At 36.1% G+C, this 72,089-nt stretch overlaps 1 long non-coding RNA gene across 2 annotated transcripts; it reads left to right on the top strand.

Annotated features, from left to right (window-relative positions):
- Window positions 1-30,214: 30,214 nt before the first annotated feature.
- On the top strand, window positions 30,215-42,279 carry LOC107979974. Of its 2 annotated transcripts, XR_004772121.1 has the most exons (5): window positions 30,215-30,271; window positions 30,837-30,941; window positions 35,722-35,903; window positions 39,445-39,609; window positions 42,220-42,279. It is a non-coding gene; the product is annotated as an uncharacterized LOC107979974 (long non-coding RNA). The 2 variants fall into 2 exon arrangements; XR_003480398.2 differs by having other exon boundaries at window positions 35,722-39,609.
- Window positions 42,280-72,089: the final 29,810 nt, after the last annotated feature.

Raw genomic sequence — 72,089 nt, 5'->3', positions numbered from 1 at the left:
AATAATAAAAGTAAGCAGCATGTTCTGAGTTTCTATGTTGCAGTGAATAATAGTTGTCTGCAAAGAATTTTATGAAACACAGAAACCATTGAGAAGAATGGAAAAGGCCTAAATACAGAACTCAGCAATATTAAGAATAATTCTCCACCAAAACACAAAAAAATGTGAAACCTCTTTCCTAAAATACCAACATTTGAATAATTTTATAATTTCTTTTCTTTCAGTATTTGAATTTAATACTTTATAATACTTAAAATTTTAGATGGAATTTTTGTTATGCTTAATGTTTCCTCTGAAGTTGGAATAAATATTAAGATCTGCTAGTAGATAAGATTTATTCATGGCACATATCCATGAATTCTTCTGGTTCTGCTCCTCAGGACATGCATTTTTAATGACAGGTACTTATTACTTCACAGTTTAAAACTCCTATTAAATTACTGTGTTTTTTTTTTCTGTTATATTGGTTAACTATTATCCAGAGTAGGACCTAGGTGCAGTAGTATTCATGCTCATAACCTCCATTTATTTTAATTAAGTTAATTCCATATGGGAAACATTTCTCAATTCACAAACTATTTATTTGCTTTTGTTTTTCTTGTTAACTTAATTGTTTATCATTTTCTTCAATCTACCCATTATTATTTTGTGCTCATCATAGTATTGTAATGGCTGACTAAGTTCATTGACTCTTTCAAAAAGTGTTTTGTTTGTATATCATTGTCAGTCTTTCTATAGGTTAGTAAAGGTTTGGATTCTCTCCTTGTCTCTCTGTCTCTGTCAGTGTGTGTGTGTGTGTGTGTGTGTGTGTGTGTGTGTGTGTGTGTGAGTGTGTGTGCTTGTGTGGTGTATAGGATGTATGTGTGTATCTTTTCTTAACCGTATATGTTTGGAAAGTATAAGAAAAAGTTCAAGTTTTGGTCCTTCCTTTTTTCTGGCAGTCTTTTTTCTTCCTTGCTGATAGGAATGAAAAGCTATCTGTCCCTTCATCTTCTGCTTCTCATGTTTCTGCCTCCCATATTCCCATGGGAGTCAGGACAATACAGATGTAAGTTACAATACCAAGATGTACATAACTTTTGGGAATTCATGCTAGCATTGCAAATGCTTTACCTACTGGGCCATCTCCCTTGTTCCAAGAGACTACTAATATTGCTATTTGATGACTTGGTATAACTACACAACATGGGCAAGTTTTCTCTTCTTACTACAATATAAGTTGTTCTATATCAAACCTTAGAATGTTTGGTTTGAAATTTACCATATTTTGAAGTAATATTGTTTCCTTCTTTATTTACATTTGCTCCTAACTCTTAGAAACAAAGTTAAATTAATGTTTAAACTGTGTTATCTGTATTTTCAAGGCTACTTTATACATTAAGTTAATATTTTATCCTATTATATGAAGAAATACCAAGACTTGTTATGTTTCCTAAAGTAAGAATTTTAAAAGGAAACAAAATTGTTTTCATCTCTCCTTGAAACTCACTAAGAAATTCTTTGCACAGTTAAATTTTTGCCTTCCAGAAATGATATGATTCTATAGTTCAAAGATCCTAAAGATTCCCCTAGAAAACTGTTAGATGGGATGAACACTTTCAGAAATTTAGTAATACACAAAATTAACATTCAAAAATCAGTATCTTTTCTATTTACCCAACGTGAATATGAGAGAGTACTGAGGAAAGTATTCCCAAACACAATGTCTTAGGGTTATTATTGCTATGATGAAACACCATGAACAAAAAGCAAGTTGGGGAGGAGAGTGTTTATTCAGCTTACATTTAGACATTGCTGTTTATCAACAATAGAAGTCCAGGAAAGGAACTGAAGCATGTCTGGAACCTGGTGGCAAGAGCTGATGTAGAGGCCATAAAGGAGTGTTACTTATTGGGTGGATATCCATGACTTCCTCACCCTACATTATTGTTTTGTCTTTTGCCTAAAATATATCTTTTATTTGATAAAGGAAAGTACAAGGCATCATCACCTTTTTAGTAAGTTAAAATGGTATGTGATTATACATAGGAGCCAACTTTTCTTTAAGAAGGTTAAGTCTAAAGTCCTCTTAGACCTCATAACATATAAGTGCAACCTGAGATTGAAACCTGGCAGGAAGTGAGGTGGGAGTAGTCTAAGAGGAGACCCTGTTGGTCCATCTCCTCTATTATTATGTATTTACAAGCTTTCCTGTAAACATGTTTTGATTTGTGACATGCACCTGAAAAGAAATGAACTTGTATATGCTAGTTACATAGCTGTTGAGCTCCTTTTCAATTTCTCTCCCCCAAAGGTGTCAAGCAGCCAACAAAACTTGTCCAGCAAATATATGTCTCAACCTACATTTATATAGAACCCAGAACCACAAGCCTAGGCTTGGCACCACTACCAATGATTTGGGCCTCACCCCAATCAATCATTAATTAAGGAAATGATGTTACACAGACTTGTCTGCAGCCCAATTTTATGGAGCCATTTTCTAAATCAATATTCCCTCCTCCCAGATGACTATAGCTTGTGTCAAGCTGATATACAACCAGCTATGACACATAGCTTACATATTTGAAGGTGTTGTTTATAGGCTGGCTGAGGGGTGGCAGCAGTAATTCTGCTGCATGGACAGGGGTGGTAGGGACAAATACACCTAGGAAAGCAAATGTGTGAGAGAATGAGACTTGGTGTAGAAATGATATGCAGAGAAAAGGTTAAGTACTCAAAGGTGCTGTCACAGATTATTATTTACCACATTATATGTAGTGGGCTTGTAAATGAAGGAAAGAAGTTTTAATACATTAATTCTTATTGAAATAATACTTAAAGTTTACCATGATGACAGACATTTATCAGATCTGATGAGCAAAATAACAAAACATGTGAAGAAGTCTTCTAAAAATGAAATGTGGCTAAGTAGTGACATCACTAAGATTCAAATTCCTTATCTTAATATTTTGGAAGGCATTGTATTAAATGGAGCTGATGCCTAGAAATATTGGTACATTTCTAAATGGACATTTGTGTTTATGAGTTATGCCATAACACACTCAAATTATGAATGAAAAAAATTTATTTTAATGTGTCATTTAACAAGAGAGACACAAATAGATAATACCAACCATCACTTTTTTCTACAATTTGAGATGGAAATGAAATTTTATTTCAATATTAATTATCTTTTAGAGGTGGATCTAAAATGACAAGTTTTAGTGCTCCCTTAGCCATGGCCATATAAAGAGTGTCATGTTGACTTCTGTAAAGAGCTTCACAAAGTAATGCAAAAGCACATATATACTCCTGGGATGACTGCTGTGTTTAACAGTTCAAGCATTGTCTTCCCTAATGATGATACTCAATAGAAAATTCTGGAATCCAGGCAAAGAGAGAGGGGAGAAAATGCATGAGCATGGGAAATGAAGATCATGATAGAGAAATATACAGAGACAGCAAAACCAAGCTTGTGGATACTCATGAATTATGAACCAACAGCTGTGGAGACTCCAGGGGACTGAGCTAGGCCATCTGCATGTGTGACAGTTGTGAAGCTTGCATTATCTGAGGAATCCCTCACAGTAGGACCACGGTTTATCCCTGGTGCATGAGCTAGCTTGTCTGAGCCCATTCCCTATAAGGAAATGCCATGCTTAGCCTTACCACAGTGTGGAGGGGCTTGGTCCTGCCCCAAATTAATGTGCCAGACTTTGTTGACTCCCCATGGGAAGAGTGGATGGGGGGTGAGCTGGGGGAGAGGTGATGGGGCAGTAGGAGGCATGGGACAGAGAACTTTAGTTTACATGTAAAATAAATTTTAAAAAATAAATTTAATGAAAAAGAAAATAGTTACTTCAGACATCTGTGTTTACATTAAATTATGTAATTAATGTTGCACCAATTCCTTTTCAATCCTCTCTGCATTCAGTATTTAATAGTTTTCAGGAGACTTGGCTTTTAATACAAATGAAAAAAAGGACAATTCTTATATGAGAAAAAGTAAAATTAATACTGACCCTTTTTTTTGAGATAGGGTTTCTCTGTGGTTTTGGACACTGTCTTGGAACTAGCTGTTGTAGACAAGGCTGGCCTTGAACTCACAGAGATCCGCATGCCTCTGCCTCCCGAGTGCTGGGATTAAAGGTGTTTACCACCACTGCCAGACCTGACTTTCTTTTCAAGATGAGAGTAGACATCAGTGTCTCTTTAAGAAAATGAATATTTCATGAATTTCAAGAACAGGAAACATGTGTCAAGTATAATTAGTTAAGTAGGTTTATAAAATGACAGAGATTGTGGGCTATCTATTAACAAGAATTAGCAATAGAAGATACCACCACTTATATAACAGTAGATGGAAGAAAGGGGAACAGAAAGCACAAAATTCTGCACTGAGATTGAATCAGATTATTGCTAGCTTTGTAGGAGCAAAGTCTTTACAGTGGCCCAAAGTGAATAAAAATAAAAGGCCACTGATTGATTTATCGATAGAGGTCTGTTACAGTTTATTTAATCACACTGTGAACCCCAGGATTGTGTTATGTACTGGAACAATCTGTTTCTGGTTGTGATGTGGCTCATCCCTAGTTCTCACCTATAATCCTAGAGCTTTCTGCTTATTGTAGAAAGGACAAAATAGAAACAACTTTCAATATGTCAAGAGGCTGAACAAACAACGAATTGACTGGTAGTAAACATAGAGTGTGAGAGAAGTCAGAATGTTGGAGAAAGAGAGACATAGTATGTAGAAAGAAGGGGCATCTGGTTGTAGTTTTCTTTTCAGACAGAGTAGGAGAGGGTCTTATTCTGAGACAAAGGCTGAAGAAGGTCAGTTGCTCTGTCTCTCTGAGCTAGCAAAATTTTACTCCATCCTCTGGCTCCTGAGTCATTTTTGGTAAAAATAAAATAAAGACATAGTTAAAACAACATTTGTCTCCCTCTGGTAAGGCAGCTAAAGCAGACAGCAGAACACAAAGGCTCACCCAGCCTGCTTTCTAAGTAGCAGCAGCAGCTGAGAGATGTAGTTACCAGCTGAAGCAGTGGTAGAATCAGGTGTAACCACTCTGCAGAAGATACAAAAACATTTGATGCAAAATGTAGGCCACCAAATGTATCAGGTCTTTCTTTGGACTTCTAGCTCTTGAATAATAACATTGAGACTCTTTATTAATTATGAAAGTTGGCCTTAGCTTTGGCTTATTGCCACCTAGCCCTTAAAACTTAAATTAACCCATTTATATTAATGTAAATTCTGCTATGTGATTTGTTACCTCTGTTCATTATGATATACCAGACATCCACTACATTAGATTAGAAAATCTTCCCCACAGTTTCTTTCCCAGAATTCCTATCTCTCTGCAGAAGTCCTGCCTATCCTCTCCTGCCTAGCTATTGACTATTCACCTCTTTATTATACCAATCCAAAGATCCCTTAGGCAGGTGAGGATAGACAAAGACACATTTTCACACAGTGTACAAAAAGATTGTGTTGAAAGAAGCCTGGAAAAGAAAGAAGAAACACCCAGTTTTTCTTCTTTCTTACTTCCACTTTCCTCTCCCCTTCTCTCAAATACTTCACAAGTTCTTCCTACGGACAAGGTGTACAAAGAACCTGTATCATAATGGAAACGGAAGCACAGCTTGGACATGTAGCATTTGCCTCTTATGTGCAGGGCCTGATCTCAACTGGTTATGAGAGAAGAAAGGTAACTGGTTTACCCAGGAAAAAGACAGATCCGATTCTGAAATACCTAAGTGATGAGATAACAACTGGCAATCTGTGAGAAGTGTTGAAAAAAATTTATGATTTTACCAATGTATTTTAGTATTTACTGAGGGTGAATAAGGATTCCAAGGCATATTTGTTAACAATTATTATAGATTCTATATTCTCTCTATGATCACTGAGCATACAAATAAAATTACAGATTTTTGTATGACTGAAGTATTTAAACAGATGTAAACTACTTTGAATAAACTAGGTAATGCACACAGTACTTGTTCTTCTATAAAACAGGGTATCAAGAATTTCAGAAGTCTCAATTACTAGAGCAGATTTGCCTATGACCACATCTCACTTTGTCCTAAAGCATTGGTTAAAAGTTTCCAGAAGGCATTCCATTCACTGAAATGAAAGGAAATGCCTTCATCATGAAACCTGCCATTGGGTGATGTCTTGTGCCAACAATGTCTGTGGAATATAATGGTATGAGGTTTGTTACCTGCTCCCAGACTTCCTGTAGTTCATCAGAGCAGATGCATTTCAGAATGTCATTGGCTGATTTGCATTATAAATTGCTAAAAATAACAAGAATGGGGTGGTCATTATAGATGGGAAAGTAATAGCAAACATCAAAATAGTTTGGCCTAAAAATAGCATTGCTTTTTTTGTAGTCACTTTAAGAATTGTTTTCTATATAGCAAGATGTTTATATACTTAAATTGTAGCTAATTTCAAACTTCCATTTACCATATAATTGGAACACAGGATAAATAAAGGAACATAATCTGAAATCAGTTAGGGAGAAATCTAAATACAATCATTCAAATGGATTTTTTTTCTGAGAAACTTTAATACCATTTGTCCACCATCAAGAACAAAAGCTTAAGGAAACCAGGAATGAATTGAAAACTTCCTTGGTTTTCTCTCACCATGCTAGTGTGTCATGAATGGTTGTCAATAATTCCATGGTATGGAGTAGACACAGGCTCTCTATCAAAGGCACATTTTTTCTGATTTATTCAATAGCTTTGCTGATAATAACAAGTCAAAGAAATAGGAATCATATAAGGAATTATGAAAAATGACATGAATGCCAGAGAGTAGGAAATCTTATGAACAATTAACCATGAGCTACTATGACACCATTTCTATCTGACATGCTAAAGATATGCTAGCATTGTCTGATGTGTATTACTGTGGTTATAAATTATATAAGAGTGAATAAAAAATTCTCTTCTAGTGAAACCATAAGGTTTTAAGTAAAATCTGATAAGTTTGTAGATCTAAATTGGTTGATGAGTGGTGATATATTGTGTAGCTAATAAGTGACTTTTCAAAAGCACAACATGTAATTTTAAGTGACTATTTTCCCTGGATAGACATATGGGTAGAGTTTTCAAGTTGGCATTGAATGTAAAGAATGTTTACAAACACAAACGTAATTCAGATAGATAAATCAGCAGAAGAGGATCTTAGTAATGTGAAGCATCAAATGCTGTGCTATGTGGACATAATTCAATATTTTCTTTGGCGTGACTGTCTTTTAAACTATCCATGCACAAAATAACTATGCTGTCATGAATTTAACCCATTTAAAAGTAGCAAGTGTATAATTAAGCATTCAGCTGATCCAGTGAGAATTTGATCTAGCTGCAATGGTTTGCCTATCCTGAGAACTTCCTCCTTAAAGAGAATTTTTACTTATCCTGCATACAGATTTACCTTCCCAATCAAATCCATCATTTACATGTCTCTAAATGATATTGTCTGTGAACAAATAACACATTTCATATAAACTGAATTTTAGTGATGAATATCTTTATAGAACTGACTGCTCATATCATATTTAGATACATTCTGAAGCAGCTGAGTAATGACCACATAGCTACCTAGTGTCTCCAATTGTACACAGGACTTACTCACCATATTACTGGAATTGGGTACCTTATGATGAACACCCCATCATTTTTACCACCACCTTCTCCTAATAACTGTATAGTATTCTGTTTCTGTAACTATGCCTTTTATATTCTATGAATAACTAACTTTATACACTACTTCTCAATTTCACTTATTTTACTTTACATAATACCTTTAAGGTCATCCACATTGTTGCAAATGTCAAAATTTCCTTGTTTATAATTTGAATATATTTAAGTTCTATAAAATATTCATTATGATACCCTAACATGAACCACTTTCCTTCTATCCATTCACCATGGCCTTTGTATCTCAGGAAACAACAATGCAATATCCTTTCCTCTTTTATTACACACCTCATTATGTCTGAATCAGTCTCACTACACTCAGTCATCTTACTTTCAATCTTGTCCATATTTAATTCATTGTTTAGAGAGAATGTGTTTTCATACTTCCACAAAAAGGACATATGATGCAAAAAGTCCATTTTCTCTCAGAGTTGTCTTATCATGGTGTGGAAGGAGAATCAAGTCACTGACAGGCTTTCCACATTATCTGAATAACTAACTAGAAGCCAATAGAAAGAAATGTGACACCCATAGCCATCTAGTATTTCTTTTTGTGGCTAATACCTAACCTTGAATAAACTCTGTGATTTACATTGGAGTTATGTCTCAATAATTCTGTTAAGTTAAAATAAAAAAGGTGAGATGAATTTACTTCACCCATTTCACTGAAGAGTAATGAAGTACACTGTGGAGTACAAGTTTATTTCTTTAGTTAGCTCTTGGCTAATGGAAGCTTTTTTTTGCCTTAACACACCAACCATCATGAGATACTATGTTACAATAAATCAAGAAAAATAACTAAAATAAAAAATGAAATACAACTTTTAGCTAATTCACTTTCTGTTATACAGTAGAAATTCTGTAACTTGAATCATCATGATTTGGGGAACTTTCCATGTTTATTTTACAAATATGTATATTGTATATTAAATATATGATATTATACAGCAAAATTATTCTTCACTATGCCATCCCCAAGTAGTATATTACATATATTATCTATTGTAAATAGTTCAGCAGTGAATGTTATCATAGTATCATTATGAGTCACAGATTCCATTCTTTAATAAACTTGTTAACATGAGAGAATGTAGAATTAGATAATTGGTTTATTTTATTTGGGGAGATGGTACAACATGTATTTTTCCATAATTGTTGCATCAATTTACATTCTTCCCGGTAATTTTCTCTATAACATCTCAAATACTTTTCCTCCCTTAGTTGTTTATAATTCATTTATTTCTTGAGGTAGAGTTGAGGTTTATTGGACAACATTTTAATAAAGATTTAAACTTGAATGGGAGAGGGACCAATAATGGTATTTAAAAAGATGAACTGTGCAGATACAAGTCATGGGTGCTGTTATGTGTTGGCTTGTTTTATTTTCATTTTATAACAACTTCCATAACTGATGTGAAATGATAGTTTGACTCTTAAAATCTTTCCTACCCCCCAAACCATTACAGAGTTCCCTGATCTCCTAGGGGAGAGACCCAGTGGAAACCTCCAATTTAGACTATCTCTCTCTGCATAATGTCTGGCTCTGAGTCTCTGTACCTGATCCCATCTGCTGTGAGTCTCTCTGATGACACTGGACAATGCATTGATCTATGATAATAGCAGAATATCACCAGGAATCATCGAATTGGTTTTGTTTTATTCTATTATTGGGAAGCTATTCTGTATTCTATTTGGTTCTACCCACATCTCTGGGCTATCCAGTCTTAGTTCTTGGCCATCTATTTTGTGTCAGGAATGGACTCCATCTCTTAGAGTGGAGCTCAAGTTAAAGCAGACATTCCTTGATCATCCCCACTAGTTCTGCAGGACCATTGTCTCAGCATATCTTTCAGGCAAGACAGATTATAAATTGAAGGTTCTGTGGCTAAGATGGTTCCAGGTTTTTCTTTTAGTGGCCTTCTGAGTACTTTTCTGCATCCAACAGACTAAAAGTAAGGGTTTAGACTGCAGTCAGGCACCAGCTTGACATCTCTACATTCAATGATCTGTATGAATATTGTCCTTGGAAATAGGAGTTTGGTGCTAGCTTTTGTAGAGTTACCCTCTGCTCTAGCATCAGCCTGGGTTGTTTGGGTATCTCTAAAGGAAGCCCCACAGCCCACAACTCAACCAAATGTAACCGTAGCCCAATCTTTGAAGCCATTTTTTGGCTACAAAAGATGGCCAGTTCAGGTCTGTATCCAGCATTACTAGGAATCCTCTCTAATGTCTCTCTCATAGATTTCAGGAATTTCCCATTAAACTAGATTTACATACTGCTGCCCAAATTCCCCTAGTATTCTCCCCTCACTTTTTCTGTCTCTCTCTCTGGAACACTCTCTCCCACCATCCTCCCCACCTAATCCCTCTCACTCACATCCTCACCCACTTCAGGTCCACAAGTGAAATCTGTTTTTTTTCTTTCTTTCTTTTATTTTTTACCCTTCCCAAGGAGTTCCTTACGTCCCCCTAAATACTGCCCTTTACCTAACTTATATAGGTCTACAGATTACACCTTGATTATCATTTAATTAAGAGCTAATATCCACAGTTGAGTGCATACCTGATTTGTCTTTCTGGGTCTAGATTACCCCACTCAGAATGATACTTTCTACTTAAATTCTTTTCCCTGAAAAAAATCGTTTATTTTTTTATTTAATTTTTACACTTTATTATTTCACATACCAACTGCAGTTTCCCTTCCCTCTTCACCACCTATTCCCTCCCCCACTCCTTCTCTGCCCACCTCCAGTCTCTCTTCCTCCATTTCTATTCAGACAAGGGCAGGTTTCTCATAGATATCAATAAAGAATGATATATCAAGTTACAGTAAGACTAAGCACATCACCATGTATTAAGGCTTGTCAAGATGACCCAGTGTGAGGAATAGGGTTCCAAAAGCCAAGAAAAGAGTCAAAGCCCTCCTCCCACTGTTAGGAGTCACAAAAGAGGGCCAATCTATACAAGCACCATATATAGGCAGGAGGCCTAGGTCAGTCCCATCAAGTCTCTCCCTCCTTGTCAGTCCATTCTCTGTGAGCTTCTATAAAGCCATGTTAACAGATACTTCGAGTTTTCTTGTGATGTCCTTGATCCTGTTTGCTCCTATCATAATTCCTCCTTCTCTTCAGCAGGATTCCTGTAGTTTGGCCTAATGTTTAGCTGTGGGTCTCTGAATTTGTTGCCATAGTTGCTGGATGAAGCCTCTCTGATAACAATTGGCCTACACACCAATCTATGAATATATCAGAATATCATTGGGCACCATTATGTTGACATCATTTTCCCTAGTCATGTTTGGTTCTATCCTAGGTCTCTGGGCCATCCAGCCTCTTATCCTTAGAACTCCAGGCAGTGTCAGGGATGGGTTCACTCTAGTGGCTTGGGTCTAAGATTAGAACAGTCATTGGTTGGCCACTCCCAGGAATCTACAAGGATGACCCCAGATAAGACTCCCAAGAAATAGTGGATATGCACCCTAAAATGTCCATCTCCTATGACCAGGCAAAAGTTTCAGTGAAAAGACTGGGACACCATCCCAGCTATATTACCTTTGACCTACAGTCTGTCTTGATTATGGAATGTACTGGCATAAAGTTGGCACAGAGATGTGGAAGTGGTCTTTTTTAACAGCTGTGTAATACTCCTTTATCTAAATTACCATATTTACTTTATGTTAATCACTCCAGTTGAGGAGCATCTTGGTTGTTTCCAGTTTCTGGCTATTATGAATAAAGGCATTGAAAGGTTCAGACATTAATGCTGACCTGCTTTACCTCTTTAAGAGACAGACCCCACCCCCTGACAAGGGTGGGGCATGTGCCTGTCTTTGCAACATCACTGGTTATGTATTATGGACCTGCATTAAAGACCTGTGTGAGGACTCTGCACATGTGTGAAGTCTCAGTGCACATGCTCGGCTTTCCCTTTAAAGCTCTGTACCTCTCTCTTCTCTCTCCTCTTTCTTCTCAGTTTCTCATGGTCAAGCACTGACTCTGCTCTGTTCTCCCATTTCTCTCTCTCCCCCTCTTGCTCTAGCACTGTAATAAACTCTATGATTAATATACTCTTTATGCTTTCTATAGTTCATGTTCTTTCATGCCAGTTTCCATCTCTAATTTCTTAATCTATTTTTCTAATTTTTAAACTTTTACAAAAGAATAACAGCCACAATGTACATAGTTGAGCAAGTGTCCTTGTGGTAGGATGGAGCATCTTTGGGGTATAAGCCCAAGAATGGTATAGCTAGATCTTGAGGTATATTGATTCCCAATATGCTGAGGTACCACTATAATGATATTTGAAGTGACTGTACAGGTTTGCGCTCCCACTAGCAAAGGAAGAATGCTCCCCTTGCTCTACATCCTCACAAGAATGAACTGTCCATTTTTATTATTGATCTTTGTCATTCTGACAGGTGTCAGGTAGAAGCTACAAAGTAGTTTTGATTTGCATTTCTCTCATGGCAAAGTATGTTGAACATTTCTTTAAATGTTTCTCAGTCATTTGAGATTACTTTATTGAGAGTTATCTATGTAGATCTCTACCCCATTTTAATTGGCTTATTTGATTTGTTGATATGTAATTTCTTGAGTTGTTCTATATTTTGGGTATTAGTCCTGTATCTGAATTTATGTTAGTTAAAATATTTTCCAGTTTTGTAGTCTTCTTTTTCCCATTGATGTTGTCCTTTGTCTTACAAAAGCTTTTAAGATTCACGAGGTCCCATTTTTTAATTATCAATCTTGCTGCCCTATTGTACCTAATACTGCATTACTAGTGTCCTGTTCAGAAAGTCATCTCCTATGCCAATTTGTTCAAGGTTTTTCCCAACTTACTCTTCTTTTTTAAAAATATTCCTTATGTTATTTTTCATTTTTATTTGAATTAGAAACAAGATTGTTTTACATGTCAATGCCAGTTCCCTCTCCCTCCCCTCCCCCCAGCTAAATCCCTACCTATCACAAACCCTTTCTGCTCCCCAGAGAGGTTGAGGCCTTTCATAGGGAGTTTTCAGAGTCTGTCATATCCTTTGGGATAGGGCCTAGGCCCAGCTTGGTGTGTGTGTCTTGGCTCAGGAGTATCTCTCTATGTGGATTGGGCTCCGGAAGTCCATACCTGTGCTAGGGATAAGTTTCTCTTCTATCAAGAACAGTGAGTCCTGTTTTATGTTGATGCCTTTGATCTACTTGGGCTTGAGTTTTCTTTGGGGCGATAAATATGGATCTATTTGCATTCCTCCACATGAAGACATTTACCAGTTGTTAAAGATGACTTCTTATTTCTAGTTTGTATTTCTGACTTCTTTATAAAAATCAGAAATTGGGTGTCTATAGGTGTATCAATTTCTATCTGGGCCTCAAATTTTGATTGCCTTGGTCAACATGTCTGCTTTTACACTAGTACCATATGGTTTCTACTACCATGGCTATGCAGTACAACTTGAATTCAGGGATGGTGATAATCCCAGCAGTTCTTTTATTGTTCAGGAGTGTTTTAGAAACATAAGGTTTTTTGTTGTTGTTTTTCCATATGAAGCTGAGCATTGTCCTTTCAAGTTCTGTAAAGAATTATGTTGGAATTTTGTTGGTGACTACTTTGAACTCTGTAGATTGATTTTTGTAGGATGGCCATTTTTCTATATTGATCATATCAATCCATGAGCTTAAGAGATATTTCTGTCTTCTTCAATTCCTTTTTTCATGAAAGTTTAAACTTGCTTGGTTAGTATTAACTCAAGATATTTTATATGAGACTATTTAAAGGTGCTGTTTCTCTTCTTTCTCAGTTTGTAATTTCTATTTAGGAGGGCACTTGATTTTTTAAGGTAATCTTTAATCCAGCCACTTTGGTAAAAGGGTTTCTCAAGAGTTCCATAGTGCAATTTTGGGGTCACTTACTCATATTACCACATCATCTGTGAATAGTGATACTTTGACTTCCGCCTTTCCAATTTGTATCCCTTTGATCTCCTTCAGTTGTCTTATTGCTCTAGCTAAAACTTGAAGTACTACTGAATATATATGAGAAGAGTGATCAATCTTTTATTGTCCCTGATTTTAGTGGAATTTCTTAAAGTTTCTCTCCATTTAATTTGATGTTGTCTATAAGCTATCTGCAAACTGCCTTCTTTATGTTTATGTATGTTCCTTGTATCCCCAATCTCTCAAGGACTCTTGTCACAAAGCGGTATTTTATTTTGTCAAAAGCATTTTTGGCACCTAATGCAATAATATAATCATGTTTCTTCTCTTTCAGTTTGTTTATACGGTGGATTACATTTTCTGATTTTTGTGTGTTGAGCCATTCCTGAATCTCTAGAATAAAGCCTACTTGGATGTATCCTTGGATTTGGTTTGCAAGTATATTATGGACATTTTTGCTTCTCTGTACATAAAGGCAAACTTGTCTGTTATTCTCTTATTGACGTCTTAGGTGGTTTGGTCATCAAGGTAACTGTGGACTCATAAAATGAATTGGGCAATGCTCCTTCTGTTTTTGTTTTCCTGGGTATTTATGGAGTACTGGTGTTAATTTTTCATTGAAAGTCTGGTAGAATTCTGTGGTAAAATACTCTGGCCCTTGACTTTTGTTTTATTTTGTTCTGTTGAGAGATTTTAGTGATTATTCTATTTCACTATTTTTTAATCTAGTTTTGACTTAAATTAAGTAACTTGCAACAAATGAGAAAATTATACATTTGATTTAGATATTACAGTTTTGTGGAGTACTGATTTTGAAAAGATGTCCTTATGAGTCTTTGGATTTCCATTGTTATATCACCATCTTCATTTCTGATTGTCTTAGTTTGAATATTCTCTCTCTGTCTTTTAGTTAGTTTGGATGAGGGTAGGGTTTGTCTATCTTGTTTATTTTGTCAAAAACCCTAATCTTTGTTTCATTGATTTTGTTTTATTTCAGCCCTCAGTTCAATTATTTCTTGCCATATACTCCTCTTAGGGGTGCTTACTTCTTTTTATTCTAGAGCTTTCAGGTGTGCTGTTATGTTGCAAGTAGTATATCTCTCCAGCTTTTATTTATTTCACCTTTCTTTTAATTTTAATTTAATAAAAAGTTAAGTGTGTGTGTGTGTGTGTGTGTGTGTGTGTGTGTGTGTGTGTTGGGTGATTATAGGTCTAGTTGCTGATTTCTGTGTTTGTCTTTGTTGGATGTGTATTTCCTTCCTTGGTTTCTGTTTCCTCTTTGCATTTTCAGAGAGTGTGTTGAATATGTATTTCCTGTCTGCTTGACTGATGGGTTCATGATAAGTACTTGATAGTGTTAGAAGCTGGGGAAAGGATGGCCAAAAGTGATGATCTATGGTATCTACTGGAGGCATGGGCAATAGAGAGGGGTGTTATAACTGGTGTTATTTTTGCAGCATTAGGGACTACTTTGATTATTGTATCTGGGGAACAGAGAAAATGGAAAAGGTATGAGGGCAGCCTCCCTGTTCTTCTGGCAGAGATGACCTATGGTTGAGCAGGGGATGTTTGTCCAAATTGGGTGATTCGATATAGCAAAGATTAGGGAAAAGGAGGGCAGAAGATGATGGTCAATGGGATTCACTGGAGGTGTGGATGGGGTTATTGGTATTGTATTGCAGTGCCTGAGACAACTCTAGGGACTCTGTCTATAGAAACAGAGAGAGTGGAGAAGGTCTGCAGGCAGCTTACATACTCTTCTAGCAGGTGTGCCCTGCTGAGGTGCTGTTTTTCTAATACAGAAATATGAGTTCTGTGTCTTTTGAGACATTAGCATATTAAACAGAGATCTTAAAAGCTCCCAACATACTCACACCTATAATACTTGTAACAATAAGCATACTAAGTAATTTTTTCTGTGGTAGTCATTTCACAACATATATATATTTAAAACATCTCAGTGTATAACCCTAGTTCATATAATTAACACTTGTGACTAGTATATAATTGAATTTAGCATTCCTGTAAAATGGGGGATATTTTATGTAGTATAACTAGATGAAAATAACTTTTAGATCTGTAAAAATGCAATCCGGTAACAAATTACCATAAATGCAAATCCAGTATATGGTGATTTTTACCCTGTAATTACTGATAACAAAACTTTGACTTAAAACAATGGACTATGCACAAGTACATTCATTATTAGTCTTATATGATTTAATGAGCAAACCTTATTCTTTCTTTCACCACAATTTTGGCTATTCAAATGTCCACAGGCCACTTTCAACTCAAGAAATTAGTCATGCTTTCATTAAAATGAAATTTTAGCATGGCAGATAGTCTCCTTTGATTTTTCATGTGAAGGAATATACATAGCAGTGAGCTATCAAATTGAAACAGATGATGAATTCTCTTAAAAAGCCATTATAGGTTTAAAGAGGGAAATGACACAAGGGAAATGTCCATAGATCTTCAAGTTTGACCCCAACTAGCAATCTAAGCAAAATTTGATAGGCTACCTTAAATGTATTTCTTTTATAATGAGATTGATGATTACCTTATATGCCATCCTAAAGCCTTCATCGAGTAGTTGATAGAAGCAGAAGTAGACACCCACAGCTAAACACTGAGCTGAACTCTGGAATCCTGTTCCAGAGAGAGAAGAGTGATGAGTAAAGGGGTCAAGACCAAGCTAGAGAAACCCACAGAAACAGCTGACCTGAACAATGGTGAGCTCATGGACCTCAGACTGATAGCTGGGAAACCAGCACAGAACTGATCCAGAGCCCCTGAATGTGGTTGTTAGTTTGAAGGTCTGGGTAATCTATGGGCCTCTGATAGGAGATCAGTACTTATTCAGAGTAAAAGAATGGACTTTGGGAGCCCACTCCACATGGAGGGATATGCTCTCAACATAGACACATAGGGGAGAGTCTAGGCCCTGCTCCAAATGGTATAACAGACTTTGAAGATCCCAATGGAAAGCTTCACCCTCCCTGGGGAACAAAAAGGGGTTAGGATAGGGGTTTGGTGCAGGGGAGGGGGGGAGGCAAAGGGGACTGACATGTAAAAAAAAAAAGCAAGTTTCTAATTTAAAATTGGTCCAATTACAATTATAAAATATTACAAAACAGCAAAAGAAACTGAAAACTTGTGTCTTCAAGTGAACTTGAGTTAGGCTCATGTGCATATAACCTTATGCATATACTATTTTAATATTTATTATTATCATGATTATTAAGGTTTTTATATCTCCCTCTCCCTGTGTGTGTGTGTGTGTGTGTGTGTGTGTGTGTGTGTGTGTGTGGTATGTGCATGTACATTAGCCTCAAACAGCCTTTTTTTTTTTTTTGGTTTTTCAAGACAGGGTTTCTTTGTGTAGCTTTGGAACCTAACCAGGCACTCGCTCTGGAGACCAGGCTGCCCTCGAACTCACAGAGATCTGCCTACCTCTGCCTCCCGAGTGCTGGGATTAAAGGCATGCACCTCCACTGCCTGGTTTCAAACAGACTTTTATATGAGGGTAAAATGCAGCCACATTCTTCACCAAAATATCACAAGATCTCTAGGCAACATTATAAAATTCTTCCTCTCTGAAACTTCTTGATCCAGCCCTACATTTCAAATCATCCTAAGTACCACTGTCTTCCATGCTAGTAGTATGCCCAATTAGTAAGCACATATGGCAACTTTCCTAACCCGAAGTATCAAAGTCCAGATTCTTTAAACAAAAACATGTTCAGGTCTACCACAAAAACACTCTACTCCCTGGTAACAACTGCTGTCTTAATTGGGGTTTCTATTGCTTTGAGGACACACCATGGACACAGCAACATTTATAAAGCAAAACATTTAAGTGAGGCTGCTTAAAGTATCAGAGGTTTAGTTCATAATTGTTATGGTAGGAAGCAAGGCAGAATGTAGGCCATAGTGCTGAAGAGATAGCTGAGAGTTCTACATCTTGATCCACAGGCAACAGGAAGAGAATTCAGTTCCACACTGGGGATGGCTTGAGCAAATAAAACACCCAAGCCTGCCTCCACAGTGACACTTCCTCCAAGAAGGCCACACCTACTCTAACAAAGTTATATCTCTAAATAGTGTCACTCCCTATGGACATTTTCTTTCAAACCATTACACCAGAGATGTAATAAGAGTGGGATAGTATTCATCCCTAGTACATGAATGGACTTTAGGAGCCCACTCCACATAGAGGGATACTCTGTCAGCCTAAAAACACGGGGGAGGGCCTAGGCCCTCTCCAAATGATATGACAGACTTTGGAAGATCCCCCATGGAAGGCCTCACCCTCCCTGGATAGCAGAAAGGGAATGGGATAGGGGTCAGTGCGGGGGGGGGGGGGGACACTGGTATTGACATGTAAAACAAGCTTTTTTTCTAATTTAAAATTTAAAAAGGAAAAAAGGAATTTAACATTAGTGAGAAATGGAGAAATACAAAATTTTGTGAGAAAACTGAAGAAGTATATATTTACCACAGACAGGACATCAAAATGAGACAACACAATCCAACAAAACTCTAGCTTTGAGATGGGGTTATTTAAAATAGCATAGGTGACTCAAAGCAGGTACTTTACCAAAAAGCCCACTGTTTGCTAGAAGATGACTTTTTACAACTCCATCTTTGGGGTTCCCTCTCCAAGTTATAGTCAACAACACCAAGAGTCCTGTCATTTAGCAATTTTAATTGGTTTTTATGACATCCAGAAAGGACATTATGAATCCTGTTTGTTTTTTTTTTCTTTTTTTTTCTTTTTTTTACTCTCCCAAGCATCCTGAGTCTTAGGAGCATCCCTTTCTTCTCCAAGAGAGGGTGCTCCAATTTGGAGAAAATAAATACATAATACTTACCTTTCCCCCACTTCACATACTTTGAGACCTACTCCCACCCATTAATTACTACTTTCCTTACTTTATTGAGAAAACCAAAGTCACAGACACTAGAGTACATATTTTCCAACCAAGATCTCATACAAGCCAAGATTGACTGGGGAGGAGCTGTCAGATTGTTCCTTAAATGATGAATAAGACTTGCAAATGAGACTGATCAATCTGAAGGTATAGTGTTCATGGAAGTTTTCCTGTTATAGCACTCTGATGGCAATTTTTCTCCATAGTATGTCTTCTTCCTAGAGTAGCAATTGCATGTTCCTTGTGATGGGTTATAAGAAATGCAGGCAAGGACTGGATCTCTGTGAATTTGGAATGTCACTAAGTAGACTCCCAAGGTAGACATATTCACAGCATGGTATGAAAAGTAATACCTCTTTGTTGAATAAGGTCTATCACAAAAAGACAGAGATGGTTTCTAAATGACTGACAGATTAGAGAATAATATTACCCATGCCTGTAACAAGTATATAGAGAATGGTATTATAAGCATGCAGTAGTGACACTGCTGTGGCCTTTGAGTGATAAAATGTGCAGCTTTCTGCCCCAAAAGAACTAGCCCACTTAATGAAAGAAATATAACAAATATGTTAGTTTTCTTTCTACTTCTTTGACAAATACCATGAGTAAAAGCTGCTTGGGGGAAGAAAGAGTTTATTTTATCTTACAGGTTATGGCCTATCATGGAGAGAAGCCAAAGCAAGAACTTGGAAGTGAAACCATAGAAAATACTACTTATTCGACTGCTTCTTCTGGATTATTCAGCTATTTTTTCTCATGTAGCCCAGTCCTACTTTTCTATATATGGCACTATCCACACTGGGCTGGGACCTCCTACCTCAATTATCAATTAAGAAATATCTCCAAATAAAAGCAAATGGACAAATCTGATGGAGGTAATTCCTTATTGGAAGTTTGTTCTTACTTGTGACAAGATGACAAGAGTCACTAAGTACAAGAATTAGACAGGGTAATATTTTTCTCACAAGCCACTGATTTGGCAAGGAAAGTACAAAAGAAGACATGATGAAAGGAAGTTTTTGTTTTTTGTTTTAAATAGTGGGCAGGACTTAAGGTGAATAAGTTAAATGTTGGCTAAAGACCCTTTCCTGGTACCTCAAAATATGTACTTTTAGAAAGAATGAGACACTGAAGATTAAGATAATGAGGCAGAATTGATCAAAGATACTGTCAAAGCCTGTCCTTTAATACACATGAAGTTGGAATGTTCAGTGTACAGATGGAGGCTTAATAATTGTCTAGAGAGGATATTTTGAGAACCAGGGGATACAATGATCTGAAATTCTTAAATTTGAAAAGTTTTTTTTTTAAATGAAAAAGTAACCCCAAATATGGCTCATGAGGCTACAAAACATGGAACTAATGGGATCAGGCTGAGTGCCATGGAATTATATGCATTGAAAATATAGCTAATCATCCTTGTGAGTCAAATGCTGCCTCAGATGAGTTTGTATGAGGGAAATCTGCCCCTGGTGGAATGTCATATATATATATCTCACTCAGGACATTTAATTATTGCCAGCTGACTTCCTTATGGGCATCACCAATTAGAAGACAAAGAGGAAGGGCAGACATTACTGTGGGACTGATAATAAAAGAGGTGTTTGATGCTGAATCAAGATAAGATGTATTCACAGGAGAATTCATAAATAAACTAACTGAGTAGAGACTCAGGTCTGGTATGATTCTTTACTGGCTTGTAATATTTATGAAGTAGGAGAGATCCAGGAAGTTCAGAATGATTTAGGCTGTCATGTAAACCTGGTTTATTAAGATTTAAAGTAAAGTAATCAAAGAGGAAATGGGAAGGACAGAGCAGATAAAAGAGTCTGTTTGGGTTATTTGAAGGCAAATAAGGCAGGATTTGTGCCAAGATAGAGTTCCTAAAGAAAGATTTGACAGAAAGCCAAATTTTGTGCTTGGCATGTCTGGAAGACTATGAGGACTGAACATCATTTTATAGACTACAGAAGTTATAAAACAGTGCAGGTGAAAATGATTAAGCAAGTCCTAGGAATGGGTAGCTACGCCACAAAATCTAAAGTGAACAACCCCCCCAAATAAAACACAGACAGACACATGTACAATAAATATACTGGAATGAAGATTGCTCATCTAGTTCACAGCCCATTCCACAGTTGCATGTGACTCTTAGAAAGTAAACATCATGGGGCTGAGCCACACAATGTGTCAGAACCAAGAGTGTCAGCTCAACAGTCAACACAGCACGTCCTGGTATCCCTTGCCTCTGAGCCTGACTGCAAAGTGCAAGACTGTCAAAAGAGGGAACATGCTCTGAAGTCTCACATTAGCATCAGCACTACTGAATAAGCAGGCAGGACGTATCATAGAAAATGTGGTTTATAGAGGGCTATACGAGGTAGTATCCCCATATGTGCTTGAGTACTCAGCATTTTGATGAATTGCTTTGTTGAAAAAATTGATGCGAGTGATGAGCTATTTTTACTCTGCCTTGGATCTTGCCACTTTTTTTTTTCATAGTATACCTTGGTTGTCCAAGACAAACTGCATTTGTTTGGAACAGATAATGATGGATCTTTAGAGATCTTACCTATCCTTTATAAAATAAAGTATCATTACCTAGTGTCAATCTTTGTGTTTCTTACATATTTGTAAAACCATCTGGAAGGGTAATTAAAACAGGAAAGAGTTTGAAGGAAAACTCCCTACACAGATGGGAAAAGACACTATTAAAAGCCATAAAGCTCAATGAAAATCCCAGTACTGATTTGAGCTATAGCCCCATAAAGTGTTGGACAGGGAGAAGACACTGCAAAACATAAATGTTATTGCTAATGATGTTGGTTACATATAGAAGATTCCTCTTGTTACAGGACTTGGAGGAATCAGGTTGGAGTTCAGATGGAAGCTCCATCTCTATTAGGTGACTTTTGAAGAGCTAAAGGATGTTATTCAGTCTATTCAAGGTGAAATGTTGCATACATTCCTTTTGGTAATGGACCTTAGACAATATGTTACCAAAAGGACAGATAAGAAGTACCTATTTTTGTAATTATGACATAGCTTTTTCCAATTGAATCTACTGGCTTCTGATTTGATTTAAGGCCTATACTAGAGACGGGAGCTCATAACTAGTACTGTAAGCCAGGGTAAAGGTGTATTGTTGAGAAGGACTTAGGCCCCAGTAGGGAAATGACTGCTATTACTTTCATGAAGAGCTATGCTATGCCTGTCAATTGATGCTTTAAATAGTGTGTTTATGGCCATGAACTAATGCTAATTTAGTCTTGGACATTTTTGACTAGTGAGTAACCACCAGTTATTGCAAAGACTAAAGCTAAACTCCTAGTAACAAATACCTATTGTTGAAGCATAATGTCCCAATGCTTATTCATTAAATGAAGAAAATAATCCAATCTTTATATAACCACCCTCCCGACAAAAATCTAAAGAAATAAAATGGAATAAGTATCAGATACAATTTAGGAGTAGCTTATTTTATTGCTACTTGCTCTGAATTGAGACTTTGCCCATCATATGCAGTAGGAAGTTTTGTAAGACTGAGAAAGCTCAGGAAGGCACAGACCCATAAATTCCTTCCTTGTATATTAAAGTAGTAAATGCCTGTTCTGGAGAGGAGAGTATCAAGTGATGCTATGTGTAAGTTGTACAGAGAGGTCCAAGGATGCAAATTTCATGAGCTATCTGCCATTTTGAATGAGGGCATTTTTGATACACTCTGTTGGAGTCACTCATACTTGTGTGACCTTCACCCATTCTCCTTTAAGTAGCAGTAATAAACATATTGGCCACCTAAGGAGACTTAAATGTCTTTGCTTCTTTAATGATATGTGATCCATCTATACGTTCTTGTATCTCCAGGAAAATTCACACTCCAACACAGGACAGACTCTGATAATGAGAGAGAGTTCAGCCTCTGTGACAGTTTAGAATCTTGAAACATGCCACACAAGCCCACCTGTAATCAGTGGCTGGAGATTTAAAGCAAGACTATTCTCTGTAAAGATAACTCTGCCAAATGCCTGAGTTCTGCCTCCACATTAGGGCCCAAAAATAACTCACAGAGTCTTATATTATTTACAATGCTGCTGGCCAATGACTAGGATTTCTTATATGCTAGGTCATACTTAATTATCAATGGTAACTAATAATTTATATATTTTACAAGGACTTAATCTTACCAAGGATGAAGGTGGCATGCAAACTCTCTTCCTGGTGATTACATGGCCACTCCGTCTTTACTACATTTCCCAGAATCGTCCTCAACTGCTAGCCCCACCTATCTCATTTTCCTATTGGTGAACAAACAGTGCTTTATTTATCAACCAATAAGACAAACATATACACAGAAAGATTCCCCCATCATCTTCTCTTTTCTTCTAAAAAAAAAAAAGAAGGATTTTAACATTAACATAGTAAAACACATAACTCTGCCAACTGCCCGATTCTGCTGCCAAGTTAGGGCCCCGAAATAAGACACAGAGACTTATATTATTTACAATACTGCTGGCCAATGACTAATATTTCTCATTTGCTAGCACTATCCTAAGTATCAACCATAACCATTAATCTTTATATTGTATAAGGAGTTATCTTATCGAGGACTCCAGCCTTATAAGTCCTTTCTTGCTGGTGATCACATGGCTACTGCATCTTTACTACATTTCCCAGAATCCTCCTCGACTCCTAGCTCCACATATCTTGCTTTCCTATTGGCCAACAGTACTTTATTTATCAACCAAAAAGAGAGACATATACACAGAAGGACTTCCCCTTCCCCGATCATCTCCTCTTTTCTTCCTAAATAAGAAGGGTTTTAACATTAACATAGTAAAATATGTAACAAGCAGTTATCACGGAAGAACTATAGTTACAATATTTAGTCCATTAACATTTAGCAAGATTTTAAAGAAAATATTTTATCATATATCCTATGTTTGTGAGTCTAAGGTCTTATATGTAACTTACCTTTTAAAATAACTAAAGAAAACTATACCATAACTATCTGTCTTCAACTCCATCAAAGACCACAGAAGGATAATATATGAACTCTAGATCTGACAGAGATATCTCACTGCTTGCATAGTCACCTGAAGTTTCTTTGTAACATTGGGGCATCCATCTTCATCCTATAGGCCACAGACATCTCCATGAAGCAGGAACCCTTCAGGACTGTCTTGTTTTGTAAGTTCAGCAGTAACTTTCCTGTGGGTCCTGCATATCCAGTTTATCAACAATCCAGGCAAGAGCAGTTTCTTGCCCAAATGGCTAATCTTGCCATATTGAAAGCAAACTCCATATTGAGTTTTTTAGATACCCATCCTCCTTTCTGACGTAATTGATATGCCAGGAGTAGTTGTGTCTCTCTGTCATGAAAACCCTAAACCATTTAAATGCCATATGTTCTGTAAGTCTTTGAAAGGTTTGAAGAATATCCATCTCAAATACATCTTTGTATATCTAAAAAACCTAACTAATCTAACTGTAAGTTTTGACTATTATACCTGACTATATACAATCTGTATTTAATTATGTATTACATTTTAAAAGATCTGTTTAAACACAATACCAAACAAGAGGAGAAATTTACATATAACAAAATTAATCTTAAATTTGTATCAATAAGTGAAATCCATTAGAATGTAAAAAATTGATTTCTATATCCTATTTCCCTTTTTTTCCTTTTAAGAGAGTTTGACTGTGATCATTACCATTTGTAGCCAACCCCATTTAAATGATAACAAACATTTATAAACAATACTTGGGAATTTGGGCATCATTCATTCTGAACAGTTACCTGCTGGCTGGGGGCAATGTCCATACCATGGGGATCATGATAAAACACAGAAACCTGGCCAGGTCCTTGTTTTTGTAGTCTGTAAAGCTGTATTGTCTCAGTTGTTTTAGATGTTGGATCACCTGGGATGCTGTTTCAGGGGGTCTTGCTTGATAAAACTATGTTAGTCTGGATGTAAATCACAGCTTTACATTTTCTGTGGAAACAAAAGCAGACATTCTTTTCCCAAGTAGCCTGTCATTAGACTTAAATTTTGAAGCATTTTTAAAATGTATAAGTTGGATTAATTCAGCAGCATTGATAATAAAATGTCTTTTAGCAGTTGTTGTTCCTTCCCCAGCAATTAAACAATTCTAAGACAACACAATAGCATACAGTATCCAGAGTCTCTGTGTATTTTACATCTTTACATGGCTTTTTTATTACTCAATTTCTTTTACTTTTATTTTTTCCTTTGACTAGACAGGGATTCTCTGTGTAACTTTGGCTGCCCTTGAACTAACTGTATACCAAGCTGGCCTTGAAGTCATAGATACCTGCTTGCCTGTGCATGCTGAGTGCTGGGATTAAAGGTGTGTGCCACAACATCCAGCTACTTGTACTAGAGAATCAGTAGCAATATCCACTTTGAGAAAGTGTTGGTTCACTACTGAGTGCTAGGAACACAGGATGAAGACCAAGAGGTTTCCTGTGGCTGCACATTAGCAGGTCAGATCTTGCAACAGCAGGATGCAACATTTGAAGGGAGCCAGCAGCTCCAGAGGGAACATTTGTCGAGGATTCTGCCAACTGTCTTTATTACCTTGGAACACATCTTTGTCACAGGTATCTCCAGCTCTCTGCAGACACTTTGGGCTCCATCTGTGGTTGATGAATGTGTTTTAGTATGCTATTACAAGGTATGGTTTAGCACTATTATCCCTGCTCCCTGAAAATTCAACTATATAAAATATATTGTATTTTTTGATTCTGTATATTCCCACAGCAGAAAGTGTGCTGAGAGAAATAGGAATACTAATTTCTGTTGTAATTTGTTGTTGGTTTCTTTATTTCCAAAAGGAATGTATTTCTAATTTTTTACTGAAGTAGGTGATTGCAAAAACTACAGTATAAATTCCCAATAGATCCTAGGCTAAACATTTCCTAAAGAAGTTAGAAATACTTGTACATATATTTTAAATTAAATCAAAACTTGTGCAGCAACCAAATAATCACCAATTTCATGGGAAACAAGGATTAATAATATTTTTACTATTCTAACTTATGCATACTACATTTCTAACTAGTTTTACTCTGCATTCATGAAATTATTTCTATACCTAACACAACTTTTAAGGACTTATATTACTTTGATATTTTATTTTTTAGATGTATTTTTGAAGTACTTTTAGAATGTAAACTATTATGTACTAACTTTGCATATTGACTTGGAGAACAGAGATAACTCCATCCTACATGGTGATGTTAAAATGAACACCATCCAGTGGATTAACAAAGCAATGTTAGATGAGATCTTGTAAGTAAGTCAGTAAGTCTTGATTTGCAGTCTTGCACCACGGTCGTTATACTCCCCCATGCATGAAACTTTAAGCAAAATTCTTTAGCCCTGTGGCAACCTGGCTTAATTTTTTCCCTCAATGTGTTTTTCTTGAAAATTTTACTATGATATGTCTTGATTAGCCATTTCAAAATACTGTACTCAAACCTTAGTGGTTCTGTTTTACCTGGGACAAAGATATAGATTTTATTTGCTAATAATCAACCACTTTTGTGTTTAAGTTATTAAAATAAGTTTAGTGTATATAATTTTCTTTACCTTGTGCAACAGTTCTCTGGTTTTCTTTGCAATGGACTTAGAAATTACATAAATATATTTGATATCCATCTCTATTTTTGTTTACTATGTAATTTTGTGTATGGTAACTATAAATTCTCTTTTGAAGTTTAGTAAGATTTGATTGTATATGTTAAATGTTGTTTGAAAACAAATTCTATAAATTTGTCTGTTTACAGTTTTTAATCTTTAAATTGTAAGTTTTCTTTATAAGAAAATGTACCCATTTTATTTACATTTCAAATGTACATTCTTAATTTTTTGTCAAAATGTCCCATGATTTTTATTTCCTAGATATATATAGAGAGAGACTTATTTAATGCTTTTAATTTACATTTGATATTTATTTAAGATGGTTTCTGGATTTGTTGTTTGCTCTTTATACTTGATATTTGCCCAAGATCGCTTGTTAAATAATTTCTATGTATATATATTTAATTTGCAAAGTCTATATATTTGTTTTATTATATACTTGAAATTATTTGTATTTTTTCCCTTAGTCAAGAAAAACATACATAAATTTTACTTTTTTCATTGATTTTAATATTAACCTTTAAATTTTTTTATTCTCTTTGTGTATGAAACCAATTTATATGTATCAATTTAAATATTATTCATGAGTATTTATTAAATGGCTTCATTATGATATACTTGTAGACATGCTTAAATGCTCCATGATTAAATTAAATTGTTTGAAATTTAAAGATACAATTGTAAATTACTTATTTTGGCATATTTGAGTATATGTTCTGTCTGTACATATGCTTGTATGGCACGTGTTTATGGTCAACTATGTGGATTCTGGGAGCCAAATCAGGGTCATCTGCAAGAAATATAAGTGCTCTTAATCAATGACACATTACACCAGTCCCTACAATTGTCTTTTGACAATATCTAATTTTTAATCAGGGTCCAATTCATGTGAGACCTAATTTCTGGAAATTTTTAACTATCCTCTCTTGACTTGAGAGTGTCAAGACTTATGAATTATTCACATCTATTTTAAATAAACTTGTTTTAACTGTTGAGTAGAAGTCTAGTGTTTAATTTAATTTCAGAACAGTAAATTTTGTTTTTGATTGTCTGCATACATTTTCTTTCCTTCTTTTCAAGAGTAAACGTAGCTATTGCTATTATTTCTTTACTTTCAAGTCACATATCATTTCAAAGGTTTAGACACACCACATATATTATAAGAAACCTCACCTACAGTAGAGCAGTTAACTTTCAAAAAGCCTTTGGAAGATATTTGAAAATTTTAGTTTTGATTTTTTTTTCACTGAAGTTTTTGGCATGTATAGCTAAGACATGACCAGAGCAGAGCTCAGACCACCATTGTCAAGACCACCTGCCTGTTTCTCTTTAAGTAGCAAAGAGTCCATACACAATTGATAAGTCTATATATTGGACCACAGAATCATATACCATAGCCCATGTTTTCCTCAAATTTGTGATCTGCTTCCCTCAGACACCAACGTTCTGAGAGTATAAATGTACAGCATCATGACCCACTTGGTAATGATTTTATATAAAGGTGCTGTTATGCAGCCATTAAAGTTCACAACAATATGCCTTGAAGCCAAGAATTTCAAGTTTTCTACACCAAACCCTTTGCTATTACATAGCATATCTAAGTGTATAGTTTTAAACATCACAAGCTTTGAAGATATGATTTATAATTGGAAGAACTTGGGACTTAAACATTTATTATCTGAGTACAAAACATGGTTCCAAATGCTTTAGGCAATGCTGACCAGATAATTGCTTGCTTGATAAAAAAAAAAATGTGGAGCAGCCAACTTTTAATGGAATACCATCTAAAACATCCCAACCCTAGTTGTTCCTACCAATTTCCTACCTTCTATCTGTGTCACAGTTTTAAACTCTGAGTTTAAATTTAAAGGTACTTTTGAATGTGACATAGGGTTTCCAATACATAAGGTGTGTGGCTCTCAAAAACAGTTGACATTATAGGATAGGAACTAAAGACATTTTGTGGTAGACGTCAATGATAAACTATATTATGGGATCTGGGAATAATTATCTTCATAGTAAATTATATATTCTAATATGCAAGTTTATGACAGCAAACAATAATGGATTCTAACATTATTTCAACATCATATGCACGATTTATCTCTATTTTAAACACCATTCCATAGGTGTTTGTTTATCTCAAAAATACTATGGAACAACATAGCATTGAAACATGTATGAAAATGAGACTTACTAACCTATAAAATGAAAAACATCAGTTATCAAAGAATTGGTATATTTTATTGTTAGAGTTTTATTGCTGTTAATACATGATATGGCCATGGCAACTCTTATAAAGGAAAACAGTTTTGGGGGGCATGGCTTAAAGGTTCAGAGCTTTAGTTTATTACTTCAGTTCATTCATGCAGGAAGCATGGTGGCATGAAGGCAGACATGGTACTGGAGAAGTAGCTAATGGTGCTACATCTGGAAAGGCAGTCACTAGGAAAAGAGAGTGATACTAGGCCTGTCTTAAGCTTATGAAACATCAAACATCCTCCAACAAGTACACATCTATTCCACCAAGGTCATGCCTCCAATAATGCTACTCTCTGTGAGTCTGTGGGGGCCATTTCCATTTAAACCACAGTTGTCAAACATGTCAAAATATGCTGAGATTTACCCATTACATATTACATATTGGGAAAACAGAATATTTTGAAGGCATGTAAAGCAGCAGCACTTATCTATAATTTGAAGAGTAACAACCTACATAATACATTTTTGATACTGAATATTGAAGCCAGGGGCCCACTTGCTGGCTAAGCCATCCTCTGTATCCTTAGCCCAGGAGAGTTTCAACAGCTCCTCACACCATAGAGCCCACATTATTTCATAATAATGAGAAAACTCAAATAATATGCATAAATACCAGTGATCCTGGCACAGAGCACACATATGATTCTCCATGGAAGAGCATCATGTGTAAAGTCAGCAGACAGGAGATTCTCAGAGTGACACACAAGTGTCTGTGCTAACACCTTGCCAACATTCCATTACAAAGTAATAGGTTTCTCCAGTCCGCCTATTGCACATTTGAAAACCAATACTATTGGCATCCTTAAAAAGAAAGTAAGGAATTTCCCCTTAAGGAAAGCATAACTGATAATATCTGGCATTCAGTATGTGTTAGATTGCTGTGAATCCTAGAATGCTGCAAATCATCAAACTTTTCAGTAGCTTAGAGGGAGGGGAAGCTCTTAGTGTAGAATTTTCCTATCAGTACACAAAGGTGTACTTACAGGGTTTCATCCACTTGGTCCTGTGGCTTTATTCATGGAGCTGTCTGAAAATTTGCTTTGCAAATTTAACTACAAATATTCTAGAAAATCGCTAATAAAAATAAAACACAGAGGATAAATTAAATGGGTTGTACCAAATCTTAGAAGAGGGAAACTTGCTAGGAGCTAAGAAACTGCTATTCATTGTCTGGAGTCAGGCTTTAAAAATAGAGCTCCTACCACGAGGGAGTGGTTGAGATTGCATCTCCTTCCAGAGCCACTCATACAAAAGCTGTGCAAAATGTGACTAAACAGGATGGGAGAAGCATCCTGTAGATACAGCATGCTGTGTATACATTCCAGGAAAAGACATTTGTTCACAAACCTGCCAGAAGCAGAGTGGGACTTGACTAGATGATTCCCTTGGAATCCTCATTCTGTAAGCTCTGAAGGGATAGCACAGGCTTTGAAGCTAAACACAGACCACTGGGAAGTGGGATAGCAGTGCTGCTGGAGAAGTGATAAAGCTTCTGTGTCTTCTCATGACTGGTAACTCCACGTGCATCATCAGAAATGCTCTGCCCACATTCACATTTAAGATGTTGCAGGGCTTGACCTTAGGGATTTGAGGAAATACTGTATAGGGATTAAACAGGCACAAATCATTTCACCCCTACTTAGGGGCTGGCTACAGGTGTGCCTGACCATGCCTTCACAAGCTTGCGAGGGCGTGGTCAGGGGAACGTAGGGTGACTGCGTTTTCGCTTTCGGTTTCTCTTTTGGGCTTGTGTACAGACTGCTGCCACGCCGGCTGGCTAGGTCGCTCTGTAAGTAAGGCTTTTCCCTATTAAATACCCTTGTATTTCTACCTGACTCCATATTGGTAATTTCCCACTATAACATATTTCATGGATTTTCTCACAACCACTGTGGAATCCACCAGTGATTTCAGTTTCATCTTCCCCTTTCTGAATGCCAGCTATCTTTTAGAAAATCATCTTTCATGATCCTGTCAGATGCACACAACAGGCAGTCTGGGTGCTGGGTCTTTCAGTCAGTGGTGCCTCTGTCTTCGGGTGAGAGGTGAAGAGCAGAATGAATAGATTCATAGTAACAGAGAATGGGAACCCAGGAGAATCCAAGATTCTCACCAAAACCAGAGATTCCCAACAGCCATTATGAGACTAGGATATTTGTCTGTACAAGAGGTACAGATGTCCACCTAATCTTGGATCTTTGCCTTCGGCTATTTGCATCTTTGGCAGCCCACTCACAACAGCCGCTGCATTATTACACAGTGCCTGCATGTGGGCATCTTTACAGTCAAAGCTGCTTAGAGAAATCATTTTCTTTGAAAATTTTGTTAAGATGACATTTACAATCTCATTATAGGGGAGGAGCATCAAAGGCAGCAACAGAAACAAGCACCCACAGCTAAGAACTGAACCATACTCCTGGAATCCATTTGCTGAGAGGGAGGAGTGATGAGCAAAGAAGGTGCTGGAGAAACCCACAGAAATAGTTGACCTGACCTAGTGAAAGCATGGAGACCCTAGTAGTAAAGCTGGGAACCAGCATTAGACTTAACCAAGCCCTTTGAATGTTGATGCGAGCTAGGTGGCCAAGAGAGTCAATGGGACCTTTAACAGAGGATCCAGTGTTTACCCCTAGAGCACAAATGGACTTTGGGAGCCCACTCCCTTTGGAGAGATACTATTGCAGCCCAGATACAGCAAGGAGGGCCTAGGCACTCCACTAAATGATATCACAGACTTTGACAGTCCACTATGGAGGACGTCACTTTCCCTGGGGAGGAGGTGTGGGGTGGGGTGGGGAGTTGGGGGGAACATTGGAGGATGGGAGGGCGAGGGAATTAGGGGGATGGATATGTAAATATGAGTTTCTTTAAAAGAAAAAAAAAAGATCATATTTACTATGTTGCTTTATTTAATATGTTGCTTTATTTACAATTTCCCATCATAAAACTTGAGTCCATGTTGTTAGGTACAGAAATGATCATTGGTTTTATATCATTTGCAGAGTTTTTATTGTATTGTCTTTCTTTCTTAAGTATTTATAATGCAATTATATGGTTGACAGATGTGTTTGGTTCCCATTTGGCTGCTATACAGTATTTCTTTTGTGTTCTTTTTCAGTCTTTTGATTTTCATTCTGGTTTAGAAAATGATATAATGTATTAAAATGTAAGAGATATTTTATGATCAATATGTAAATCTTGGTAATTTAATTTAGATGATATTTATTCATTTAAAGTTATGTATTTTTCTAACTTGTATACATTTTATTTTTCTCCATTTTCTCTCCCCTTTTCTTGGGTCTAATCAATTTTTGTTTATCCCTCTATCTTCTGTGTTAGTGTTTCTGTCAGCTTTAGTCAATTTTGTTTGGCTATATAAAACACATAGCAATTGGTTATGCTTATAAAGAAGTAAATTCATCTCAAATTACGGTTTCCAGAAAGCAAGACATCAGATTAAGATGAGGATGACAATATCAGAGCCCCCACAGAGAAGGAAAAAAGGAATAAGACACATGGACACAAAGTAGCCTGATTTTACAATAACCTACTCTTATGAAGCTAGTTTGATCTTATAAGAACTGTGTCAAACCTATGTGAAATTGATGCCCTATGATGCTACCACCATCCTCAGAAATCAGATCTTAAAGACTTCTCCACACTGTGAACTATATCAGTAACTTGGCAAGTTTTGAATCAAATCTACAAACCATGTCCAAGCCAAGCATAATCTACCTGAAACTAAGCCCCACTTACAGTACCAAAACATATACACACACACCCACACCCACACCCACACACCCACACACACACACACACACAGACACAATATATATATATATATATATATATATATATATATATATATATATATGTATGTATGTATTCCAATTTTGCAAATGGATAAGTTAACATTTCTGTTATCATACATGAAACAGGACTTTTGAAAATTTCCCATTCTTTAATTGTTCAACATAGCCAGGTTCTTTGGACTGCCAGCTCCTACAAAAAGACATGGAGACTTTTTATTAATTATGAAAGTTTAGCTTTAGGTTAGGTTTACTATCAACAAGCTCTTAAACCTCAAATTAAATTATTTATATTAATCTACGCTCTGCCACATGGCTTGTTATCTCTCCTCAATACCCCAACTTTCTCTGCATGTGGCTGGCAAATCCCTCTCACCTGAAGTTGTTTCCCAGAGTTCCTATCTCTTCCCAGAAGTTCTGCTTATCCTCTCCTGCCTAGTCATTGGCCATTCATCTCTTAATTAAACATATAAAAGGTGCCTTAGGTAGTATACAAAAAGTTTATCCCAACAGTCCAACTCCTCTTATATTACATTTTATAGGACTTTTTAATCTAATAAAAGCAAATGATAGAGATATGGTTGAATAAGTCTCTAACTGCTTTATCCTTCAAAGGGGAATTATTTAGCCAGGACTGTGGCAGCTAGCTGGGATCCCTAGAAATGTATGTATGAGAAGTTATTATTTTGTCTTAGGTCACAGTGTAAAAAGATATAACCTCTTCTAAATCATAATCCCCTTTGTTTTTACATTCAGCATGTAATGTAATATCCTTGGTAGAATGTTCTCAAGGTGTTCAATATACTCACTAACTATTCTATGTTCTTCAAATGTAATTCCTTTGATCTCCTTTATAAATTTCTTATATAATAATAAAATGAAAACAATGAATCTTTAATTTATGGTGGACATTGTTTTCAATATAATGTCTATGGGGCTTTTTATAGTAGATTGATTTGAGTATAGCTTAAGAGCCTGGATAATTATGTCCACTTTGCTACCATAGCACTGATGATTCTTCTGTATGAAAGAGCTGTTGCAGAGGGCTGAATCTTCTCATGTCCAAAATAAGTGATAAAAATGGTTTCCTTTTAAACTGGTTTAAGAAAATAAATATCACTCCCATTTGCTATAACACACTGTGGACAGAATAAATAAATCATATTGGTTAGTTTAAGTATAAAACACCCCACTACAGCTGGATAACATCATTATTTAGATTTTGCAAGTGAAAATTTAGACAAGGTGTATATATAGATGGAAAGTAGTCTTTTAAGGATTTGAAATTAGGTAACTTTAGGATGAATTTGAGTGGCACTTGAAAAGCAGGCTTTTCAGCACTGTACTCTCCAGTTAATTTCCTTATTCATATCCATCCTTTATGCAATGAGGAAACATTCCACCAATGGTCCCTCATTTATATTAGATGGGAGAATTAAGATTATCAGAAAGGAACTAAAGTTGAATTTGCAATAGTGTATGTTGTCACAACCTGCAAGGCATAGGCAATACTGTTTGGTTCTTTATAAACAGTACTCACCTGAATCTTGAACTACTACCATGTAGCTGAGGCAAGGTAATTTTCACCTAGCTTTTTGTGATTATTTCCAAATGAGGAAGTGTGGTGATCTAGTCCTATGTCCCCAAGCTCTGCTGTATTTCAAGATCCACTATTCTTTCAAATAATTGGTTATTATGATGTTCAGTTTCTCAATAGATCAGTTTTCAGCATTCATTACTTTCTGAGATCATCTGATACAAAACCACAGACACATCACAACTAAGTATTTAACCTCATTATTATTATTATTATTATTATTATTATTATTATTATTAGCAGCAGCAGTAAAAGAGCTTGATATTTGCACAGAAACTATATGTTCAGTGGCTGTAGCTTGCCATTGTTAACACCACATATGGCTCATTCAGGCTCCTATACTGTGCTATAAGTTGTGGCCTCAAGTCTGGCATGAATGAATGCAGGGAATTTCTTGTCATTTGGAAAGGATGACAATGTTGGTAAAAAAACAGATCTAATTTATGTAGCAACAGCACCCAAGAAGAAGAATGCAAAAAAATCTAGACTATGTACAATAATGTTAGATAGAATTCCCAGATCACTATTTGTCACATTTAAAAATCAGTTAGAGCAACACTCATCAGTGGTGATGGGATAATTGGGTAAAAGGTTGAGTTGACAGATATCCTTTTAGTAAGTAGATCAGGTTGAAAACTAAGTCATAACAGTATTGAAAGAAAGAAACCCTGGTGTGTCACCTAACCTGATAAGTAAATATATCACATGTATATATACACCCAAAAACTGGAACTGAATTCCACAAGGCAGCCCCAGTTATTATCATGTCATTTGAAATGTATGACAAATAGTGCAATAATTTAAATTTTAATGATAAAAAGACATGTTTCCTTAAGTACCTGGAAAGTAAATTGGTACATTAAACTATTGGTAGATCCTTGGCTTACCCATTTTCATAATTCTTTATTTCAGATCATATTATTAAATGCAATCATGTCTGCCTGTAGAAAAGATTTTTTTTCATTTCATTCTGGATGTATACATTTTACAGTAGCATAACCATAGATGTTTTATGTGTTTAATGGTAGCCTGTTATATTCATTGTTTGTATGTTAATGAATAGCCATTGAAAATACAATATGAATCCGTAAACTCTTATTTAAGTGAAAATATGTGAAACGTTTTAAAATATAAAAATATTGAAGATTTTCCTATAATTAATTAGGTAATTAATTAATTTTCCAGCTTGATCATGGTTTCCCCTGCCTTGCTCCTCTCTTGCTAGACCTTCCCCAACTGCTGTTTCCTTCTTCCCCATATCCACACTTCCTACTTTTTCTTCAGAAAAGAGCAGGCTTCCCATGTTTATCACCAACCATGGCATATCAAGTTGTATTAATTCTAGGCATCTCTCCTCTTATTAATGCTGTGGCATGTTACCCAGTAAAAGGAAATGGTCTCAAAAGCAGGAAACAGAGTCAGAGACAGTCTTGTATCCCACTGTCAAGAGTCCTGCAAGAAGAACTAGCTACACAACTGTAACATGAGTACAGAGGGTCTAGGCCAGTCCCATATAAGCTCTCTGGTTGGCAGTTCAGTCTCTGTGAGCCCCTAGGAACCCTGATTAGTTGATTCTGTGGGTTTTCTTACTGTGTCCTTGACAAATCTGGCTCCTTCCTTTTTCTCCTCCACAGGAATCACAGTTTCACACATGTATTTATTAAGTAAGGGGAAAAAGCTAAATCCACAGGATACTTAAAATATACTCAACACAGAAGAGATTCAGCTACAAGTGAGAGAAAGCCACATTTCTAAAGATGGCTTTTGCTGTTCATAGAATTGTAGGTTGCTAATGCATATCATATAAAGGAATTTTGCTATTCTATTCTATAGGAAAGGTTGACAAAAGAAGACCAGAAGATACAGATGCCTGCAGCCAAACCAGATGCCAAGAGACTAACTGATAGGTTTCCACATGGTAGAAAATTAATTAGTTCCCAAAACTTCCATAAAATGTCCTCTGAACCCCACATATATGCTGTGGCTTGCATGTGGCCATATACCTATTTAGTTAAGTAAGTTAAATGATTTAAAACATCAAATCCATAAGACAGACAACACAAATAGATATAAACTAAGCAACCAGAATCTATACATCTTCAGAAGAGGAAATATCTATGGCCAGTAGCTACAGGAAAGGATGTTTAATTAGAGGAAATCTTGGTTTTCATCCAAGGTTATTTACTAGATTACCAACATGTAAACCCCTAAAATTACTAATATTTTTCTAGGGCATGAAGTTTACATACCAACTCTGTATATACAAATTGTTGTAAGACTTTGACAGTATAGCAAAATTTTATGAAATTGGAATAATGTTCTCTGATCTATTAAAAATCCATTTGTCATGAAAATTGAAGACTATACCATAATGTTAAGCTTGTCATTATCTTAATAGAACTCCAGTATCTACCAATAAAGTAATAGAAATTAATGGAAATGCTTTTCTGTAATGAAATATGTAGGCAACTAGAAATATAGAATAATTGTGCTTTGTCTATCAAAATTGGTTTCATAAATACAATGCCACTGACTGAACAGTGATTGGAAGAGACAGATACCAAAGAATACTTGCAGGCTCTGATGGCAGCATCTACAAATCTACACTTTATTACAGGAAATGTAATTGTGGTAATAATTTGTTAAGAATAATACAGCAGCAGCTCATTGTTGTCTATCAGCTGTCTGGAATGCTGGCACCAAGTTGTCTCTTCTTCCCTCAGCACATATCCAATACAAAAACCATATGACATTTGGAAAATATATACTAGAAACCACACAGTGCCCCATTGCTTCAGTCAGAGTTTCACATGCATTACTGTCTACACAAGGTCAACCTTCCAATGCATCACATTAATATTATAGTCTCCTATGTTACCAACATAAATCTTACCATCATCAGTAAATAATTCTTGCAAGCTGTATATCAACAGCTTGTTTTGAAGATTGCTAGGGAATTCCATTGATCAGAGTGTTTCCAGACTTTGTTAGGGTAATGGCCATGCTAGTACTTGAACAACATTCTACATATTATTTCTGGATTAACCTTCACAACCATATAAAAGGAAAATAAGAAACACATATACAGCATGGTATTATTCAGAAAATGATTAAATGCTACAAAGGGATGTGTGTGAGTATAAATACATAATTTTTGTAAACAAACTGTTAAAGTATAAACTACACATATATTGTGAAAGTATAAACACACGAGATATAATCTTCACACAATTCTGAAAATAATAACTAAGACAAAACCTTGAATAACATGAGTTAGATAAAAATACTTTTAAAAGATATAAGAATAATTTCTATATGAATTTAGAATTTAGGAACATGACTGTGTGTGAAAAAAACTGTATAATGTGAGTTACAAAGAACTAGATGTAATAAAAGTGGCATCATCATCACCATTATGCACCAAATCTACTGAACAAAAATAGTAATGATAGCCTCGTAGGATGTAATAGGGTTGCACCTTGCTACGTTTCCCTCCACAATCATTCTTCCCTAATATACCTAGACACGTGCAGTCTGCTTTGGTCAACTAGTTTGAAATGGAGTGCTGGAAAGATCTGTGAACAAAAATCTTTTTTTTTTATCAGCCTGATAGCTGGTATTAGCCAATCCCTAAAGCTGATTATTCTCATTTCAATAATGTCAACAATCTGTACCTGACAATGAATAGCATTTCTCCAAATCCTTGCTTTCTCATGCATTTAGAAGCCTGTACAGTACCTTTTCGGTTTTTCCTAATCTCCTCTAATCATCTGTACTCCAAGTACATCACCCTGAGTTTATGAACGGGGACCCTATTTTACAGTAAATATTGATGAAATCACAAATCAGGTTCTATACACAGCCACACCCAAAACTTTTGATATAAAATATCTGAAATGCTCTTTACACTTTAACTTTTTGTGTAAGTGGTTGGCCCTATTCTCTCTGATCGATATATTGGCAGAGCTATACTGATATTGTTATCTTATGTCTTATCAAATATTTAGTCATGCCTCATTCTTATTAAATAATTTAGTTATTTCTTCTATTTTCATAAACTCTACAGATATCATTTTTAATACCTGATATGTCCCTGGTCATGCTCCCCTGTTCTGAAAATCTGCCAGTAATTTTTCATAATTAGTAATCCCACTGATATCACTATATCACATTCACTGTGAAATTGTGTCTTTTGGTAAAATTCAATAATAATTATTATTCAGCACAACTCCATATGTCCATGGAGCAAAAGTACACTGCTCTATTTATCTCCTAATTATACCAGATACCATATCTGTTTTGCTTTCCTCCTGTTATACAACTAATTGCTCATCATCATTCTCCATCACTAGTTCTACTGCTCTTTGTATTGTTTATGTTGGCATATTCCATGCCTCTATTTTAAAACATGTGTTTTTAGATGAACACTTTTTCATACATGTCTCTATTCCTCATCCTTCTTTAATAGCCTTTGTAACATACTTTGCAAATATGGCTTTCTTAATTTTGCCTACTTTTTTCTCTCACTACTGTTCTTTTTTTAAATTCTATGAAAATACAATTCACCAGCATCTTTCCCCTCTATTAGTCTACTGGCACCTGAGCAAGTTTAGCAGTACCTGAAATCTCTTGGGTATCTAAATGCCTGTTCTCCTGAGGCTGTTACAAATTCTTCTGTCATTAAGTTTAAGTTAGAGGTTAAAGACAAGCATAGAATTGTGATCATAACAAGAATATTAGACATTGATAACTAACATGAGCAAATAGTTGGCTAGGGTTATACATGCAAATTTGTCTTTTTTCTAGACATCCACACGAAAATTGCTGGGATGATTCCAGGATATAATAACCTCAAGGCCATGTAGTCAGTCATTCTTCCCCTTAAGTAACTAATGGCATAGAAAAGCAATAGACATTACTCACCAATGAAAACAGGAGATTTCTACCCCTGACTTAAGAGGATGTCAAGTCAATAAAGAATTTCATTGTTATTTTTTCCATATGTGATATACGAGTGGAGAACACAGAATTGCATTTTGATCATAAATAATCAGTCATATGGAACCAATCATTTTGATTAATATAAGTCAGTTGAAACAGATTGTTAATCACAATAACAATAAAGTATCAGGACTCCTATTGAAAGTTTTGTGAGATCTGACATTTTAAATCAAAAGAAACTCAATTATTTATCTAAGTCATCTTGCAGTAGAAAAAGGAAGCTTATGGCATTAAAGCTACATAAGGACACATAGCATTAGAATTCTAGACAAAATAAATATGTCACATAGTCTAAAACTAAATTAAAGATAAGGTACATTTTAGGAATATTGAAGTATGTGTAATAATTTAAGGAACATTAATTAGGATGAAAATAATGTCTTCCCCTACATTGTAAAGCTTGAGAGTTTGAATATAATATTTTTTAACACATACAACACTAAGTACTAATTGTATAATGGTAAATGATTTAATGATATATAATTACTTAAAATATCATCAAAGAAAATTATTTCCTATATCAAGAAATTATATTTAAAAAGTATGTTATTTCAGGAGTACCGATAATCATGGCTCAAAAAGTAACCATTAGAGAGATCTAAATAGGTAGCAGACTACCAGTGAGGACCTGGAGGAATGAGCAGGAAGACCAGATGCCTACCAACTGCTACAGCTGTTGCCATGGTCAGAATCCCCACAGAGGGAGGACTCTACCTCCAGGTATTAACCAGATATGGGGCCTAACAAAGACTGTTGTTGAATATCACCTCATCTGTGGAAATGTATAGTGAAAGTGACATATTACACATTTTATGTTAAATATTACGTTTTACTTTATAACTTTAACTATGTGTACTACTGTGTCTTGAGTATAATATCCCTAATGTCAGTTGAAGGATACTTCTTATATATTCTATATTGCAGAGGTCCACAAGACAATCATGGTTTCATCTGTTTCCTTTGTTGCCCACAGAACTAGATGATAAGACACTATTGTGGAAGATACCACTTATCTTGGTAACTTATCTTGGATACATGACTTAAAGAAATAAAGATGAAACTGGGTAGTATATTTTCTCTCTCCCAAGAAAATTCCATACTCCTAGAAGGTTCAATGCTTCCCAGTGGGGAAGAAAAAAAAGGATAAAGGATAAACATATTTACTCAGCTAATAATCATAGGAACTATAAGAACAACCTGCCAGGAATATGTGCCAAAATAGTGCAAAAGTGGCACAATTGCAATGGAGATGCCCAATGATTGTCAAATTGTCTTTGTAATTTGCTCCATAGGAGATAATCCATGTCTGCTATTGTAAATATGGTCAGAAGCCCATTATTTGGTGGTGAGACAATTTCCACAAGCATCAGCACTGAAAAAAAAACAGGCAAATCAGAGAAAAATGAAGATGAGCAAACATAAAATAAAAATTTTAATATTGGCAATGGAACCAAGAAACATATATATATATATATATATATATATATATATATATATATATATAAGGGATAAGTAATACCTTACAATGCACATTATATGCATTTATTTCTTTGTTCTCAAGTTAGCCACATAAATGATACCAGTTTATGTCATAGTGCTGAATCTTACACATAGATTTGCTATCCATAAAACAATAAGAAAAATGTGCCATGTTTTGGACAAAGAAGAAATTCCTTATGAATCCTTCACTCACCCAATGTCTCCTATCTATTAATAGGATACGATAGAATAATAACGCTGAATAATCAGGATATGATAGAATAATGACACTGAGTAATCCCCTTGTCAAAAGAAATGGAGTCCAGTCAATATTCCTATACATGAAAACCCACTTACTGAGGTGGGTCATACAATTCTTTGGTTGTGCCTTTCCACATCTCTGCCCATGATAGTTCTTATAGCAGTTAGTCTAGCTTACTAAGCATTCATACCTGGGTCATGATAAATCATAACTCATCTTTGACTTCCTGATTGACACAGTAACTCAGAGACATCAAATTCTAATTTATGAATGCATAGTATAATTTTACCTTCATGGTGACCAAGATGTACATAACAGGGGCCAGCATGACAAATTTTAAGTAGTAAAACATGGGCAAGTAAGTGAAAAGTATATGTTAACCTGAATGTTGATTTTTAGATATGAATATATATTATATATACATATATGTATATGTATAAATATATATAAAATCTGCATAATCAAGGATGTGGTGTTCTGTACTGGTGAATGGTGAACAAAATGTGAGTTGAAGCATATATACTGTATACTAGTAAAGAATATAATTATCAAAAAATTTTCAAGTAAATATATTAACTCTTTTGTACAAGTAGGAAACTTCTGAAATGTGTTAGATGGTGTAGCATCTGGAAATACCATGAAAAGCTTTACTTTGAGAAGGTAAATGATAAACAGAAAAACACTGAAAAATGGTAATCAATCACATATATTGAACAACACACATGAAGAAGGCCTTGGGGACTAGGGCTTAGCAAACAACCAAAACAAGGACTATTAATTCTGTAGGAGGCATGAATATTCCAGATGGACGAGGAACTACAATGGGAGGCAACAGATAAGACTCAATCAAGGTTAAATGATAGGAAATGTGCCTAGTGAACAGTGTTTAGTAAAGTCCTGCTTGTCAACTTGGCAGTGAGGTCAGACCTTGTGGGAATGCACAGGCAAAATGAAGAATTTTGAGTTTTACTCAAATAAACTGAAAGCCATTAAAAGGTTTTGTCCTGAGAATCATAATGGTTTGACTTCCATCTGCCACTCCCTCTTTTGAAACAATATGTTGGGAAGAAAAGGCACACTCTTGATTGGTAATTTGGGCCAACTACCACAGGTGGGGTCTGTGTGAAGAAAGTATTTGAATATAAAGAAAAGATTTGAAGATGGTTTGAGTGTAAAGTATGAAAAGAATGAATGGACTCTAAAATATACTCAAGGTTAATTTTGTTCATGTAAAGGCAAAGATAAAGCTTACTTTCTTAAAATTAATAAAAACATGGGGGGGAGTTAAGTTTTAATGTGGAGATGAGAGGTAAAGTTTTATCCTTATACAGTCCAGTAAAGTCTAGTGTATTCTTAATAAGATGGTATGCTGACTAATCTTATGTCAACTTGACACAGGTGAGAATTATTGGAAGGGAAGAAAACTCAACTGAGAAAATATATAATTTTGGGAAGAAAATCCTTGGAGCATTTTCTTCATTAGTGATTGATGGCAAAGAGCCATTCCCATTGGGTGTGGAGCCAGATCTGGATCAGTGGTCCTGGATTCTATAAAAAAAAATTGATGACTTCTCTTTATGCCATCCTAGAGCCCTCACCCAGTGGCTGATGGAAACAGAGACAGACATCCACAGATATACAATGAGCCGAAATCGGGAATTTAGTTGAAGAGAGGGAGGAATGAAGAACAAAGGGGTCTGTACCAGGTTGGAGAAACCCACAGGAACAGTTGGCCTGAACAATGGAGAGCACATCGACCCCAGATGCTGTCCAGGAGGCCAGTACAAGACTGATCCAGACCCCTGAACATGGATGTCAATAAGGAGGCCTCTGCACTCCAGGGAGCCTCTGGTAGTGGATTAGTATTTTTCCCTGGTGCAAGAAGGGACTTTGAGAGCCCATCCCATATGAAGGGTTACACTCTGGCCCTGGACACATGGGGAAGGGCCCAGGATCAGCATAGGAAGACTTGGTGGACTTTGCAGAGCCCCCGTTGAGGGCCCTACCCTGCCTGGGGAGTGGTGGGTGGATGGGGTGGGGGGGCTGGGGGTGGGGGAGGAAGTTTGGGGGTGAGGGGAGGGAGAGGGAGAAGGGACTTGAAATAAGCTTGTTCCCTAACTAGAACTAATAAAATAAAAAAATAAAAATAAATAAAAAAAAAAGGCTGAGCAAGTGACATAAAGTAAGCCAGTAGGCAACATTCCTACATGGCTGCTGCAGGAGCTTCTGACTCCAGGTTCCTGCCTGGTTTGGATTCTTCCCTTCACTTCCAGAAATGGGCTCTGATTGAGAATATGCAATCCAAATAAACCCTTTTATCTCCAAGTTTATTTTGCTCATGGTATTTTTGTAACAGAAGTAGAAACCCAAACTAAGACAGATTGCAAATGACTACTCATTACACAAGCCCAGGATTATGGGTGGAAAGGCCAATCAGAAGTATTTCCCATTCAGCCACAAATAGTTCATATTTAACATTTCTCTGGAGAAAGCACAGCTAATCAATTAAATGCAATATTGACAGGAAATTGTTCAGTGGATTTGCTAAGGTGGATAAAAGTGATGAAGTTTCAGTTGGGCAGTAAAAGTGAAAATTGGTGACTTCAAAAAGACTCACAGTAAGGCAAGCACTACTCTAAGCAAGTCAGTTGTGTGGTGATGAAATCTGTAGGACACACTTGGGAAGATGGTTACCTTGGGAATCAGAGTCTGGGACAAGTGTTAATGGAAAAAAGAGACTGAAACAGTGAGAGAGGAAAAGATTGCTGGAACTATGTCCTGGAGTAAAGGAAAGTGGACATGTCAAGTGGCAAGTTAAAACAACTCATCCTCAATCACAGAAATGAGAGGATGTGAAGCAGCCAGGTAGATACACAGGAAGTGGATGCCGGAAACATTGAGAATTTCTCCCCTATGAATATTTCTATTTTCTCAATTTCTCCTATTTCTACAGAAGACAGTTATGGGTACAATGGGAATGGTGGCAGTGTTGGATTTAGAGGAGAGAAAAGAAACCGTAAAATACTTCTGGAGACTTATTGGATGGGGAAATTGTGAGAATTCTGCTAGCCCCTTTAGGGCTCACCTGGGGTTAGTGATCATGCTGTAAAATGAGTTTTGTCAACAAGGTGGATGCAAGCAGAATTGATAGAAGATCCCACAGTGTAGATGCTCCAAACAGTTTTATGCTCAACATAGATTATATAAGCTGTTGGGATGCTTCAGGGGAGTGAAAATAGTAAGTCATGGATTCCAGTTTTCACACAGAGAAGAGTGAGAATTGAGTAGATATAAACACTGGGAATGTTATGATAAGATCATTGTGTTATCAGTTCTTGTGAGGAAAAGTAGGATCAGTATTGGGACATTAAGGACATGCAATGCTGCCTAAGTTCTGAGCAGAGGTCCCTGAGGAGGCCAATCAAATTTATTTAAGAAAATGCCCCCCCAAATGAGTGCTAGAATATATAGGGTATGAGAAAATACTTCTTGCCTGGTTATATCTTAACATTGAAAATCCACAGGACCAATCAGGAGAATATCTTTATTTGTGTTCTTTTCATATTTTAAGATACATCCACATATGTGCATCCCATATGTAAATGCATATATAAATTTATAGGCACATGATGTAAATATATGCCTATATGTACAGATACCCATGAATACAGATAACATTGAGGACAAATGATTTTAAACCACTAATTACATTTTAAGTATATTCCTGTTATAAAGCCTAAGAATTAAAAAATAATGCTTGTATTTCATTTTAAATTAGAAAATGTTTAGTTCCAGTTGAGACGCATTTTTGTGAATATACAAGAATAAATAAATACAATATAAATAAAATGGTCATTGTCAAGCAAACTTCACACTGTAAGCACTGTCTTTGAAGCAGCCAGAATTAGAAGGCCTGAATACATCACTCAGTGAGGAATAACCATGACTGCCCCTCTAGTGCAGCTTTGCGACTTGATCCTGCCTATTTTGGAATTTGCATTTTACATCAGACGCTGAAATACAGACTGGAGTTTAAAGAGTTCAGATGAGAGATGCTACACGTGCTCAATATAAAATTTACAAATTGCATATAAATTTGAGCAATGTAGGAGTGTGTTTCTGAAGAATAAAATGAAACCTATTGTGGGGAGGACAATAGCGCCACAGCCACAGCTCATTAGGCACAGCAAAAGACCAGAGTCTGACAGCTTTCAGCTACCTATTCCAATAAAAGACTGCTATGGAAGCTTTAAAAAATGGTAAATGCTTTTAATGAAGGCCCTGTGGGCAAGCTGTCAAACTGTTCACATGTCATTTAAGCATGTTCCTCTTTAAAAAGTACAATGAAAATTGCTGTGGACGCGGACACAGTGACCAGTGCCTCACCACAGAACAAGTCTTCTGCTGCCCTTAATGGCCAATAATACCTTAATAACACACAATGTCCTGCTGAATGCTGGCTGTTGCCCCACAGGGGACATAGTCACACTGCTGAAGCAGTGCTGTTTTGTGACAATACCTATTGTTACAGACTAGAATTTTGCCTTGTAGCTTTCTTTTTTAAATTTTTACAGATTTTTATTATATAACCATCTGGTGGGCATGGCAAAGAAAATGCTTTTAATCCTTCAGCTGGAATCAGGATTGGTAAGGAAATTTAACCAGTTCATCAATTCATTAAAGTCCTGCAATAAGTTTGGAGATTGAAGAAAGCATACTGTGAAAAGAAACTGGCTTTAAAAGGTGCAATATATAATGCGCTCTCATAATCAGAATATGAGCTTATTTATGTAAGTGTAATGGCAGAGGATTCAGGATTTCCTAAAAACATTAAGCAAATGCACAAAAATACTCTTTTTTCATCTCTCCTATTATTTTCATAATTTTTCAAGTTATTATATTTATGTGTAAATAAACAGTGGATGTGTGGAATACATAGGTTTATAAAATTATGTGATATTTATGGATAAGGTAAACCTGGAGCCAAATACAATGTTTTCCTGTCTGGATTAATATAATCCAGACATAAAAATAGATATATTGCTTTCTTAAAAATATAAGATGATAGTACATCTAAAGTTTAGTTAGTACAACAAGGGTTAGTAATGTATTGGTTACAATAGCTTAGGAAGTGAACAGCTGTCAAATATCTGATGCTTTTGAATCAGTAGGTTAATTTCTGGCTCTTTTCTGTGACAAAGCATGCAGGTGTGTTTACTGGTGTTGGCATGTCAGATTCTCAGCATTTTAATGTTTTAAAGAGTTGTATGGGTAACATACATCCCAAAGAAGGTAGAGAGTTCTGACACAGATATGTGAAAGCCAAAGTTTTCACTGGGCCAGGTGCAAACTTTGACCCAGCAATTATACTGGCATGAACTCTGGCTCCGGGCCTCTAAAGAGAAGTCCATATGGTTAATAGCCAGCTATCTCTTTTTATCTAGCTTTCCTGAAGGTCCCCTAAATATTCAGACCTTTTAATTGCTATAAACATAGTCATTGTAAGCCACAGAAAATAACAAAGTTTAATATATGCTAAATATGTTTAAATCATCTGCAAATGTTGCATAGCTATGTATTTTATAAAAACATATAGGTTATAAAATATTTATTTTAATTAAGTAGTCTAAATTCTGGCATTCAATTGATATGATTTTTATTTGTTTGTATTCTAATTTCTAAAATATTCAAAATGTTACATAAAATTTATTTTAAGTAAAAATATGTTCTCTCCCAAAAAGATTTATTTAAGCATATACTCTGTAACATGAACCTATGAGCCTGTGTCTAAAATCATTTTCTTTTCTTAGACCAAAATATCTGTACCTATATACTTGATGATAAAGAGAAGTTCATTCAACTTAGTGGGACAATCAAGCAGCTGGTATCAGCATCTGCTTGGCTCTGTGGAAGGGTCTAGTGGCTGTATCCCAACATGGTGGTAAACACATGGTTAGAACAAGTAAGAGATACAAATGATGACAAGGCAGGAATTGGAGGGTCTTACTGTCCATATTTGTCATGTTTATAATAGATCATTACTTTAGGAACGTGCTGGAGGTTGCTAAAATCCATTCATCTCTTCTGACTGACATTATTGAATTTACTGAAGTACCTTCCATGAGGCACAATCTCCTAGCACTTTCTGTGTCAACATCATTGCCCTGGGGTTCAAGGTTAAAGCATAGGAACCTTGGAAGTATATAATCTGTCCCCACTTGAAACTCAAGACTGTAAGAGTGGTGTAAGAGTGGTATGGAAACAAGCCTAGCTGTTATTCAAGAGTAAGATGAAGACAAACATTTTTAAAATGATTCCATATATCTTAGATTTGGGATTTTAAGTATAATAGTTTAATATCTTTTGAATAAATAAGAAAACTAAATAGCTCTGACTCTGAAACAATTTGAAAAGAATCTTCACTGTGATTATTTTTGAAAGTATTATTTCCAGAACAAACATTATTTTTTTTGAGTGTGTGTGGTTTCAAAAAATGATATTTAGATGTCTGGGATAGTATGATGTAGATAATGTAGACCAAACATAAACAACGAAACCTCAACAGTTTTCAGACAAAAAAACATCCAACTACCTGCTCTTATCTTCCTGAAGCCATACTCAGTGACAGGCACATTTCCCATCTTAGCATGCAATATGCCTCAATGAAGAAGATGCCTCCCAGCTCTACTGTTCTGTGTGGAAAGAACATAGAATCAATCAAAGACAAGACAGGGCCAGTCGTAGGTAAGGAACACAACCTTATTGATCTATTCTCTCTCTCTCTCTCTCTCTCTCTCTCTCTCTCTCTCTCTCTCTCTCTCTCTCTCTGTGTGTGTGTGTGTGTGTGTGTGTGTGTTTGTGTGTATGTGTGTGTGTGTGTGTGTGTGTGTGCCTGCCTCTATGTCTGTCTGCCCCCCACATTCAGAAATACCCTTGGACAAGACACAAATTCTTCCTTATCCAACCCAAGGCAGAGCAAACACACCAACACCAAACAAAAATTGTACTTCATCCATTGGCTGGATTTCAGCTAAAGACACACACACACACACACAGAGAGAGAGAGAGAGAGAGAGAGAGAGAGAGACAGAGACAGAGACAGAGACAGAGACAGAGACAGAGACAGATTTAATGTTAAATTTCAAGTTAATTTTCTTCAGTATGACTGAAAACAAAAGAGACAATGAAAATAGCCTTTTACAAAGCAACACATTGTACAATTTCAGGTAAAATTAGTTCTTCCTTCTGAATGACATAGTTTTACAGAACAGAAATACCTAAAAACTTATAGTTAGCAACGAGAGAGGCATTAGCTTGTTAGGACTAAGGAAGAAGGATATACAGTTTAATAGAAAGAATGGAAAATTTTTCGGTGTGATGAATGTGATATTTTAGTTATTATGATGTCGGCACAATTGTCTATATTTAAAGTTGGTTTCTGTGGTATACAGACTACATATCCAATGAGATTTAACCAAAATAAGTGGAAATATTAACCATAAAAAGAATGACAAAGAAATCCAGATAGTTTGAAGAACTCCTAAGAGTAAATGCCTGGGGTGGTGGAGCGGTATATAGAAACCAAGAAAATAAATATGCTGTATGTGGGATCACCATAAGGCCATTTACAACATTAGGGACACAGTTAGGAGCCTAGAGAGGTGGTAGCCATTATATGAGTGAATCAGAGCCCTTATGTTTTGCTAGACAAGCTTTGAGGAGTTTACAGAGGCTGCAAACAATTTGCTAAATTAAAAAATTACTGTAGAATTATGAAACAAATTCAGACATACTAAGAAACAAAGTGGAAAGCTATTTTACACATTTTAATTAACTATTCCAGAGTGAAATATAAAATTGCAGGAAAGATTGAAGACTTAAAAACATATGTTCATGGAGCCAGTTTAAAGTCTACATGGAAATACAAAGGTATCAAAAATTATAGGCAGTATAGAAGCAGGGAAATGATATTCAAAGCAGATAATTTAAACAGTCAATGATGGGCAGACAGAAGAGCTCAGTAGCAGAGCAGAGCAGCCTGCTTAGCACAGCTAATACCTTGACTTAGACTCCAACATCCCAAACAACAACAAAAATTGCTTGAAAAGAATAGAAGGCAATGTGTGTTTCCATAAATGATAATTTGATGAAAGAAGGCATGGTGTTAAGGGGGCAGCCCAGCAATTAAAGGCATTACCTACTGTACAAAATCTCCCTGGTAACATCTTTAGTACCCCATAAACAATAAACTGGTCAGGATGGAACATTCCTTTAATCCCAGCTTTAGGGAAACAGAATGGAGGATGTGAAGTTTAAAGTTGTCTTTAGCCACATATAAAGTACAAGGGAAGCCTGGAATAAACAAGTCTCTGTTTTAAAAAACGAAGCAATAAAAGAACAAACTTCTGAATACAGAGATCAATATTTATGAATAAACTTTCAAGAGAATATTATTATCAATCAGGATTTGTGTATGTACTGGCCTGGTAAAAATAAAGTGAAATAAAACAAACTTCTCAAACATAAAATTAAATCAAACACCATCAGATGGTACCTTATTTTATTTCCCTGACAAAAACAATCTAAGGAAGGCAGGGTTTGTTCTGATTCACAGATAAAAATGCAGAGTTTCAAGGAGGCAAGAGTTTAGAGCCACTGCTCATATCAATCCACATGTTACAAGATATATATATATATATATATATATATAATATATATATATATATCCTCTTCCCAACTTATATATCCTAAGTTGCTAACCAGATATGGAGAATAAACCCACTGGGATGGTCTGGCCTTCTCAGTTAGTTTTATCAACATAATCCTGTACAGATAGTCCCAGAGTCCCATCTCGAGATTCAGTAAAAATAACAATATTGATCATCATAACTCTGTCCCTTCTCAAATGAACAATGAAATGCATTATTTTAAAGCCATACTTTTCTATTCTTTTACTATAAAGATGCCTGTCCAAACTATTATGTAAAATGTATTCAATCCATTATTAAGATTCCTAACATTTAAAAGTTCAAAGTCTCTTAACTGTGTCTATAAAATTGAAAACAAGTTATATATATGTAACATGTAATGGCACAGATTAAGTGTTCTTAATTCAAAGAGAAGAATCCAAAGACAAAAGAGGTTTTATTAAAACTGAGTATTTTTAAAATATACTTAATATATTGATTAACATTATCCTTGAATGAATTAAATCTGTATTTTCTTACCTAAGTTATACCATGAGAGCTAATCACTCCTCAAAGTCCTCCACATTTTTATACAAAGTTTCATTGACAGTCCACTGGGCTTATGAACTGTAAATACCAAAAAAAGGGGGGGACATGGGATCTTAGAAAAGGGCTCTTGTATACTAGAGATGGTATTCATAACTGGAGAAAAGCATGCCACTTTCAGGTTGATGTTCACATGCCTGCTCAAAGGACACTATTGAGGAAAAGTTATGTAGTACTAGACTTTTGCAAGTGCATCTCTGATGAGAGATGTCCTTCAGAGGTGAAGACAGAAAATAGTTATGGTTATGGTTTTCCTTAGTTATAATAAAAGATAAGTAAGATGTAAAATTTAGACTCATAAAATAGAATATCTGCTAGAGTATTTTTAATTTTGCTAAATGTTAATGAGCTAAATATTGTAACTACAATTCTTGCTTGATAACTTTTGTTATATATAGTTTTACTACAATAAAAACTTAAACTTTCATTTTTATTTAGAGAGAAGAGAGAAGATGAAGGGGGATATCCTTCTGTACATAGGTTTCTCTTATTAATTGATGAATAAAACTCTGAGTGGTCAGTAGCCAGGCAGGAAGTTTGGTAGCTTGGGCTACCAAACAAGGAGAATTTTGGGGAGAGAGGCCAGAAAGTGAACCCAAAGGGAGATGACATGTAGCTGCTGAAGAAGTAACATGCTGGAGAATTCTCCCGTAAGCCAAAACCACATGGAGATACACAGATTAATAGTAATGAGTTAATAATTAAGAGAGAGTTAGCCAATAAGTAGCCTGAGCCATTGGCCAAATATTTTATAAATAATATGAGTCTCTGTGTATTTATTTGTAACTAAAGGGTTATGGGACCAAGTGGGACAGAAACTCCATCTACACATCTCCAAGAATTTTGACTCTTCAGATCCTCCCATATGGTTCATATTTGAAAGAATGGTTGGTTAACTACTTGTTCCATACTATTTATCCCTTCATTATTTAGGAGAGACCAACGTAGACCTGTATACACAAAGGAATAGATATCACCCTCAGCAAACAGTCCATATGCTCCTCTTTCTACCAAAGGGAAAAAGTGATTAGTTCCAGAATAACTTAGTATTGGACAGAGAAAAGTGGCTCCAAGAAATAACCTGTATCCACATGAGCAAGAAACTAACCCTGACATTGACTGTATGAATAACTGATCATTGAGAATCTAGTTATTAAACATTAATATTCATTTATTGTTAGCATAGCTATAGTATGGCTATTTAATAGCTCCAAAGGCTTTTATCACCAGCCTGTAGTAGAGGAAGCATTAGGCCTTGGAGCTCAGTGATGCGAATCTATGCCTATGCGAAGGGTGTTCTTGGAGTGGGACATTGTATCATATACAGCTTCTCATCTCTTTATTCTCAATCGCCATGAAGTAAACAGACTACCTTTATATAATGAGTTCTTGCCATGATGTATTGTGACACTGTAGTTTCAATGGTGTTGAATGAACATGAGCTGAAACCTCTGAATCCATAAACTAAATATCTTTCCCCACATAAAATTGATATAAGTTGACTGAAAGGAATTTTGATGTCCATAAAATGTAAGGACTCCCAAATGATTAAGCACACTGATCTCTATTGAGGTCCAAAATATACTTGATAAATTACCTGCTTTGACATGCTTTGGCCCATGTTGTCCCAACAGGTGGTAGAAGAAGGGATGAGAAAGACCAAGGATGTGCATTGTCTGAAATAATTATGCAACATAAAACTAGAAAACTGGAAGACCACGTTCCATGGAGTGCCTGAGGACATGCAACTAAGACAGACCATAAATAAATACCACTAAGATGCACAACAGTGGACTGACAAGCAAAGAACTGGTCATAGAGCTTTCCCATTTACTGGCAATAAGAGTAATGGAGCTGAAGTAACAAGGACTATGGGTGATGAGTACATTAGGTTCAGCCTATGGCAAATTACATCCCAAAGAGCTAAAGAGCAAAACAGAAAAAGAGATTTTGGAGTTAGATAAATCCCAGTGTGGTATCTGGACCATGAGGTAAGAGTTATTATGGGGAAGGCTAGCCTGAAGCCACTAGGGCTGGCTTTCTCTTGCCTTCCCGATTGTAGCAAAGAAAATGAAAACAAAACTGATTGCATCTTGGTAGAAAAGATTTATGATAATGTTAACAACATGAAGTATGTAAGGGATGAAATCCTATCCTATCTCAGTTTAATTCACTAATCTTGTCTTAAATGAGACTGAAGAGATCATTGAGAATCATTCAGAGTTTGAATCAAGCCATTGCACTCTGTTTTTATGCTTTGATCGAAAAGTAAATTAAAAATTCCCAAGATAATAGACAATTTTGTCATTGATCTGGTGAGTATGTTTCTCTCTGTCTGTAGATCTAGGGGACCAGGGGATACAAACTCATATGAATCTATGGTAATAAATATTGTGTCATTCTCTCCACACACACATACATACTAGTAAATTCTCTTTCTCTCTGTGTCTATAGAGTGCCCATAAAAACCTTCATGACATGGCCAGACTTGGATTGTCACACTGTTGTATGTTAATGATGTTGTCATGCTGATTGGACAGGAAGAGTAATGTTTGGTTACCATGCAAAGCTTCTGGTAGCACATGTTTTGCAGAAATTAGAAGAGAAGTCCTGCAGAGTTTTGGGAGTGTGCCACTTAGTAAAGATTTTAATGCCTAGTGATATGACATTCTCAGAGATATTCTCTCCAAACAAAATACACACTGCTGTACCTTACATATTCTCACAGACAAGATATTCTTTTTTTTTCCGAGACAATTATTGCATCTTGAGTACCCTGTTCACATCCTATGCTCAGAGACATGGAGGTTGAAGCTTAGCCACAAAGTGCTCTCTACAGGAGTTTCATGTAATGAGGCTGGCAGACTCAAGCTGTGGGTTATCTGACAAGACTGACCCTACTATTGCAGATCTTGGTGAGAAGTAAGGAGTCAGATTAGAATTTATAGTGAATTCCAATTGCAGAATCATGGAACATGCCTCTGGGATAGGAGACAGAGTTCTATGGATACCAAAGGGTTAGATGTCTTTTGAGAAACATTTCCGGCATGGTACCCAGCCCTAGGAGACAGAGTACTTGATCACAGAATACCACATGGCTATGTTTCCAGAACAAGTTACTGAAGCTGAAGAATAGTAAATGAGATTGGAATGGCAGGCAATAAAGGCAGACAGGCAGATAGTAATAGATAATATAGAACATTGCACAGCAGGCTAAAGAGCTTCAAATACAAAGATAAGACTGGGAACTGACAGCATCTGATAGATAATTCTGAAAGAACATTTTGGCTGCTGTGAGAAGTATGGGCCAGCGCAAAGAGAACAAAGAAGGAACAGGGAGTAAATCAGTGGCAAGATAATGAAGAATTAGGCTGGTAACCATGGTGATCATAAAATTATTCCCTCTGTATTTGTTTCTTATGGAATAAGAGTAACAGTGAGTGATGATTGGGCAGAGGCTGATTTGAATCAGTATTTCTCGGAATGTAATATTGGTGAGAATCTTCTGGGGATTCAGTTTACAAGAGCTATTTTGAATCAGTCTGTTTGAACCTGGTAATGTGGTTTTGTGTTTCTACCATGTTCTCAGGTATTGGTGTCTACAGTCACACACAGATAAAGTCCTAAAGCGAGAATAGAAAATGATTCTGAGGATTTGAGTTGGACAACTCTGATGGAGGAATGCTGGCTTCATTAAAGCTTCCAGGGGACAATTGGTTAATTACTGCTTTGGCCACAATAACTTTATGCCTGACACTAAATATCTACACTGAGACAATGCATAAGACAATGCACTGTCCTCAAGTGTAGAGGAGAAAGCATGACCAGAAAAGCTGCTTGAGGATCATTTGTTTCTGAAAGACCCCTGCCCCTTAGCCCTTTCTTTCTCAAGTTTGTCTCCTCCTCCTCCTGTCGACGGCTTCCCCGATCCCCACCCCCGGCGGCCTCCACTTCCCCCGCCACCCGCCGCACGCCCAGCCCGAGAACGAGCACCAGGTGGGCCAGCACGAGGACGAGCACCAAGTGAGCCGGCCTGGAGCCCTGCCCCTGAGCCCCTGCCCGATGAGAAACACTCCGTCCCAAGGTCTCCGCCCCCAAGGTCAGCCATCTGGACGTGGAAGGGGGGGGATTGAGTCTGTTGTACCAAACACCAGACCTTGAGAATATGCTGCTCTGGAATGGCTCTATGTCTCATTTGAACCATCCAATAGAAATGATTCTGTATTTCGCCTCATTTGAAAGACTCTGTGTTTCACCTCATTTGAATAACTCTGTACTTCGCCTCATTTGAATAACCCTGTATAGCGCCTCATTTACATTGACCAATGGGAATAGCTCTGTACAATGCCTCATTAGAATTATCCAATAGAATCCCTGCTTCTAGCTTGTGCCTTTTCCCCTATATAAGGACCCCTTTCCCTTGGCTCGGGGCTCTTGGCCTCACAGAAGCTAAGTCGCCCGGGTACCCGTATCTCCAATAAAGCCTCTTGCAGTTTGCTTCCAAGTCCGTGGTCTCGCTGATTCCTGGGTGCGGGTCTCCTTCTATGAAAGTACCTCTTCGGGGGTCTTTCAGTTTCCACATGTGTTTTGAAACTATGAAATTGTACACAGTAAGTAACACATTCATACAGGTATTTAAGCACTAACCAGGTCAAGTTCTGAGCACAGTTAACACTGAGAAGCATAAATTGGACTCACATGGTCAGAATCAGGAACCACCTGAAGTGTGTGTGTTGCTTTGGTTTTCCAGCTCCTGATGATAGACTTGAACAAAATAACAGAGGCTTCTCTGGCTACAGACAAAGCTACTAGAGATTAAATGTTCATTTAGAACCAAGAAGGAAAAACAGGTAAGTATCTCACTCATAAATTATTTGAACAAAGCAGGTGCATGTTTAATTAACACTTATCCAATACCTTATTCTACAAAATATGACTTTGTGAAAATACTCTAAAACAAACAAACAGCAAAGCCCAGTGGAAATTTCTGGAATTTACATAAACCATTAAAACAAAGTTTACATTTCACAGGAATACTGACACTAAAATAATTTTGAAAATATCACTTTTATCTCTTAAATTGAATCATAGGATCATGTTTATGTATGTATGATTTCATGTATATATATACATATACTATATATATATTCTCTCAGAATATTATACAATAAATTTTAACCATATTCTTCCTCCATTTTTCAATTATCCAAGGTTTATCTCTCTTCCCTATCAATCTCTCTTTGTATCTTTTTCAACCATGAAGTCCAATTTATTCTTATAATTTATTCATGAATTTTTGGCCTTACAGTGTAGCCAAGTCAACCTATACTGATAAAGAAAATCGTCTCTCTTGTTTCCCACTAGCTATCAATTACCAATAAATAGCCTTGGCTAGGGATAGGATTTCATGTCTATCTCACCTCTGAATGCTGAGATTTCTTCTGGCTTGAGCTTACACAGGGTTTGTGTAGGCTATCATAATCACTGTGAGTTCATATATGTACCTGTCCTCTTGTGTTGGAGGGACACTATTTCCTTGTACTTGTTTGCCATCAGGAATTATCCTAGACTTCATACCTCCTTTTATGAAATGATTGTCTCAAACTAAGTAGACAAAAGGCATAAGATCACATGCATTCAGATCCTTAGCATTTCTGAGTTATATAGAAGAGTAAAAGTAATGTTTTCTCTATCTTAGTGAAATGAATAATTTTAAAATGAATGAGTTTTTAATCAGAGAATATAGATATAATTCCGATTTAATATTTATATTAAGTATGAAGATCATTTTTGATGGGTTGTACTATTTACTTTGTAAAGTGTATATTAATTTATCATGAATTCCACATGATATTTTCCTGAGTTTTTTATAATTTCTTATTTTTTACATTTCATTTTACATTCCAACAACAGTTCTTCCTCCCATCCCTCCTCCCACCCTCCTTTGCTTCTCTTAGCCCACCCCCAGTCCACTTCTCCTCACAGGTAGGGGGTCCTATGAGGAGTCAAAAGAGTCTGACACAATAAGTTGGGGTAGAAGCAAGTCCCTCTCCCATGCATTAAGGCTGAGCATGGTATCCAACCATAGGGAATGAGCTCCAACAAGCTAGCTCATATACCAAGTTTATATTGTGGTCCTATTGACAGGGGCCTCTCAGATGGTACAAGACACACAACTGTCTCCCACATGTTGAGGGAGACCTAGTTTGGTCCTCTTTAGTGAAATGTAAAATAATTTTTCTTTTTATTGGAGAGACATTATTTTACCACAAAATATATCCTGATTATAGTTCCCCCTGCTCATTTCAGTGTCTCCTACCACCCCTCCTCTCTGGATGCACTCTCTTTCTATCTCTTATTATAAAAGAATAGGCTTCTAAGAGAGCAACCAAGCATAACAAAATAAAATATAATAAGATAAAGCAAAACACTCTTATCAAAGTTGGATACAGCTATCGAACAGGAAAAAAAGAATCCCAAGAGCAAGCAATAGAGTCAAAAACTCACTCATTCTTATATTCAGGAGTCCTTTAAAAATACTAAGCTAGGTGAAACCCACAGAAACAGCTGACCTGAATATCTGGGAATTCTTGCTCCCCAGACTGATAGCTGGAATATCAGCATGGGATTGATCCAGACCCCAGGAACATTGGTTTCTGTGAGGAAACATGGGTGTGGACTTTGGGAGCCCATTCCATGCAGAGGAGCCAAGACACATGGGGGTGGGCCTAGGCCCTATCCCAAAGGATACAATAGACACTGATGACACCTTATGGAAGGCCTCACCATCCAGGGGGAGCAGAAAGGATATGTGATAGATAGTGTTTTAGTTGGGGGGGGCAGTAGGGAAGGACAGGTGGGAGAAGGGAAATGGGATTGTCATGTAAAACAATCCTGTTTCTAATTCAAATTTTAAAAAGTTGTAAAAAAAATACTAAGCTAATAGCAATAGTATATACACAGAGGGCCTGGTGTAGAACAGTGTAGGCCCTGTGCTCAAAGCTTTAGTCTTTGTGAACTCATATATGGCTTGCTTAGTTGATTCAGAGCCCATGTTTGTCTTCTGTCCTCTATCCACTCTGACTTTCTCTTGGTCTTTGTTTGGTTGGTTGGTTTTGGCTTTTGGAGATAGGATTTCTCTGTGTAGCCCTGGCAGTCTGGGAACTTGAGTTGGCATCCAGGCTGGCCTCAAACTCGCAGGGACCCACCTGCCTCTGCCTCCCAAGTGCTAGAATTTAAGGTGTGTCTCACCACTACCTGGCTCCTTCTGACTCTTAAAATCTTTCCTCATCTTCTGCAAGATTCTCTGAACTCTCTGGGGAGGAATTTTATGGAGACCACCAATTTAGACTTACTTTCAACATAATGTCTGGCTGTGGTTCTCTGCATCTGTTCCCATCAGCTTAAAATGATGCCTTAAAATAAAAGCTGCCAACATATAAACCAAAAGTCAGTGAGAACTGTAAGATGATAAGAGGGGCAGAGAAGCAAAGAAAGAATATTACAAAAGAAACTGGCAAAAAAAACCCTATGGTTCTATAATTATGTCATGGAGAGGAAGCTGAATGCAGAAGTAGGGAGGAGAAAAAGTAATACTAAGAATATATGGAAAAAGTCATCAGGTATCAAATTTCACATCTGAGCTAACAATGCTCCTACCAAAAGCCAAAACCATCTAACAAGACCCCAATAGAATGGAAGTCATCTTTTGGGTTGCTGATTAGGGTTGTTCAAGAGACTGCCACAACATTATAGATTACTGCTTTTACCCATGGCTTTCCCCACAGGTAAAAGGTAAGTCCCTATTTGTGGGAGAACTAAGCCTAGTGCATGAACAGTAGATATCTCCTGAAAGCCAGCCTAGATTCATAGCAAGAGCATGTGTAGTATATATTTCCTGACATCCAGCCTGGGTTTTCCAGAGGGCCTGGACTGCAGCAGATGAGCCTAAAGAGAGATGATGTGGACCTATAGACAGCAACCACATCAGGTCAGCAGATAATAGCTCATTAGGTCTCCTCCTCTGGGGCAGTATTGGGGAGTATATAATGCTTACCCATTCCTAGAATAACTGAGCTTGTTGTTTCAACTTTTTCCCAATGCCAGTGTCATTAGTCATGCCTAATTTCCCCCCACACCCAAGGGACACCCTTTGGGATCCTGCAACACCTACAGCTGAAAACACATTGCACCTGAGACACAGGAGCAGGAGCCCTGAGCTAGAAATGACTTGAAAGCCTTTGCCCTAAAGATAAGCTTTCATGGTTCCATAAGTTGTCATGCAAATTTTCAAAGAAGAAAAGCAACCAACAGCCCTACCCAGCTAAGATGCCAATGAACCACATATCATGGTAACACTAAGGGCACACATATTTTCGTGGTAACCAACAGCTCTCTAATTGGACTTAATGTTGTAGTTTGAAAAAGTGGCTCAGGAGAGAGAAAGATGCCATGATATAGAGTTCAAGAGGAGATTTTTAAATTATTATTAAGGGGAAAGGCTCTTAAAAAGGGAAAGAGAAGACATGGGAACTGGCCTTCAGGGGACAGGAGCATTGGGAGAGAGGAAAGAAAGGCTGGGGTGGGGGGCAGAGAGACAGAGAGAGGGAGAGGAAGAAAGAGAGAGTGAGGGATGGGAGGTGGTCAGGGCCTTTTAAAAAGGGAACATAATGAATAGGCAAAGGTGGTGTGCTCTTAGTGGCAGCAGCTGAGTGTGTATCCTGTCAAAACACCAAAGGTAGACCAGTAAAAATGCCTAAATACTAGCGCTTGAGACACATTCAGCAAGAAGTAAATCCTGCTTGGTACCGAAAATCTAACCAACTATGCAAGGCTTATAAAGTCACAGCTGGTTTTACTAAACAAGCATATCACTAGCCACACTGTAAATATTTGTCCTTATATACACAGATAAGTGTTGTTTCATTCATCATCAAAGAAATTTCTCTTTGCAACAGACAGAGACCATTGAAGAGAAATACAAACAACAAAAATGCAGAGTTATGGTTCCCAGTCCCAGCTGATACATCTTTAATATAACTCCCATAGCTACAGTTCATATATGACTGCAGAAGAGAGAGCAGAAAAAAAAATTGGAGCCAGAGAAATGGAGAGTTGGCTGTGAGACACTGTCTTCTAGGAATGTTAGAGGGTTCATCCATGAAGTTGCACAAAAAAAAAAAAACTTCCTAAAGATGAGCTGAACGAACAGGGGTGACACCAATTGAAACATTAATGTGGACTGAGAAAAGCCCATGGGAGCTCAAATCTACAAAAAGATCAACAGACAACTAAGAAATACTAAGATTGAGAAAAATTTTCTTCCCAGGGAACACCTCAATAATTGGTAATCTAATACCAAACTGTAAGTCACAAAAATATGCATACAAGTAACATGATAGAAATTCATCAGGTTGTTTTCAGGTGTGTGTGTGTGTGTGTGTGTGTGTGTGTGTGTGTGTGTGTGTGTGTGCATGTGTGAATTTGTATATAAAACAACAATAAAGAGGAAGAGGAGGAGAGAGAGAATGAGAAAGAGAGACAGAAAGAGAGATTGAAGTGGATATTGTGGATTTGGAAAGAATAAAAGGAAGGGTAATTGATATAATTGTTTCACAAAAAACATACATAAATTATAGCCAGAGGGAGAGCTAGCACGTGTAAGGGTTTTTGTTCAACCTATGGTGCTGAGATATAGATATGAAATCTCAAAATGTCTGAGATATTGATATGTCTGAATATTAACAATGAAAATATATGATATTCATAAGACAGTCAAATGGTTATTTTATATAAAAATATATATTAATATACATGATGATTATACCTGTTTATGAGTTCAATGTAGAGTTTTGGTTTATGTATACATTGTAGAATGGTAAAATATGATGAATGAGCATATGAGCATATCATTAACCTCAAGAAAAAAATTTGTCATAACTGTTATTGATAATATTTCATATATATATATATATATATATATATATATATCAGTGCACTTTAGAAAGGATATTCAAAATTTGTGCAGAAACAAAATAATTCTCTAATATTTGGTTTTAGTAGCAAACAATGTCTAGCATATATACAATTTTTAACACAAAACTCTACTGTCTTGAAAAGAGTTTTTATCTTATATTGATGGAAACAAACTCAGTTTACTTGCTAATACTTTAATTATATGATTTACCTTTTAGGTATCTTTTATGTTCTGAGAGATAATTTCATGATTTATTCAATAGTGGACAATGAAACAATTCAGTACAATTTGGTCTAGCAGCTCCATGTGGCATAAAATATGTTTTAAATGCAAATAAATAGCTTTGTTCCATATATTTTCCTGTAAATTTCAAGATTCCATTGTTTTTTTTCTGCTGAGTAGTACTCCATTGTGTGAATGTACCACATTTTCTCTATTCATTCTTCAGTTGAGGGCATCTAGGTTGCTGCCAAGTTCTGGCTATTACAAATAGTGCTGCTATGAGCATCGTTGAACAGATGTCCTTGTTATATGTGTGTGCTGCTTTTGGGTATTTTCCTAAGAATAGAATTGCTGGATCTTGTGGTAGACTGATTCCCATTTTCCTGAGGAATCGCCATACTGATTTCCAAAGTGGCTGTAATTTTGGCACTCCCACCAGCAGTGGAGTAGTGTTCGTTCCTCTTTCTCACATCCTCTCCAGCATAAACTGTCATTGGTGTTTTTGATTTCAGCCATACTGACAGCAGTAAGATGGTATCTCAGAGTTGTTTTGATTTGCATTTCCTTGATGGCTAATGATGTTGAACACTTTCTTATGTGTCTTTCAGCCATTTTAGATTCCTCTATTCAGAATTGTCTATTTAGTTCTGTACCCCACTTTTTAATTGAATTGTTTGGTAGTTTGGGCACTAGCTTCTTGAGTTCTTTGTGTATTTTGGAAATCATCCTTCTGTCATATGTGGGGTTGATGAATATCTTTTCCCAGTCTGTGGGCTGCCGTTTTGTCTTGCTGACTGTGTCCTTTGCCTTACAGAAGCTTCTCAGTTTCAAGAGGTCCCATTTATGAATTGCTGATCTCAATGTCTGTGCTACTGGTGTAATGTTCAGGAAGCAGTCTCCTGTACCAATTAATCCAAGGTATTTCCCACTTTGTCTTCTAATAGGTTCAGTGTGGCTGAATTTATGTTGAGGTCTTTGATCCATCATCCAGCAGCTGGTGGAAGTAGAAGCAGACACCCACAATTAATCACTGAACTGAACTGGAATCCAGTTGCAGAGAAGAACGGGTGATGAGCAAAGGGGTCCAGACCGGGCTGGTGAAACACACAGAAGCAGATAACCTGAACAAGTGGGAGTTCATGGTCCCAAGACTGATAGCTGGGATACCAGCATGGGACTATCCAGACCCCAGGAATGTGAGTTTCAGTGAGGAGACCTCAGAAATCTATGGGACCTCCTGTAGTAGTTCAGTACTTATCCCTAGCATAGGTGTGGACTTTGGGAGCCCATACTACATAGAGGGATACTCTCTGTGCCAAGGCACACACTCAGGGCTGGGCCTAGGCCCTATCCCAAAGGATATGATAGACTCTGATGACCCTCTACTGAAGGCCTCACCTTCCCTGGGGACCAGAAAGGATATGTGATAGGTAGGGTTTTAGTTGGAAGGGAGAGATGGTAGGCCAGGAGGGGAGGGAGAGGATTGGGATTGGCATGTAAAACAATCTTGTTTATAATTCAAATGAAAAACCATCTGAAAAATAAAAAAATAGCTTTGTTTTTATTTATATTTAAGAAAATAAGGGATACATTAAAATACAGAAATTACACTATTTTTAAAAGCATGATATAATATCCAATTACTTTTTAATTTTTAAATAGAAGGAAAAAAATAAACAATTCTGAAGTCTGTCACTAGAGGAAAAGCCTATTTAAAACAAAGTCTATCCTTAAACAAGAATGGCATAAAAACAAAATATTTCATGAACTCATACATAGAAATGTTCCATGAGATATTTGCAAAAGTAACCTAACAATTACAAAACAAATATCACAAGAATTTTTCACATGATTTTCATGTTAGAAAGGATTAGGCCATAGGGATGAGGTCACAGAGCCAGAACCTCAACAATGATATTAGTGACTTCGTAAGTTCCGGATAATTCTTTTTCTTTTTATAGATGCTTTCTCATGAAGACCAAAAGGGCAAAAAGCCATCCCTCACATTTGTTGGGGCCCATAAAGATGGGTCCCCTTAATCTTGCCTCAAGGTCAGAGAGTTCAAAACTGTCCTTAATCATCAAAAGACCTAAAGGTCTAAAGCTTGGCTACTGAAGGATGTTTCAACCTTGGTACCAGATGTTTTATCTAAATAACAACAGATTTGGGCTCAGGTGTGTTTATTCTTGACCTTGAAGGCCAGATAACAGGTGTGGGTACCAAAAGCCTGGAGAATTAAGGGAAATAAGTCTGTTTGCTCCTTATACATGATAATAGAAGTTTCCCCATTTGGTGGGGTACTTAAGAATGCTGAAGAATAAACTAACAGTATTCAGTATTCACTGGATTGCCCTCCTGACTCTATCCTGTGTCTCTATCTTTCTCTTAATATCTTTACCTTGCCTTTCTCAATCCACACTCCCCTCTCAGGTACAAACAAGGCAAGTTGGCTGGTTCTGAATGTAGCCCCACAAAGACAGTTACCCACACACATACCATTTCAGTGCTCTACTATAAGGCCTTTCTTGTGTAATGTGAAAATTTAAAATAAAAATGTATATTGGTTGGAATAAAGAAATAATTTTGTATCTTAAATATCTATAACCACAAGGAAAAATCCTAAAGAACCAAAAACAATAACAATTTAATTCCTAGAAACTCTTTTCATGTAAGAAATAATAGAATAAGTGAGGAGTACAGTGTTAATTCACTAAGCAATTCATTTCATATGTACCCACAAACACAATATGTATTCAAAATTTAAATCCAAATTCTACCATCATTGACATCAGAAAATTAAAAGTACTAATCTGATTCTAGAAATTAGAGAAAGTTTTCAAGTCAATAGATTACAGTTTATATACAAAAATACTTGAAGAAAATAGTTTTCACTCTTCTTAAATTATTTTAAAATTTAATTCAATCTCAGTCAAAATGTTGTCATAGTATTTACCAAACACATGAAAAACTTAAGAAAAGTTCTGTAAAGGCAGGCCACTGATCTCAGCCCATATGACTCTGAAAAAACAATACTTCTTAGGGAATTATTTTCTTTGGTTAAGATACCCGTTTGCTTATGAAGGAACAGACAAGTGACCTGATAAAATTCAGCAATTAATAAATATGTAAACACATACAAATAATAAATTTGAGTTCATCCTCAGAAAATGAGCAGAGACAATTCCAAAAAAGAAGTTATAATCTTTTCAAAAATGGGGATGAAGAATTGTATATTTGAAAAATGTCAGGCACACATATGTTACATATACAGCAGCCCATGAAATAAGCTGTCCAGATTCAGTTGTATGCATGTGATATACATCAGGGAAAATGTACCAAAATATAAAAATTTATTCTTGTTGAATAGTTATAAACATCTAATTTATACCATTTTAGATAAAAATTCACATATTTTAGCAGAATCTAACATCTCTTAAAGAAAGGAAATAGGGGCTATAGTAATAGTAGCATTTCCAGGAAGCCTTCTGTAAAATCCTATCCATTTCATATCATCTCTTAATGATACATGTGAACTAGTACTGGTGAGTTAGAGGGAACCACAGCTGGTAGTTACCATCAAAACGCAAATCCACATCTGCTGTGTTATTGCCTGAAAGAATTCTTCACTAATTTATTTGACAAAATATCTTTTACCCATTATCTCTTTTCACAGACATATAAGATATTTTCAAAAACATCTGGACTCTCTGCTAAAAGGAGACGATTTTATCTTGTAAGACATTATTTTTATTAGATTTTACTATAGTTTTTCTATCACCATGTAATGAATCACAGAAATGTAACATATTAGTGTCAGGGATATGTTAATTATAAAACATAATTTTTAAAAATATCTTGAGTACTCTGAAGTATTCCAATTGTCTCAGACTTTCAAGTTGCCAAAATAGAGCAATTTGCTTTCTTTTCCTGGTTCAGCAAATTCATTTCTGTCTCCTATATGTTTTCCCAAAAGTCAGCATTTCACATACTTTGATCTTTGAAAACTGTTGTGAAAAATTTCAAAGTGAGCATTAAAATCAAGTCTTTATAATCAAAAAATATATTTTTAATTTCAAAGAATAATTTAAAACAATCTATGTTGAAAAATGACTCACTTTTCATTCCTTCTTTAGTCTAGCAGACTGACCCAGTGTCAATGATTAAATTAATACTGTTAAAAAAAAAGCTCAAACATGAACATTTCCTGATCTCTTAGAATTTGCTACTCTATATTCATTGATTAGATGTGAGATGTTTTAATTTTAATTAAAATAAATGAAAGCAAATGACATAAATCATCTGACACTATACTGAACTTTGAAAATACAGGAATAAAAAAATTTCTAATTAGCTTCAAGAGTAATATTATCGTTTTGATATATTGATACAGCAGTGTGCTTTGGTATCAGCTACAGATTCATTCTTTCTATATGTGATCTTAAAGGTATCTCTACTAAGTCATGCACGGTAGTACATAGAATACTTTTAAAAAGCACCATTTGATAATTAGTTAAAAAAAATCTCATAATATTAACAAGGCCAGTCTAGACTTAAATGTTGGTGTAATTTTTAATCTAATAAAATACAGTAATTTCCACCAATCACAATAGCTTTGTAGAACTGTAAATAAAGCAATAATTTTTGGAAAGCAATTGAAAGGAAGGAGGGAGAAATAAGAGCAAAACTGTAAATAAATCTTATCTATCTTTTGTCTGTTGTGGCAATCACTAAGATCAAAGGAGGACAGAATATTCTCATGGTGCAAAATCTTCTCTCCATAATTGGCTGATTCCATGATAGGCTGCAGTGAACCAGAGATCCTGGTAGAGGTACGTGTGGTAGTATAAATCTTCTTATATATTGGTGGACAAATGAGAGGATAGAGATGGATCACCCAAATAACATAGTTCAAGTGGCCTACTCCCTCCTTTTCTCATTTCTAAGATCTCTAAGAATAGTGCCACCAGCTGGGAACAAAGTCCTTAATAATAAACCTGTAGGAGACTTTCACAAACAAATCATATTCAAAATAGTCAGCACATATCTTTTCACAGTAGGAAGATAACTAACTAGATCTCCAAGAATGATTGCATATAAACAGTTGTTCAATGTCAAAATCACCTCTGAAACTTAAGTAAATTCTTAAGTCCACACCATCAGGAAAACAAACACAATTCCCATCACAAAAGGAAGAAACAAAGGCATAAAAAGCTGCATCAGAACAAAACAACTTCAAAAGCAAGCAGGGTTAAGACTATTCCCTGAATTCCACATCCAGCATCCAGGGAACATGATGTGATGTGAAATTTCAATGAAACCTACCAATATACTATTGCAATTTGGAAACCTTATGACCTCTTTAATTGATTGAAACTGATCATTGTCCATGACTTTTTCCTCAGCAATGTTCCACATCCCTGATATTCCTAGGTGTTGTTGTTGTTGTTGTTGTTTGTTTTTTACTGTTGTGTTGTTTTTTAAGTTTTACTTAAATCCTCTCATTGTGTACATGAGGAAAAGCATTCTATTCTTCTGAGATCCCAAAGGAATCACCCATTAAGCTCTGCTTCTAGCATTTTAGGGAATCTGTATCCCACATACACAAAAGTTTCCAACTTCATCATCTCACAATGCATTTTCAAAGATTTTTGAACCAGTTGATAACTTAGTCACAACAACTGACTCCTGGTACCATTTTTGGAGTTATTTTCACTTTAAAGTGTGACAAATGTCTAAAACAAATAATTCAAAGTTTAAAGTATTTATTTTAGTCCCTAGGTTTAGAGGTTTCAGTTCATGGCCCATAAATGTTATTGCTTCTTGGCTGCCATGGGCCAGAACATCACAGCATTAGATACAGTAGTAAAGCAAAGAAGCTCACTTCATGGTAGATAAAATGGCATAGAAGTTAGCTCAGGGAAAGAAACAATGATCATGGATTTGCTTTCAGTGATTTATTTACTCTTGATAAGACACCACTTCCTAAAGTTTTCAGAGTATAACCAAATAATGCCACTGTCAAGAGACTGGTTCTTAAACAATGAACCCTGTAAGGAATAATTCACATAAAACCACAATCAAATAATATAATCAAACTACTCAGATTCCTATGTCACCTGCCTCTCTTGTCTCAACTTATCCTTCTCAGGCACTTGTATTCCATATTACATATAGAAAGTCTTAAGAAAACTTCAAAGTATGGACAGATTACTATGTTACTATAAGTAAACATGGGCTGCTCTCTCTACATAATGCTGAACTTTATTCCTAGGAAATCTAGAATATACATAAGCACAGACACATGTGAAAGTCTTGGTGTTCAGCTCTGATCCTCAATAAAGAAGACTGAGACAATCCTGATCCAAAAGACTCAGGAGAAGGCTTGTTGACCAAGTGTTAATAATAATACAAGTATGTGAATTTTTCTATTTCCTAAAAGTATCACACACACACACACACACACACACACACACACACACACACACACACACACACACACGGACACACACACACGGACACACACAGAAACATGCACACCAACTTCCCCACCCCAAAACACAAACTCAGTGCAAGTGGTTAATTAATTGGTGGTTTTGTCCTTAGCCACCACTGCATAAATAATAGTAATAACAGTTGTCATGGTGGCAATTATGGATCATAAATCTGACCCCAATAGCATAATCTCCCTTTTATCATGTTTGGTCTAGTTTCTGCAGGGTAAGCATCATAGACTTACCTGAGTTCCTGTGATACTCTTATATTGGAAATTGTTCATCCACATGATGATAGGTAAAGTCTTCAGATTGTCTCCTTTCACTATGCATGATCTGAAATTTTTATTTCATAGAATTATTTAAGTGTATTTAAATGCTGATAAACATGGAAGCCTTGTGGAATTTAATTACTGAGATTACAGTGATGAATGTCATTATGAAGTTTGGCTTATTGTGGAGATTTGAAATAAAATGGCCCCAAAGGGAATGGCACTATTGGGAGGTGTGGCCTTGTTGGTGTAGGTGTGGTCTTGTTCAAAGAAGTGTGTCTCTATGGGGTTGGGTTTTGAGTCTTGTTTGCCCAGGCTTCCCTCAGTGTGACACTGAAACCACTTTCTTTGCTTTTTGATCAAGAAGTGGGCAGCAACATGTCTGTCTACATGCCGCCATGCTCACCAACATGAGGATAATAGACTAAATCTTGAAACTATAAGCTGCCAAGTTAGTTAAATGTTTTCCCTTACAAGACTTTCCATGGTCGTGGTTTCTCTTCACATCAATAGAGACCCCTCACTGTGGATAACTTATAACATATTGACTTGATCCAAATCAAAGAAGTAGAATAGACACAAATTTCTGTTGGCACATATTCACTCAAGTCAGTTTTATTGATCCTAGTGCAAATACATGCTCACTGTTTGTGAGCATATTCATAAAGACATCAAAGAAGCTGCAGCATATACATGTATCAGGATAGTAGTGCCATGAAGTTAGTGACCCAGAAGTCTCTCTCAACCATAAATAATAGGAGCTAATAGAGCAACATCCTTAGTGGGAAACTGATCATCAAGCATGCTTTACCAGGACCTTCCATAAAACTGTTATTAACATGTCAAAAACAAAATATTGTCACTCCAGTTGTCAGGTCTTATTTGGTTTTGGGGGAAGCTTACTGAAGGGTAGATATGCTTATTGGTGTGTATAAGCAACTGGCAGCCATTTCACTCAAATGCTGATTTTATCTGTCTTCTTATTTCTTTCCATTTTATAATGAAAGCTCAGAAGCTGTATATTTTGATAATTCTAACAATCCCTTAGTTAATTATATTTCATTTTGACCCTCTTAGCTGAATTGTTTGTGTTCATATTCTTTCAATAGTCATTACAATTCTTGGTGATCATATCCATTTTTTCTTCTGATTCACACTAATGGCTTGGACTGCTAAAGATTGAACTATGAGGTGTGAATAGTCATGAACTTTATATAAAATAACAGGAACATCTGCTTTTTCATATAGCTAGTCCTAGTAGATAATTATGGCATAGATCCTGGATCAGCTAGGATACCTTATCTTCTACTAGGGACTACTGCAAATTTTCTTGTGTTAATATTTTATGTTAACATGTATTAAAATTGAATGCCATCATGCCATATTTATCACCTATGAAGTTCAGAAAAGTAAGTGGTCTTAGTTTTGTTTCTTAGGGATAGAGACTGTAGCCATCCCCTCTTCTTCTTCTTCTTCTTCTTCTTCTTCTTCTTCTTCTTCTTCTTCTTCTTCTTCTTCTTCTTCTTCATTAAATTTCAGAGACAACATTTTGACATCCATTCCAGGACAATATTCTAGAAACATTACTGAACATCAACTTTTGTTTGAGTTGTCCAGACCTTGTACACTTACGTATATATTACCACATTATTTATAGTATTCACAGGATTCTTCAGGCTTAATGAACCAGATACAGGATTGACTAGGTAAACCTGGATGATGTCCTGAGATGATCTACTGATACTCATTAGCTGAAGGTACTCACTGGATCAGTGCAAAGGATTTTGTCAGAAAACATATGCAAAATGTTAAGAATCATTTTTATGCAGAAAATTTTCACCTATTGTTGGTTCCTGGGTTAGAATGTATAAATAATTAACTTGGAGATTTGTAAAACATGGCATGAGCTATGTGGGCTGGTCAAGTTAAAAAGATACTTTAGAAAACAACCTGTTAGAATTACCATTAGTTATTTTTACTAATAATTCCTTAAGCAAAAAGGCCATTCATTCTCTGACAAATTATAGTGATTTTCTACAACCTATGAAATTGATATTAGGTCAAAGTGGATGAATCAAAGTACCCGTGAACTGACTATTTCCTTTGACATGTATGATTCCCTTACTAAGAACCACATGATGTCCTAAAAACTTCTTGCAAAGTCCAGTTCTTATTCTAAAAATAGTTTTCATCCTTCATCAATTTAAAGGCTATGTGCCTTCAAATGATATTTGGTCTCTGAATGGATGAAATATCCCAACTCCCCATTTTAATGACTTCAAGAATGCCTTGTTATAATTTTTGTCACATGTCTAATAGGAACTCACTAAGACATTTATTTCCATCTGAGTTGTTTCATGCTGTGGTCTTTTGAATTAAAAATATCACTGACAGGCTCAAGCATTTGAACTCTTGTTATCCATTTGGTGGTGCTCTTTGGAGAAATTATCAATGGGAACAGCCTTGCTAGAGGAAGTATATCACTATGGACAGGCTTTGAAAGTTTAAACTCTTACCCTTTTGGTTAATGCTATGCTATCTCATCTTCCAGCTCCTGCCACCATGTTTGATGCTTGCTGGTATGCCTCCCTAATATGATGACTATCCTTCAAGAGTAGTGGTTATCAACCTATGGGTTGATAACCTTTTGGGGTCAAATAACCCTTTCACATTGGAAAATGCAGATATTTACATCATAATTCATAGCAGTAGCAAAATTACCGTTATGAAGTAGCAACGAAAATAATTTCATGGTAAGGGGTCACCACAACATGAGGAACTGTATTAAAGGGTTGCGGCATTACAAAGGTTGAGAAAGCCTTCTCTAGAACAACAAACAGCCCAAATTCACTCTTTCTTCCAAAGTTATATTTGGTCACTGCATTTTATCACAGCAGTGGAGAAGTATCTAATACACAGGGTAAATTGTTCTCCGCCAAAAATATGGAGTCTCAGATGCTATTTTCAGTTTTAGTATTTTATTTTATGAGTTTTTTGGCACAAACCCTGACTACATATTGATGGGATACTATGTAGCGTAGCCTTCTATGTGAGGCAGTAACTGAACATTCTGCCTATGGCATAATACTCACTAACTGTTTCAAGCCCACATGTTTCAAGATGCAGAGAAATCACAGGAACTTATTTTGGGATCTAAAGGAGAAAACTATGCAAGCGATCACAGATTTAAACTTCATAAAGGACTATGAATTTTAAACCCTAAATTAAATACCTGTGTTGATAGTAGAGAATGTAATAAAGTCCCCCACTCTTTGATAATATTGTCAATAACATTCATAATTCTTAGAACTAAGTAATAGATTTATAATACAGCCATTTCACAATATCATATACAGAAAATGCTACCTCCTTCTCCATATAGCTATATAGAGAGTTCTATATAGCTATAATTGATAAAGAAAACACACACACACACACATTTATAGGATTGCAGTGTATTATGATAAATATAAAACATGTCATGGTGTAGTGTGTGTGTGTGTGTGTGTGTGTGTGTGTGTGTGTGTGTGTGTGTGTGTTAGTGTGTGTCTGTTCTGAAATAATTATTAATTCTGCTAACAGCATGCCCACAACCTCATCACTCTACTTTCTCTCTGTGTGTGGTAAGAACATTCAGCTCTATTCTCAGTGAATTCCAAGCACATACACCATACAGTTGGCCACAGGAACTCTGATGTACATTTTATTCTCTCCAGTCTTTGCATTTCCCTGTAATTATATGTAACTGATGGCAAAAATTACTTATGAAATGTGTGAAAACATATTTGGTTAGATACTTTGCAGTATAAGAAGCAAGATCAATTCTCTAAGCATCATTTTTTAAAAAATACTATTTTATTTAATTGTTGGAATTATTTTCAATGTTTTAAAAGCATAAAGAAGTTCCTGACAATTTTCAAAAAGCATGTAGAGTAGTGAATGTAGACTGGGGTAGTGTTCAGGTGCAGAATATCACTCTATAATGATTTAAGATCTGAAATTTATTTTTAGAATAGACTACATATGTGTGAGGTGTGTGTGTGTGTGTGTGTGTGTGTGTGTGTGTGTGTGTGTGTGTGTGTGTGTGCATGCATGTGTGCATGCATGTGCGTATGTGTATTTTTGAAAAATTTCTGTCATGTTAAGCACTGCCATCACAATGCATGTAGTATCTGTTATTTCACAATCACCCTATAGCATACTAAAATTATCTTATTGTCTCATCAAATGAAAACTTATGAAAAAAATGTAAGTACATCAGCACAGATTACAGCAATAAGTGGCAGAACTGGGCAGCAGAGGTGTGTGGTCTGTTCTCTCAGGAGGCATGTCTTTGTAACCACTTAAATGCCAGATCTTGTTTAGTGTTTGTTGTTTTTACATTAAACCCTATGTATCTGAACTATTATTACTCTCTTCTCTCTGTGTAACCACATATAGCAAGACTTTAATATCTATGATGATATGAGGTCACTTTAATGTGGTTTATTTTTCATTTCCCTTCAAAGATTCCATTCTCTGATCCACTTCTCTGTCCTATATCATCTAAATAACTTCCCACCTCACTTTCTTTCACAAAAGAAATGTTTCAACAAAAATATAAGGATGTATAACTAGTGTTTGAACACATAAAACACTTGACATTCATTCATTATTTATTTACTTACATATTTTTTATTTATTTGTTATGAGCTCCACTGAAACATTATTTTTATCATAGGAGGAGAATATAAAGAATTTATGTATTTGCAATAACTTCAGAAGTTGTTAAAAATTTATGTTGAACATTAAAACCTATTAGCAAAAGCATTGATTTGTTTCTCACAATTAAATTAGCTATTTTATAGCATTGGATAATTTTTAAGAAGTTATACACAAATGAAATGAAAGACCCATCATTAAAGAAGAAATATTAATATAACAGAGATGAAATGTTTTACATAGAGTTATCAGAACACAGTCCAGGAATGGAGTACTGGGAGTTCCTTGTGTGAACACTCCATGAAAACCAGATAAAAAGTCTTATGACCTCAGCTTCCTCAAAATCATGGAATTGTTACTGAAATGTGTTTCCTTACCCCTCCCAGGTGTATCAGATAGGAGTAAGCGTACTTTAGACGACTATTATTGCTTGCTGTTGTTGTGCAATTAAATATTTAAATTATCCTTTATATGCCTCTTGGGAAAACCATGATTTTTCGGCAT

Source organism: Cricetulus griseus, assembly GCF_003668045.3.
Source record: "Cricetulus griseus strain 17A/GY chromosome 1 unlocalized genomic scaffold, alternate assembly CriGri-PICRH-1.0 chr1_0, whole genome shotgun sequence".
In the NCBI taxonomy this organism is placed as follows: domain Eukaryota; kingdom Metazoa; phylum Chordata; class Mammalia; order Rodentia; family Cricetidae; genus Cricetulus; species Cricetulus griseus.
Note: the sequence above shows the minus strand (reverse complement) of the source record. Positions and strands in the feature narration are given on the sequence as shown.